This window comes from Wolffia australiana, chromosome 8 (genome assembly GCF_029677425.1).
Source record: "Wolffia australiana isolate 7733 chromosome 8, ASM2967742v1".
In the NCBI taxonomy this organism is placed as follows: domain Eukaryota; kingdom Viridiplantae; phylum Streptophyta; class Magnoliopsida; order Alismatales; family Araceae; genus Wolffia; species Wolffia australiana.
In genome coordinates, this window is record NC_135842.1 from 8,091,048 (window position 1) to 8,163,136 (window position 72,089).

General features: G+C 40.3%; 1 long non-coding RNA gene and 2 pseudogenes across 1 annotated transcript; all 3 read right to left on the minus strand.

The window, feature by feature from the left end:
• Positions 1 to 9,793: 9,793 nt before the first annotated feature.
• On the minus strand, positions 9,794 to 24,179 carry LOC144707108 (uncharacterized; annotated as a pseudogene).
• Positions 24,180 to 34,048: 9,869 nt separating this feature from the next.
• LOC144706582 (uncharacterized) lies at positions 34,049 to 35,658 on the minus strand. The gene is made up of 2 exons (XR_013582278.1): positions 34,440 to 35,658; positions 34,049 to 34,356 (listed from the first exon to the last, which is right to left on the minus strand). It is a non-coding gene; the product is annotated as an uncharacterized LOC144706582 (long non-coding RNA).
• Positions 35,659 to 67,607: 31,949 nt separating this feature from the next.
• Positions 67,608 to 68,836, minus strand: LOC144706682 (putative carboxylesterase 18 pseudogene; annotated as a pseudogene).
• Between the last annotated feature and the right edge of the window lie 3,253 nt (positions 68,837 to 72,089).

Genomic DNA, 72,089 nt, shown 5'->3' on the forward strand with positions numbered 1-72,089 from the left:
GAACAGGTCTCCCACAAGGCACATATGATGTATTCATTTTAAAGATCAATTCTCAATCAACTAACACTTCGGATGCATAGAAAATATGTTTTCTATCCTTCATCCATGGCACCAGAACCCAACATGCACTAGTGACATATTCCACTTGAGCATCCAAATCTAGATAAATAAATCTCATATATCTCTATCCATTTCAATTTTATGTCCTAATACCCCACATTACATCAATCTCTATATCTCTCAAACTATGTTTACACCACTCGCTTTATATATCTCATGTCCTCCTTTCTATTAATGTAATTTGAAAATGTTGCTATCACTTGCATTTTTTTCACAAATAGATAATCTGTATGCATACCTATTTATGTTTTTATCATAAGCCATATTTCTATCTTACAAGTAGTTCTATTCATTATTATTGTTTAATCCACCGTATCATTTGTTCGTTGTTTCCCATTCAATTATTTGTTATTTGTTTTCTCGTATTTACTTTGAATGTTGGGGTAAACTGATCATCAAACCTAACTCAAAGTTGTTATCTATTCACAATCAGCTCAGGCAAATCCAAGTGAATCAAAGCCAAATAGCTCCAAGTCAATGCAACTCAAAGTCAACCACAGATCACAGTCAATCCCTAAGTGAAAGATAATAAAATGGACTTGTAGGTTACTTTTATAAAAAATCAAACATAGCATAAATCTGAGACACCGATGTATAATCAAATTGAGTATTAATTGAACAAAATGCTCCTGGGTTAAAATTCCTTGAGTGCCCTTTCTACTTCTCATTTCTCCCCTCAGGTGACATCCCTTCTAGATGGGATTGGAGTGAAAAAAGAATAAAGCTGGATACATAATAAGGCTTATATAGATGGATAGTAGTTGACACACTAATGATCGAATGGATATATCCATAGGCTAAACGCATGAATAGCTTAAGACAACTTTCTTGAGGAATCAAGAAATCATGGATCCAATCCATACAATGATCATTTGATCATTGATTCTAAAGGTCTCCCTGATTCAGTACGTCTTTCAGATTCTCAATAATTAAAGTATGATGCCAAACAAATCCATAGAACCCAGAACTTTTAAGTGATAGAATATCAATTCAAAGCATGATGCCAGTCAAATATTCCCAAGTATTTTTTTCTCCTGTCATGATATTAGTATTTTATAACAAGTTTTTCTTCTTATCTCCCTCTTTTTTTCTTCTGCGTGTTCTAATTTTATTTAATCATTTTCTCGCTGTCATAAGATTTACTTTATGAAAGTGTTTCATGAGTACTTTTTATATGTAAAGTACAAGCTTATAGTTTTGGTTCACCCTCTTTAAAAGGTAAAACTGAAACATCATCACACTGTTATGGGGCTTCTTGGTTTGGAAGCATGTATAGTCACTAGTTTAGGGATTTATTGATGATTGCATTTGTATCCCATTTTTAGATGGACATCACTCTCCTACTAACCATTATTAGAAGGATTTTCTGTTAAAAAACTGTAACACCCTCAACGTTTGTTTTGCTTATTTCTCCATCCTTAGGTATAAGTATTATTTATCTAACCTTTAGGTGTATTTATCTGCCATTTGTTATATTTATCTCATTTCTCTCTCCTTCCAAAACCATGAGGCAGGTTAGCATGGTTCTTCTGGTATTTAATGGTCATATTCATAGTTACAGATGCAGTTGATTTTTTCCATACTTCATCCTCATATTGTAAGGTTCCGTAGTTTAATGAGCAATCCAAGGAAAATAAGGTGTGATGCTGAGTGACAAGCGATAAACGAAATTAGACGTTTGATAACATGATTATTCTTGGATAAATGTTAAGAATTTAAGCATATATGTACCCTAAATCATTATTTCTATGTGTTCTCAATACAAATCATTAAATCCTAAGTTTGTGTAGAGTTTTTTGGAAATTATGAGATAAAGTCAAAAAAATATTTATTTAGATTATATATTTTTAATGCTTTAATGAGTAATAATATATTGCATAGAACTATTTGAAGTGATATAAGATTTGTATCGGGTTTTCTTTGAGTTTTTTATGAGTCATGTACCGATTAATATATATCTTGTCTAGTTACTAACGACATGAAGGTTGAGATGAATGATTAAAAAATGCATGACTAGTTGAAAGAAAAGTGGAAAAATTTGAGCATGAGACAGTGTAGAAAATCAATCATATGAAATCAGTGATTGAAGAAAAGAAGTAGATATGCACTCTTTACTCCTTGATGGGCATGTAGAAAAAGAGACACCTCGAGATAAATCAAAGGCAAGATGATAAGATGCATGGGATGCATAGTTAGCGCATTTGATTTTGAATCATATGCTAGATGTTAATCGTACCTTATGGGTAAAGTACCCATGCCTCCAAACTTATGAAGTAGAGAACATGTAAATGATTTGTTGTAGTTTATACATGGGAACGTACGTTTCTACATACCTGAAACAGTATGAAGACTTTTTGATGCAATCAAAGAGAATAATACTTAAGTATGGCGTTCACATAGTTCATGCATGAAAATGTTACCTATCGCAACTTAGTCATCCATTCACTTGTGATATGAATTGTTCATCAAAAAAGTGGATCCACACTTTGCTGGACCTAGTGGAATCCATGACGAGCAACTTAAGACTTCTAGTGAACCAATGTGCAGATGCACTCATTACAATTGCGTGAATGCTGAACTTGTTACCCATTTATTTCATAAGAGTTTTGGAAAGAGAATAAAGCCCAAGTTTACAAATGGGAAGTCTAGCCAATAAGATGAGGCATGACTCAGATAAGATGAAGTTGAGGATTATGAGATATGGATTTTATGGATATTCAAATTGGAAATTTTGGATACTACTTTTACCATCCTAAGGAATAAAAGTATTTCATTGGCTAAGGATTGTCTTGTTGGAAGACACATATCTTCAATGAGAAAATAAAATACTCTATCTAAGAGATGGTGATCTCGAACATATGAATTCTAGAATGAGCAATATGGATTCTAGAATTTGGCCGACACATCTCAACCAAGTTTTGAACTTTGTCGAAACTCTAAAGGGTATGGTACCCATTATGAGTAAGTAATATTTTTTAAAATATTAGACGCTGATAGAGAAATTGAAATTGTTCAAAGGAAATGTTCATGGAGTAAGTATTTGTGCTAGCTGCAATGATACAGTCCTCCAGAATCGTTCTCGCCAAGAAGAACAATATCATTATGGAATGAAGAAATGGATGAAGCTGTATTTGATACAACCTAAAATTGTACATCTGAGTGTGCAAGCTTCTAGAACAAATTATACATCCCGTTCCATGTTTATTAATAGAACATATTCATTATAGTTCAGGTGTGATGCTTATAACGAAGTCCATGAATACATGATCAGACTTAATAAATTATGATGAAATCATAATACAAAGATCACTAGTCTTTAAGCATGTGTTTTAAATATCATTATTCAAAGGATGCGCGAGAAGGACATCAAAGTATCTGAATAGAATAGCACTATCTAGCCTCACTCATGGGATGAGTATGACACGTCCTATAGCTATTAGTATGGAGACACTAAGGATAGATAGTGGGTGTTCTTTAGTAGAAAGAGTTCAGTGAATTATTCCGTACAAAGCCCTGAATGGTATTATACCGAACTGCCAATAAAGAAGTCTTGTGGAGGATGGTTGTACTTTGAATATGGCCAATGAGTTTCTAATCATGGGATTCTAAATGGTCTTAGTTTGAGTACATCAAGAAGTTCATGAAGATTATTGAGTGGTCAAGATGGGATCATCCACCCTCGGCATAAGAGGTGACAGCTCAAAGAAGATGATGTGATGAAGTCCTTGGTCAAGGTAGTGAAATATCAGAGAACAGTTCTCCAATGATTTTCGAATGCATTAGTACTAACTCAGATAACCGATTAGGGTTTGACAGTTGACCATACCCTAAATTGTGCAAGGACCACCAAGTCGATGAGGGATTATACGTACACTGTAATCGATGATGAACACGTTCTATGAAGGACTCGATACGCACTCCTTTGTATCTTATAGAACACGAGATGTAGCTTAGCACCCTACGTGCTGGATACATGACCTATCGATTGGTTTAAATCAATTTGAAATTAATTAATCTATATGATGATATAGTTAATTAAATTGTGAGGCCAATAAAGGTTATTAGGCCACTAGAGTTATTAACTAGATTGATACATGGGCCTAGAGGATCACACGCAAATGGTCTTTTAGACGTCGGAAGATATACTTCAGTTTTGAGGATTTTTATGAAAAATACCAACTTACTATAAATAGGGGGAAAGCCCCAAATGAAATTCACCGAGGCCAGAACATTTCAGGGGCCTTTCTCCTTCTTCTCCCTTCTCCCCGCACCCCCTCTCCATCCTCGATGTGATCGCGATGATGTAAGGACAACGATGGAGATTGAATGGGGCTCATCAACGAGAAGAAGGAGATTTGATGTGCTGAAGAATGCGAGGATACGTCTAGAGGCTGCATACTTGAGCAGCTCAATTCATCTCGCTCCGGCATAAAAGAAATCATAGATGCAATTCATGCAGAGGTACTTCATTTAATGATTTTATCAATGATGTTTTGATTTTGTTATGTGTCTTCCACTTCGTGGAACCATCATGTTCATCCATGTCAATGCCTCTAGAATTAACAGGTATATCTGCGAGAAACATGGACACTTCACTTTATGAGTGTTGTAAAGGTGAGGAGGAGAAAACAAAAGTTGTTGAGTCATGGAAAAACATCAACATAATCTTCTTATAAAAATTAGATAAACTAAATAAGTCATTTTAGTCCACAGAGTCAATGAATAGCCTACAAATGACAGCATGTGATATATAGATAATAGAACAAGCAATCACATGATAGGTGATCGGCAATTATTTCAATAATGCAAGGAAGTTTCACATCAAAGAGTGAGTTTTGGTGATGGATTGACTACATAGATAGGTGGTTGAGGAAGGATCATGCTTTAGTGGTAGGACAAAGGCCAAATGAGGTTAAACAACATTCTCTATGTCCCTAAGTTGAAATCCAGTCTTTTAAGCATGAGTCAATTGGATGAGCATAAGTGATGTATATTAATGGAGGGTGGCTCTCTTATCCATTGACAATCCATATGGAGGGCATCTAGTGAAGGTGAAGAAAATTGAAATCAGACTATATTTTAAAGCCTAACCTCATATTGTGCTGTATGGCATATAATAAATAAAAGTTGAGTTGGACATGGAAAAGAAGATATGAATTCTTAAATTTTGAAACTTTATAAAACTTATCTTCCGAGGGGCCTGTTAGGGGGCCTTCCTCCTTTGAATATCTCTTGAAATGTTTCATGTGACTTCAGTTCAAGCAAGTAACATAGAATCACATTTTCTTATACAGCCATGTATAGGGCAAGCAGGCCTCTAGAACTTGTCCGTGGAGACATTTGTGAGCCACGCCAGCTCTAGTAGGAGGAAGTCAGTACTTTTTATTGCTTGTTGATCACTTCTTTAGACTTGTGTGGGTGCCAATTCTAATGCATATGAGCAAAGCCTTTCAAGAGTTTGTCAAGTTTAAAAACTTAGCCAAAGCGGAGAAAGGAACGGAAGTTGTGTCTTTAAAAACTGACCTAGGAGGTGAGTTTACTTTAATAAAATATTGAAGGTTTTGTTCTGATCATGGAATGAAACAACAACTTTTGGATCCAAATTTGCCTCAGGATAAGGGATTTGTTGAGAGGATAAACATGACATCAATGGAAATCATAAGAACCATGTTAAAAACTAAGTATCTATTGCATGAGCTTTGTGGAGAAGCTGTTAATACCTGTGTACATATATATATTGAATTAAGCTTCCACCAATAGCCTCGATACTTAAAGATGATAAACCCAAAATGTGTCATGTAATTATACATATTTTAAGGTTATTTTGGAATAATTTCATATGTATTTTATCTAATTTTATAAGATTTTTTGCATAACATGCACTAAATAGAGCAAGTGATGGAGCGCGCCCAAACGCCGTTAACTAAACATCATCGGAACTGCCATCGTCATCATTAGCATCAACCCTGATCTGTATCTAGCCCGACCGGCATGCCAAGCATCCGTGAAGACGCCCAGGTTTACATATCCCGAGTACAGCACTCCAGCACTCGTGTTCGCGTTTTAATTATCTATTTTCATTCATTGCATTTTGGTTTTGTGTTCGTCATGACAAGTGCACCCTACTCATCCTGACGTGTCTGTATCATCATGTTTTTGTATCCATCTGTATCTTTTATTTTCACATCGTTTAATCTCCTATTTTCTTTATTTGTGTTGTAAAAGGGGGTTCTCTTATTGGACTCCCCCTTGTTGAACCTATCGTAAGGGGTCATGATGGGCACTACGTTCGTTTCAGATCTGGAATTCCTTTGTGGCAGCTTTTTTTGAGAACTAGATCTCACAAGAGAAGGGGGAAGGAGAAGAAGATGAAGAGAAAGAGGATAAGGAAGAAGAAAAAGAAGAGAAAGGAGGGAAGTGAAAAGTAGAGAGGGGCTTCCGATTGCAGCTGACATCCAGCATCGATCTCTGCTGAACCGAAGGTGCTTGAATCTGGTGCTGCGATATTTTTTTCCCACGACGGTGACTTTTGCCGGGTGAAACATCTGCGAATCAAGTTGCACCAAATCGGCTGACCCACGCGTTTTCTTCATTGGATGACATGCCTGAAGCTTGGCTCCCACCTTGACTCCCGTTCAGCGTTTGATCGCCATTGCCTGGACTTCGCGGTGTGATAATCCCACAACCGGGTTGAAAATACAAAGCGGCGAGTGGTGCAATTTTCAACTGGTAATGCTCGTGTGCTGCTCGGTGATCACGTGGTCATGGTCGACCGCTCCTCGCATGAAATCGGTACAGAAAACATGATTGGAAAGAATTAACCCTTTCACATCGCTAAACGCCGCTTCAGATTATGCCCGACGCTGCCTGATCAACTGTGATTCCCACCAAGGGTGTCGCTTGACTGGTCGCAATTGTTGCAACGGCTCTTTCTGACTGGCAACCACGTGCAACTATAACTGCCAGTCATTTGCTAGTTGCACATCTTTTGATGCCCAGAGGGAGAGCTAAAGCTTTGTCGATTTTTGTCTTGTGGTTGCCACAACTCCACTGCCATTGCTGCCTCCAGCAACTCGTTGTTGCCATTAATCCCACCCCCATCAACAATGTGGTCGTTGTCGACCACCCAGCTGTTGCTGCTTAGAGCTTCTCCATAACCTCGGTGCTCCTGCATCGCCGGACATTGAGCTGCCCGTTACGGCACAGGAATCTTGCATCGTGCCACTGTGGGAGATATATTGCTGCCACCCCTCGTTCGGTGCCACTCGCCGTCGGTCGCACCCACTGAACTGGGAACAAAGGCCCGAGGGGCACCGCCTCGATACATCACCCATCTTTCTTCTCGATTTTGATTATCTTCCGCGCGCATTCCCACGCTGTGCCTACATTGTCTTTCGGGTCCCCCCCCCCCACCTCTCGGCACAACATTCCACTTACCTGGCCATACCGGCTCGTGCATCCATGGATTACCTGACGACAAACGTCATCACCAATGAGGTACGGCATTCCACTTTGCTCTACAGTTACATTACTTTCTATAGTATATTTTCGACTTCACTCCATTGCGCTCAGGTTAGACTAGGTGAGAGAAATTAAACATAGAAATATGTCACAAGTGATTCCATACCTATTGGTCTTTGATATTACTATAAATACTTATTAATTTCTTTTATTATCTCCTTCCTCCTTTTTAATATTTCTCTTTATTTATACTTAGTATATTATAGTTAAATAATTACTTAATACTCTCTCTTTACATATATGGTTAGTATATAAAAATACTACTCTAACCTTTTCATTCTCTCTTAATATGTCTATTTAGCTTATTCTACTTATTTTTATTCTTTACTCTTATTAAAATACTTTTGCTTGTTAATTTCATATCCATCTTTTCACTAACTATATTATTATTCTTCTTAAGTATAATATCTACCCTCTTCAATTCTTTATTATTCTTAGTATCTCTAGTACATATATATATAATATTAGATATTTTCTCTTCTCCGATTATCTTATTAAACTAATATTCTCTCTACTTTATTATTAGTTATCTCTTCTTATTCTTATTATCTTTAGTATTATTAATATATCATATGAATTATCAACTACATTATCGAATATATATTCCTAAAGGCCAATCCCTGTGGAGATGATGTTACTCCCAACTATACATATCTGAGTAAGTTTCTATATTTTACAAATTTATTTGATTGTATGAAAATTAAAAAATACAAAGGCATTTAAAACTAACACAACAATTTGCCTCCGTCAATAGCCCATATGAATTTTAACCAAAAGCAAAGCCAAACATACAAAATTTTTGAATGTTTGGATCACTTCTCCACATGAAGAGCCATAGAGACAATTTTAATAGCTATAAGACAAGAGAGCTTAGAGAAACAAGTGATACAAGTTCTATGACCTAGTGTCACGCAATCAAATCCCAAGGTAGGAACAATGCTCAAATCTGGTGTGTGCCGGCCTTATTGCTTGGAGTAGAACACTAAACAACCTTGATCTCTTGTAGTGGAAGTCTTCGCATTAACTTAAGTATACATAGAAGGGCTTAGAGAAGATGGTGGGGACTCGGGCCCATCAAGGAATTGGATCATTGAATTAATATCATAAAGAGTTTACATCGTCGTCATGAAGTTTATGTGGGGGAAGATGTAGAATGATACAAAATTAACGAGACAAGGCCCAATGCGCCTTGGTAGCGTCGCTCTTGCCGCTCCCCACATGCGTGCGCCAGCCCTAGTGCTACACGTGTGCCTCCAAGTCGTGTGTCACGAGCCCGTGGGCTAGGCGATCACAGACGTCATCCCAACCTTGAGGATCACACACGCCACCAGCAGCCGGACTGATACCCATCACACATAAACTTCACGATGCCATCGCATTCAGCACCTCAAACTAGGTGATCCGCACCCAGCGCTACCAATCGGAGGCGCTAGGCGCCTGCGCCTCTTTGGTGCTCTCTTTGCGCCAATGCCTTAGTCTCCTTGTGGGATACCTCCCACCCAGTGCCACACACACGCGATGCACGCAGTGCACGCACGGACGTGCACCACACCCGCACGACTCCACGCATGCGCGCGGCGCTTGGGGCCCGCGTGCCTAGCACGCGTGGGCCTTCCCTCATCTGCCGCACTTGAGCGTCGATAGGCGCACACACCATAAGGGCAATAGCCTAAAATATCAGGGTCAGACATCATCGTTTGTAGTGCATGTTGTGGCATTGCACTGAAAGACTCATTCTCTAAATCATGAGTCCAGCACATGGACATGTTCCCACACTTAGCACATAGGCCTTTGTGTAGGAATGGAGCAGACTTTGAAGAGGAGACCTTGGGCCTTACACCTAGAGGCATGAAAAGTTCATATCAGCTGAAATATCATATTTGAAGAGGAGAGCCAACTGGCATAAAAAATGTCTAATGAACAAAATGATAAAAATACATTTTACTCTTTTCATTTCCTTGTTTGGCCCAACCAAGATGAATAACAAGTTGATCGAGTAGATACATGGAATGATCATCATGATTCTCGTAATGAAGAAGAACAGAGCAATTATTGAACCTCAGAGAAAAGATCTCCTAGAAGATTAGCTGATCTTGATCAGATTAATGTCAAAACTGATGCGCTCCAAATAGACCCTGAAACACATTATTTATTTAAGAAGAACCTTGATTATTTCACGAGGCATCCAAAGAGAGTGTTTGGACATATGCCATGGAAGTAGTGTTGGATTCAATTGAGAGGAATAAAACATATGAAATTGAGACTCCTCAATCAGGATGCAGTCCGATTGGTCTTATGTGGGTTTATAAGGTTAAGCAGAATTCCCATAGTGATATAGTAAGACATAAAGCCAAACACGTTGTTGAAGAGAATGTCCAAAAGTATGTCATTGACTGAGAATAAGTCTTTGTTTTGGTGGCAAGAATTTGATTACACAGCTTTTGGGCCCGACCGTGCACGGTGATTGGCAAATTCATCGCATGGATGTCAAGACAGAATTTCTCCATGATGAGTTAGAAAAAGAACACATGAGACAGCTAGACCATTTTCTCAAAGTGGAAAAGAACAAATGGTGATGAAACTTAAGAAGGCCCTTTCTAGGTTAAAACAAGCACCAAGTTCATGGTAGAGCAAGGTAAACGAGTGTCTAAAATCTCTTGGCTTGACTAGAAGCTCTAAAGATCATGTGCTCTATTACAAATACTCAGGTACCTCACGATTCATAATTGGTGTTTATGCTGATGAATGGTTTGTAGCAGGGTCAGAGCCTCATCCATTTGAACAGTTCAAGACACGGATAAAAAGTTAATTTGAGATGAGTGACCTTGGTCTACTCACCTCATATGATGGAATTTAAGTTACACAAGCATCTAGAAACATCAACTTGGGTCAGAGGAGTTATGCCTGGGAGATATTGGAGCAACATTGTATGATCAAGTGCAACCCAACACATACTCTGTTAGAAAGTTGGTGCGAGTTTAGGAAGGGTCACACTCAAAAGTGAACTCGACAACCTTTCAAAGACTGGTGGAAATCCTCAGGTACTTAACCTACGCAATACATAATCTTATGTTTCTCAGTAGGATGCTTACATGGAGAGTCCAACAACTCAACATATCAGTAGTGGATTGAAGATCTTGAGGTTTGTGAATGGGAGATTAGACATTGGTTTGGTCAATGATAAAGAAGAGGCAGACATAAAATTATTTGGATACAAAGATAGTGATCATACAGGATATCCAGCTGATAGAAAGAGCACAAGTGGAATTGCTTTCTTTCTCAGAACCCACTTGATCTCATGGGCATCTCAAAAACAAAAGGTTGTGGCCCTATCATTATGTGAAACTGAATACGTTGCAGCCACTTCTGCATATCTTCAAGAAATATGATTGACAATATTAATTAATGAACTTATGGACAAGGAGGAGATATGATTGATGTTAATGGTTGATATTAAGTCACATAGCATTATCCATGAATCATGTATTTCACAATAGGTCGAAGCACATATAGACTAGTCTACATTTCTCATGATTGATGTCCCCTAGTCTGACTAGGTCAAACATATGTATACTTCATTTGTCCAAAATTAAATATAATTTTTGGAGGAGGAAATAAAAAGGGGGAAATCCCATAACTTCCCTCAATCCTTGTTACCACTAATTATGTACATAACTTTTAGGGCAAATCCAACGCCCAAACGATTCATCTTCCTTCACAAAACATTTACTTTTCATACTTGATGTTATAATTAATGATTTTTTTATTCATCGCTTCAAATTCTCATCTCTCCATTTAATTCAAAAATACGACACTATCAGAGACTGGATTTGGCAAAACATGTTTTGTACTTCTTAGATATCAATATGAACATTGCAAGTATGTACTATCATACACATATGTTTAATATCATCAACCTAATGGTCAAGTAATGTTCCTTCCCTTGGGGTATTCATTTGCTGTTTATGCTTGAGTCACTAACATTTATAAATCCTTGACTAGAAAGTGAGGATTAAGGTCCTCTCCACAGATAATGGATCTTAGTGAATTAACGTGCCTTTGGACGCTAATTATGGGATGACAGGATTTATAAATAAAATAAGATTAAGGTGAGATAAGAAATATGATATAGATATGATAATTAATGTGTACAAATGATTATAAAATAGAGGTCAAAAAAATAGGCAGTGATGGCGGGTAATATTTGCCTCTTATGCAGGAGAGGGTACCTAGGACTTGGCATTCTGTCGTGGTATTGGCATCCGCAACGTACAAAAGAGAAAGAGAACAATGAGGACTCGGCGTTCGACTTACTATTTGCTGTTGAGAGGTGACATCGTAAGTCGAAGCTGATACCCTCAGATAAATGTGGAATTATTTCGCAATTCATTCAATGTTTACTCCCAAAAAACTCATATCTAATTGCAATATTTGTTTATGTGCTGCCACTAGAGGAACAAGTCGGCATCCTGCCACTAGATTGTGGGAAACTACCACCTAGGAATCTCATCTATTGGGATGCGTTACCATATAATACAGCTCTTAAACTCTTAATCTGAGCCTGTAAACAAGTGCATAAATCGACATGTACAACGTTTATACTTGTAGTGGTGGATGCCATACATTATGTAGTCTGATCTGATCGGGATGGGAAGAAAGTATGAAACAACTAATCACAGTTCGTGTAAGGCACGTACAAGCCAAAACAGGGAGCTTATAGAATAGTCATTGTACCTATTAATGGTACGCTTAATTATTCTCCTTCATGTCTTTTTCAAGATGAGAACTTCTCCCTGCCGGTTCCGGCAGATCTGACGGTTGACGAAGTTCTTAACATCACAGATTATCTCCGATGAGCCTGAGAGCTTGGGGTAGAGGATAGAGACGTGAATGCACCGAGATACACGACAATCTCTACCTCTTTGCCGTTCTTCAGCAGGCTCTCATAGTAGATCTGCTGCCAATCAAGGAGAGGGTCGAGGTCTCCCACCATGATCATCATGGGGGGAAATCTTGATTACACTAACCCCAGTTCCTAAGGCAGTTACTTCTGCCACTATACCTCTTCACCACGACTTTTTCTTCCACGTATTTTCCACCGTCCATTGTAAGCTACATGGGAAGTAACCACCGCAAGCAGTTACATTTCTATCTTTCTTATGGCCTATAAATATGTACGTTTTTCCTCTGAAATCACAAGTTGAAAATTTTGTTTTTCACTTCTGCTTTCTCTCTTGATCAGCCTCTTTTTCTCCATTAACAACACCTTTTGAAGGTGTGAAAGCTTCAGCTTGTTTCCAACATTTGGTATCAGAGCGCCAGGTTCTGAGGGAAGATGCCGCGACGTGGAGATGCTGCCTCTGCTGCTGCTGAAGGCGAGAAGGATCTCGTCCCTGTTGGAGCTACAAAGGGATCCGGAGATGCTGGGTATCTTGGTATGTTCCCAGTCTTGTCAAAGACGAATTATGCATTGTGGGCAATGCGTATGCAGTTGCACTTGGAGGCTCATAATTTGTGGGAACCTATGATGGAAAAAATGTGGTGAGGAAGAAGGAACGGCAAGCCTTGTCCGTGATGATTGGAGCTTTGAGCAAAGACATTCAACCTCAGCATGACATTACGAAAACAGCAAAGGAGACTTGGGAGATTCTCAAGTCGATGAACATCGGCACTGCTCGGCTCAAGAAATCCAGACTTCAAGCTCTCAAGCGTGAATTTGAGATGCTGGTCATGGTTGATGAAGAATCGGTGACGGATTTCTCTGGAAAACTATCACGAATCGTCACTCAAATGAGGAATCTCAGAGAACAAGTTGATGAACGAGCCATTGTGTCAAAGCTTCTACGTGCTGCTCTTTAGAAGCTTGATCCGGTTACTTCTACTCTGGAGCAATTTGGTTATATTGACTCAATGTCACTTGAAGAAGCAGAGGGATCTCTGAAGATTTGTGAAGAGAAACTTCAGGATCGCCGATCAAAGATGGAAGCGCGAGCTCTTCTATCTCGTAGCATTGAAAACCCCAAAGGAGATGGGTTTTGTGGTCGAGGCCGAGGTCGTGGTCGTGGCCGTGGCCATGGAAGAGGCAGAAGCTCCGGAGGAAGGGGGGCTGGAGATGAGAAGCCTCGCGACAGATCCAAGGTACAATGCTTTAATTGTGAAAAGTTTGGGCATTATGCCTCGGAATGCTATAGAGAACCAAGAGAAGAGAAGCCTAAATTTGCTGAAGCAAAGGAGCAACCACAACGACACTCCTCATGATGATTACACAATAAGAAAGCCAGCTACTGCTTCAAGAAGAGACTAAAGAAAGAGAGGAAGGGGTGTGGTACCTCAACACTAGAGCTACAAATCATATGATAGGGAAGCGCGAGCTATTTTGTGTTATTGTATCACATCAAGGAAAAGTTAGATTTGGAGACAACTCAAGCATCAAAATTGAAGGCAGAGGGAGCATTCTTGTCAATGGTCAAGGCGGGGGAAGATTGAAACTGAGCAATGTACTTTATGTGCCTAAGCTCAAGTCAAACATTCTAAGCCTAGGTCAGCTAGATGATCTTGGATGCAGAATGGTATTGGAATTGGCCTCGCTTATCATATATGACAAAGATCGAAGACTCTTGGCGACAGTGAAGAAGACGGTTGGAAGGCTATATCTCCTTAAACTGTCCATTGAGGAGAAGTGCTTTCTATCAAAAGAAAATCAAGAATAAGGGTGGCTATGGCATAGAAGGTATGGTCATTTGAATTTTCAATCTCTACAGAAGCTCTCTTCTCATGGGTTAGTAAGGGGAATTCCATCTCTTGTTCCCCCTAACAATCTATGTCAAGAATGTGTTGCCCGCAAGCAACATAGGAGTTCATTTCCTGACTCTTCAACATTCAGAGCAAGCAGAGTACTCGAGCTCATCCATGGAGGTATATGTGGCCCCATCTCCCCCACTACTTATGGAGGAAACAAGTATTTTCTCCTTCTAGTGGATGATTACTCACGATTAATGTGGGTTGCTGTGTTGAAGCAAAAGAGCGAGGCGTTCCAGGCTTTTGTAAGGTTCAAGACAATAGCTGAAGCTGAAAAAGGAGTAAAATTGGGAAATTTTCGCACTGATCAAGGGGGAGAGTTCAATTCATCAGAATTCTCCTCTTATTGTTCAAAGCATGGCATAAAGAGGCAGTAAACAGCTCCATACTCGCCTCAGTAAAATGGAGTTGTTGAAAGAAGAAACAAGAAAATTATAAATATGGTGAGATGCATGCTGAAAGAGAAGAATTTACCACATGAATTATGGGGAGAAGCTGTCAACACCTTGCATTCAAAATGTCTACATCTTGAATCGATCGTCTACAAGAAGCTTGGAAGAAAGAACTCCATATGAAGCCTGGACTGGTCTCAGGCCATGTGATCCGAATGTTTCTCATCTTAGAGTTTTTGGCTCTCTAATTCATGTGAAAGAACTTGGACAAAGACTTTCAAAGCTTCAAGACAGGAGCAAACCTATGATTTTCATAGGTTATGAAGTTGGTACAAAAGGATACAAATGCTATGATCTGAAGACCAACAAAGTACACATCAGTAGAGATGTGATTTTTGAACAAAACAACCAATGGGATTGGAACTCATCTCAACTTCAAGGTACACTTTGCATTCAAAATTTTCCCCAAACTCCTTATGCAGAAGAGGAGGTTGAACAGCCTAACTCGATCCAAGAATCACGTGAGCATGAACATGACATCTCGAACCATGAAGACACTCAACAAGCAGTCTCCGAAGAACAAACTCATGCAAGGAATAAAGATATAAGTCAAATTTATATGGATACTGAAGAATGTCACTTGATGTATGAAGAACCCAAAGCATGAAGTTTGGAAAAATGCCATGAAAGAGGAGATTGATGCTATTGAAAGAAATGATACATGGAGCCTTGTCTTACCACCAAAAGGATGCAAGCCAATTGGTCTCAAATGGGTCTACAAGGTAAAAACAAATTCAGTAGGAGCAATAATTTGTCACAAGGCTAGACTGGTGGCCAAGGGTTATGTGCAGAAATGGGGAATTGACTATGAAGAGGTATTTGCTCTAGTAGCTAGAATGGAAACTATAAGAGTTTTATTTACAATTGTAGCTCATGGGGGATGGGAAATTCATCATTTAGATGTGAAACCAGCTTTTCTAAATGGTGACGTAGAAGACGTTGTATATGTAAAGCAGCCTGAAGGTTTCATCAAGAGGGAAAAAGAAAATTATGTCCTAAAATTGAAGAAAGCCCTTTATGGGTTGAAGCAAGCCCCACGTGCCTGGTACACAAAGCTTGACAAATGTTTAAATACCCTTGGTTTCATCAGAAGCTACTTGGAACATGCTATTTATTTCAAGGTATCTCAGATTTTTCGACTAATCATTGGAGTTTATGCGGATGACATCATAGTCACAGGATCAAGTGTCAAGCATATTCAGCAATTCAATACTCAAATGGAAAGCTACTTTGAAATGAGTGATCTCGGAATGCTGACTTCTTATTTGGGTACACAAAGCTTGACAAATGTTTAACTACCCTTGGTTTCATCAGAAGCTACTTGGAACATGCTATTTATTTCAAGGTATCTCAGATTTTTCGACTAATCATTGGAGTTTATGCGGATGACATCATAGTCACAGGATCAAGTGTCAAGCATATTCAGCAATTCAATACTCAAATGGAAAGCTACTTTGAAATGAGTGATCTCGGAATGCTGACTTCTTATTTGGGTACACAAAGCTTGACAAATGTTTAACTACCCTTGGTTTCATCAGAAGCTACTTGGAACATGCTATTTATTTCAAGGTATCTCAGATTTTTCGACTAATCATTGGAGTTTATGCGGATGACATCATAGTCACAGGATCAAGTGTCAAGCATATTCAGCAATTCAATACTCAAATGGAAAGCTACTTTGAAATGAGTGATCTCGGAATGCTGACTTCTTATTTGGGTACACAAAGCTTGACAAATGTTTAACTACCCTTGGTTTCATCAGAAGCTACTTGGAACATGCTATTTATTTCAAGGTATCTCAGATTTTTCGACTAATCATTGGAGTTTATGCGGATGACATCATAGTCACAGGATCAAGTGTCAAGCATATTCAGCAATTCAATACTCAAATGGAAAGCTACTTTGAAATGAGTGATCTCGGAATGCTGACTTCTTATTTGGGTACACAAAGCTTGACAAATGTTTAACTACCCTTGGTTTCATCAGAAGCTACTTGGAACATGCTATTTATTTCAAGGTATCTCAGATTTTTCGACTAATCATTGGAGTTTATGCGGATGACATCATAGTCACAGGATCAAGTGTCAAGCATATTCAGCAATTCAAGACTCAAATGGAAAGCTACTTTGAAATGAGTGATCTCGGAATGCTGACTTCGTATTTGGCTATTGAAGTTGAACAGTAGAAGAGTCACATTATAATAAGTCAGAAGAGTTATGCTCTAAAGCTGCTGCAACAAAGTGGAATGAGTGATTGTAACTCAGTCTCTACACCTCTTAAAGCATGTTTCAAATTCAACCAGGAAGATGCAATTCCTCCAGCTGATCCTACAGTTTTCAGAAGCATAATTGGGATTCTAAGGTACTTGACTCACACACGGCCTGATCTTATGTTTTCTGTTGGATATCTCAGTAGGCATATGAAGAATCCTACATCAGAACACGTGACAGCAGTTAAAAGGATCCTCAGATACGTCAAAGGGACTGAACCTGGGATTGATCTACAAAAAGATGGAAGAAGTCTCTCTCTGTGGATATTGTGACACCGATCATGCCGGAGATCCTGTTGATCGAAAGAGCACGACTGGAGTATTGCTTTTCCTCAGATCAAGCTTGATAACTTGGACTTCACAAAAACAAAAAATAGTGGCCTTATCTTCATGTGAAGCTGAATATGTAGCCGCCACTGCTGCAGCTTGTCAGGGGATCTGGTTAGCAAGACTCGTTGAAGAACTGACAGCAGAAACACTTTTTCCCATAAAGCTCCTGTTAGACTACAAATCAGCCATCGCCTTGTCAAAGAATCCAGTATTCCACAATAGGTCAAAGCACATTGATACAAAGTACCATTTCATACCATCGTGTCTTGAAGAAAAGAAAATTGAAGTGGATTACGTGGCTACCAATGATCAGCTTGCAGACGTTCTCACTAAAGCTTTGGGAAGAATTCGTTCTTACAAACTTCTTCAAGATCTTGGCATACATGAAGATGGCAAGAGAACTGGACTTAGAGGGGAGATTGATGACACTAACCCCTATTCCTAAGGCAGTTACTTCTGCCACTATACCTCTTCTCCACGACTTTTTCTTCCATGTATTTTCCACAGTCCATTGTAAGCTATGTGGGAAGTAACCACCGCTAGCAGTTACATTTCTATCTTTCTTATGGCCTATAAATATGTACGTTTTTCCTCTGAAATCACAAGTTGAAAAGTTTGTTTTTCACTTCCGCTTTCTCTCTCGATCAGCCTCTTTTTCTCCATCGACAACACCTTTTGAAGGTGTGAAAGCTTCAGCTTGTTTCCAACAAATCCTTCGCCTAGCTCTTTAGCCGAGGCGACAGGGTTCGCCGCTGAGTGGTCTCTAGTAGCCCTATCTGGAAGGAAAGCCTTCCATAGCCAGTCCGTTAGCTTCACACCGACGATGGAGTGAGCCTTTAGTGTCAACTCGGAGAGCACTCTTCTCTCTCCCCCGAAGACAGGCTGGAGGTGTGCGTGCTTGAAGATTTGGGCAAGAGAAGGGCGAGGGAGAGAAGAAGAAGTGGAGAAGACAAGAGAGAAACAGCCTTAGCCATGAAATCTTTTATTAAACCTCAAGCCGTTCTCCGACATCTCGTTTGTATTTATAATAATAGAATATTTGTTATATAGTAACTAACTATGTTTTAATCATAGCCGTTACAATGATATATAACGGCTATATTAAAACAAATTCTAGCTGCTGGATGTGTTTGCCTATACTATGTTTAATCCTAACTAGGTTTAATCCTATCCGTTATATGTGTGATCCTACATTTGATCCTAGCCGCTAGTTTCCATAACGGATATATGGGTACGTGTCAAATTATTACTACTCTACTCTTATTATGTTAAATCCTATTCGTCCATACCTGTGCCTTTGGTGCCACGCGGTCCGTCTAGCTGGCGCTAGTAAGTTGGGAGTTTTTAACTCCTTTATCACATCCCCTCAAGCTCATCGGTGGGGAGACGAAGACGTTGAGCTTGCTTCTTAACTCTTCAAACCTGGTCCTGGGTAGAGGCTTGGTGAGAGCATCTCACAGCTGTCTTTCCCGTCTAACAAATTGGACGCGAAAGTTCCCACTAGCGACTTGCTCTCGGATGAAATGAAAATCAATTTCTATATGTTTTGTTCTAGCGTGGAAGACGGGATTTTCTGCGAGATATGTTGCGCCAATATTATCACACCAGAGGATGGGTTGATCCCTTGGTAGCTGATGAATTTCTCGTAGAAGAGACTGGACCCAAAGGACCTCGGATGCGCAATTCGCTAGAGCTTTGTACTCAGCTTCGGTACTTGAGCGCGCAACAGTTGGCTGCTTTTTTGAACTCCATGAAACTAGGTTCTTGCCAATGTATAGGAGGAACGCTCCGGTAGATCTTCTGTCAGCACCATCCCCTGCCCAGTCTGCATCACTAAACGCATGGATTGTGGAGTTTGAATTACGATGAATCAAAAGACCATGTAAGATACTTCCTTTCAGATACCGCAGAAGATGTTTGAGTGCCTGCCAGTCACCTTTGGTGGGGGAGTGCAATTTTTGGCACGCCTTGTTGACCGCAAAAGCAATGTTGGGTCGAGTCAAGGTCAAATATTGGAGAGAACCAACTAATTGTTGGTATAATACAGTGTCGTTGTTGGAGGTTTCATTACTAACTACTGGAGAGACAGCACACGGAGTTGGAGTAGATTTGGAATTTTCCATGTTCGCTTTGTGGAGAATGGAAGCGATGTATTTTGACTGAGATAATATATATCCATGTTCATGGGAAATTAGTTCAATTCCTAGGAAGAAATGAGCGGGTCCTAAATCCTTTATTGCAAAACGCGTGTTTAAATGTTTTACAATTTTGGAAATTTCAGAGATTTCTGGACAGATAAGTAGAATGTCATCAACATAGATTAGAACAAAGACTGGATGGTGTTGTAGTTTAAAAAACAACGATGTATCTGTTTTTGAACCAACGAAATCAAGTTCGATGAGAGAATCAGTTAATTTTTTAAACCACGCTCGGGGAGATTGTTTTAGGCCATAGAGTGATTTATTTAAGTAACACACATGATTGGGGTATGTTTTATCTTTGAAACCAGGAGGCTGCTCCATATAGATCTTTTCATTTAAGTCACCATGTAAAAAGGCATTAGATACGTCCAACTGGTGTATCTTCCACCTTTGGCTGATGGCCAATGAAAAGAGTAAGCGGATAGTGGAATGTTTAACCACTGGGCTGAATGTCTCATAGAAGTCAAAGCCTTCTTGTTGGTTGTAACCTTTTGCAACCAACCTTGCTTTGTACTTATCAATTTCGCCAGAGGGTTTATACTTAAGTTTATAAACCCATTTTCAGCCGATTACATGGAGATTTTCATGCCGAGGAATTAGTGTCCACGTGTTGTTGGAAAGTAGAGCCTAGTATTCGGTTTGCATGGCCTGCATCCAATTGGCATTTTTGGATGTAGATGTGAAAGATGTGGGTTCGGAGTGAATGCGAAGATACGACGTAAAACACTTTGGAAGAGGATGTCTAATGGAATAGGCGGAAAAGGAGCCAGCATTATCAGGTGTAGAACGATCAGGACTGTGGATAGTATGAAGTTTTTTTGTCTTCATAATTATCCCTGGCTCCGGGGTTTGATCTAAAGTTGGGCTAATTTCTGGAAATTTGGATAAGATATCATTAGAATTGATTTGAAAGAGGTCAGGCGTACCTGGAGGTGAGTAATCGGCATACCTGTCATTTGGAGGATCTCTTGTTTCAGTTTCTGAGGACTGCAAGAGATTCGTTGATGAAATGATAGTCGTAGGATTGATGTCTGGTCTTGGAAGATCAGGTGTTAGTCTTGTCTGAGACGGATCTTTACCAAGTAGTCCTTCTCCTTTAGAGTTTGAATTATTCTGAAAGGGAAACATTTCTTCATAGAAGATAACATGTCTAGAAATAAAAAACTTACCTGTCTCCAGGGAGTAGCATCTGTATCCCACATGGAGAGAACTGTATCCCATAAAGATACATTTCTCTGACCTGGAGTCAAGCTTGTTTGACGAGTAGGGACGTAAATAAGGATAACACAAACAGCCAAAAATTTTTAGGAAAGTGTAGTCTGGAGATTTTTTGAAAAGAATTTCATAGGGAGATTTGTTCCTAAGAATCGGTGTGATTAGTCGATTAATGAGAAACGCAGAAGTGGAGATAGCCTCATCCCAAAAAGTTGACGGTAAGTAAGCATTTTTTATCAAGGATAAGGCTGTCTCTACTAAATGCCGGTGTTTCCTTTCTACAGTGCCATTCTGTTCTGGTGTATGTGGGCATGAGACCCTGTGGACAATTCCCTTGGTTTTGAGGTACGTGTGAAGAGACTGGTATTCCCCTCCCCAGTCTGATTGGAAATACCGAATTTTAGAGTTAAATTGATTTTCAACTCTTGTTTGAAAATCAATAAAAGTCTGGGTAAGGTCACTTTTCTTTTTTAGGGGGTACAACCAGGTATACTTACTATAATCGTCTATGAAGACCACATAGTAAGAATATCCAGAGTGGGAAATAACTGATGCATGCCCCCACAGATCCGAATGGATAAGTTCTAAAGGCACTGACGAGGAATTACTGGATGGAGAAAAAAGGAGTTTGTATGATTTTGAGACATTGCAAGAATTACACACAAAATCTTTATTCAAGTAGAAAGTGGGTAAGCCATATTTCTGAACAATGGATCGTACTATCCGTAATTGAGGATGTCCAAGCCTATGATGCAATGTTTCAGTGGATGCCTTTTCTCCAACCATTGCAGTCTTTTTCCAAGATGGAGGGTTGAGGAAGTACAAGCCATCCCTAACTGTGCCCTTGAGAAGGATCTGGTGTGTGTCCTTGTCCTTCACAAGACAAAAAAACTTATGAAATTCAACATATACATTGTTATCCATAGTTTTTGTATGGATAACAGATTCTTTGTGATTTCAGGAACATGTAAGATATCTCTCAAATGAAGTGTACGATTAGAGGTTGAAATTTTAGAAGATCCAATTGAGAGGATTTTCAAACCTGTCCCATTACCAATATGGAGTGCGTCATTGCCTTGATACTCCTGTCTTGATGACATGTTATCCTGGGTGGAGGTGATGTGGTGAGTCGCTCCGCTGTGAGGATACCAGCCCTGCTGAGAAGAACTGTTGGTCATAGATGCAGCATGAGCTTCTCGCTGGGTGTTCATATTTTTCCAATTTTGGAAACTGCCCTGTAATTCTGTGCATTCTTCTGCCCTATGTCCATACTGAGAACACAGCTGGCAACGTGGCTGGTACTTCTGATTCTTCCCGCTTCCTCGGCCTCGATTCTGGAAATTTTCTCGACTCTGATGATGCTCCTTTTTTTGCCAAGAAGATGATTTTGGTGCTTGAGATTTCTGGGCATTATTTGCAATGGGAGGGAACTTCCCGTTGTCATCTTCTTGCGAGAAGGCCATATATGCATCATGCGCCTTGATGTTCTTGACAATTTCGTCAAACTTTAGATGGCCCAAGTTTGCATTGGTGCTTACGACGAAAGGAGCATAGGCAGCACCTAGTCCCCTGAGGAACGTGCTGGCTATAGCAGATGGATACGGGGGTTGCCCAGCTGCTTCCAGGCCTTCAACCATAGACCTGAAATGTTTTACATATTCGTCAGTCGACATTGTACCTTTCTTCATGTTGTGGAACTGCCGTTGGAGCTCCATAACTCGGATTTGATCCCATCCCTCAAACACAGCTTCAAGCTTTTCCCAAGCTTCCCTTGTTGATCTAGCCTTGCTAATGTAGGGAGCCACGCTTTCTGAGATTGTTTGATGCAGGAATCCGAGGACTTGCTGGTCCGTACGCCACCACATCTTGAAATGTGGATTCTCAAGAACGTTCCCTTGATTGTCTGTAACGGAAACAGGAGGAGGGAGATCTTCGATGAATCGTATCAAGTCGTACCCGTGAAGAAGAGGAAGCATAGCACTCTTCCAGATACTGAAATTATTTTCGCTCAATTTGTTGAGCACCATTGCTCCGGTTGGAATGACATTTGGGACTTGTCTCATGCTTGAGAAAGAGGAACTTATCTTCTTCGAAGAAGTCGGAGATGCAGCGGAAGCACATTCTCCCATTTCTCTGGTAGTCGGCCGTGGCTCTGATACCATGTGCGTGCTTGAAGATTTGCGCAAGAGAAGGGCGAGGGAGAGAAGAAGAAGTGGAGAAGACAAGAGAGAAACGGCCTTAGCCGTGAAATCTTTTATTAAACCTCAAGCCGTTCTCCGACATCTCGTTTGTATTTATAATGATAGAATATTTGTTATATAGTAACTAACTATGTTTTAATCATAGCCGTTACAATGATATATAACGGCTATATTAAAACAAATTCTAGCTGCTGGATGTGTTTGCCTATACTATGTTTAATCCTAACTAGGTTTAATCCTATCCGTTATATGTGTGATCCTACATTTGATCCTAGCCGCTAGTTTCCATAACGGATATATGGGTACGTGTCAAATTATTACTACTCTACTCTTATTATGTTAAATCCTATTCGTCCATACCTGTGCCTTTGGTGCCACGCGGTCCGTCTATCTGGCGCTAGTAAGTTGGGAGTTTTTAACTCCTTTATCAGGAGGCCGATCAGGCCCGCGAGCTTGACATGACCGTGCTCGCGCTCGACCCATCGCCGTGCCACGTTGTGGGTGATGTTCGCGCCAGCGCTGTCCCCGACAGATCGGCGCTGCTTAGGAATTCTTGGAGAAGAGGGTTCTGGACGGGGGAGCCGGTCGCCTTGGCGGAGTCGAGGAAGAGGATGACGTCGAGTCCGTCGTCGTACTGGGCCGGGAAGCGGTGCTCTGGAGAGAGGCGGTAGTTGACGGAGACGACGGCCACGGACATCTGTCGGCAGAAGCGGCGGCAGAGATAGTCGAACTCTCGGGTGGCCGCGGAGAGGAAGGCGAAGCCACCGCCGTGGAAGAAGATGATGACCTAAAGGGGCTCGGCGACCGGCTCGGCCGGTAGGTAGAAGCGGCACCAGAGCCCGCGAGATGGGTCGACGTGGTGGTCCGTGGTTCGCACGCCGCGCACGGGCTTTGGGTTCGGCGCGGCGTTGAACTCCACCAGCCAGAGAACAGAACGGCAGAGCTCTCCGTTGCGGCGAGTGGCCGCTTCTACGGCGAGAGAGAGCGCGCTGAGCTTCTGCTTTGGCGTGAGAGGAGGGCTTGGACAGAATGTGGAGTTCGTGCAACCCATATTTCTCTTTGAAGGTTTGTCTTTGTGTGTTCCTTCGTGTGGAACGGGGAATAGTAGGGTCTAGTGAGGTTCTTATAATTAATACCTTGGGAAATGAAAATAATGCACATTAATCCCCATTCTATGCCTTGAAGTATAAAAATAATTTTCTGCCATAAGCTGCATAGCCCGAGAGGAGAAATAAAAATATCCTACATAATTTGGGCGTAATTTTACTCGAGCAATATTAAAGGAAAAAGGATCCCTGTGAGGCGGATATCGCGTTACATCACTCGTTAGTTTCTGCGTTGGAAGAAAAATTGGGCTTCTCTCCTTCTTACTAAAAATGAGTCATAAATATGGTTACAGAATATACTATCCTTACTCTCCGAGATTTTAATAGGTGGTTAGATTTCAATGATATGAGGCTAGTTACTCATACATGGTCTTTTCTTCTCTGTAGTATCAAATAAGAGGAGAGAAAAATATTGAATGGTTTGGAGGGAAATTTTATTTCCCCCGTATAAGAAAGATAAACGGTATCTATTTGCCTGCGGACATCTTTCAACTGTCGCAATTGTCCTCCTATTGCGCCTATTGTTGAAGAAAAAAAATGTCCACCTATGAGCTGGCCAATATAGAGGCTCAAAAATATTCTTGTCAAATATTTCAGCCATTTCCCCTTAGAGGGATCATTCTCTTCCCTAAGATCTCTCCCACTCCAGGAGTAATCAAACAACAAAGAGTATAAGAGGATAGAATAATTCACGGTAAGGTTTCACAGTGCAGACGAAAGGATTCTTTCAATCTAATATTAGCTCGGTTTTGCCGGCTCGGTCACGGCAGCACAAGCCTCAAATTCACCTTAGAGGCTACGCATTACGTTCCTCTTTTAGGGTTATACCAGAATTTTAGAAAAGACGGCAAACCATCTCACAATAATCAGACTCAATTGCAATCGTTTCAGACATTATGGACCAGGAGGCCGACAAACAGTGGGGCCTTGATCCCAGATTCTCTCCCATCGTGGAAAACAAGGAATATAAAAAATATTGGCAGGTCAGAACCGCACTGAATGTTTTTATGCCCGCGAGTTCTTGATAATTCCACATTGAAGTGGGCATTTAATGGTGATTGAAACAGAACTCTGCAGTGACCGAAACAGCTGAGCCTTGCGTTCCTCGTTGAGAGCTGCATGTGCTTTAACCAACTTGTGAACACTCGTTTAAGGAAAGATAGCAACCCATCCTGAAACGCTCCAACTCAAGATAGTCGTCTCCAATTTTATAGATCAATATACCTACCAACACTCGGGCCCTTGGCTTATTTTGTCAATATTTTTATATTTAGGATTTATTGATTTGATGAAATCTGAAAAGAGATCTTCAGGTCATGAAAATCCAGCAAGGTTAAATGCCTGAAATTTCATGGTAATATCGCATTTAACTGAGCATTTAAGTTTGAACGAGTCAGGGATCAGCTGAAACCTGGCCTGTGAGGCCTGCTTGTTGTCATCTCCTAGCTGCCGATGAATATGGAGCATTCCTGGCGGAGTAAACATCATAGCCCTACCAATTGAAAAGATGACAGCACCTTCCAGAGGTGACCACCCGGGAAATGCCACACAGTCATCACCAACGTAGGATCCAAACCTAAATCAGTATTAAAATTTCAGTTTTTAAGATCTTTTAAATGATCGATTTCTGATTACGTTCTTTATCCTCCATGGCTACTATGATTTTTTCTCTGCCACCGCTGTTGTTCCCTTTGCCATTATGAAATGAGAGTAGTGTATTGTAATCTGGCATTTGAAAAGTTACTTATCAGAACTATTTTTAGGTTTTTACACCTAGGTTTTCACAATGGTCATTTACGGGGATCATCGACACCCTTGGATTGATCCTTAGATTAGAGAATGGGGTACATGGCCTCTGAGGCTTTTGGGCCAGCATGTACTCTGTGCAATCTATGTTTCTGTGGAGTGTAGAGCCCTTCTCTTCTTTAGACATCACTGAAAGGGGACACTAGTCCTGTGTAACTAAACTTATGCTACTAATATCTAAACATATTTTAAATTTGTATATGTGACGAATAATAATAGAGGACATAGAAAAGGCATAGGATAAAATAATACTATATTTCCTTAATTCTACGATGAGTATAGCTGACCTGTTACGTTAGTTTGGAGACATTCAGGAAAGCAGTATGATCTCATTAAGCGAAAACTCTTAATAACCAATTCATAGGCATTGTCAAAAGGTATTACCAAACTGTCAATCATGTTGACATCTCATGATCGCTTAAGTGGTGGTTAGACTTGAAACACCAAAGATACCTTCTAGACAGAGAGTTGAGTTTTCACTCTTATCTGTAATTTTTTAACCATGAGATTCAAAGAAATCCTAGTTCAGAAGTTGATAAGCTTATTTGAAGGAAATATATGTTGTTGAGAAGCCAATCACACATTGCATATCTTGTTTTATTATTATTAATACAAAAATACTCATTATAATAAACATGTGATGTTTATACAAAGATTTAATTCAGTGTATGTGATAATATGATAATATAAAATCCATAGTCTTAAACGTGGGCTCTAAAAATTCTAATTTGAAGAATACTCGAGAAGGACATCAAATTTTTTTGATGGAAAAGTACAATCTAGTGTTGCTCATATGATAAGTAATTCTACTGACATGGCTATTACTGTTGAGACAATGAGAAAAGATAGTGGGTGCTCTTTAGTGGAAAGATTTTACTGAATTAATCTGTACAAATCCCCAAATGGTATTATTCTAGACTTTCAATCAGACTTAACCATGTCCCTGTTGTGTTAGTGGTCCTTAGCATTGAGTCATCAAAGGGGTATCTGGATGGATGATTGTACTTTAACTATGACCAATAACTTCCTAATGTTGAAAGTTCAAGTAGTCCTAGTATGAGTACAATAATAAACATAAAAGTCATGTTATTTTCAGTCATAATTTCATCAACCTTATCAGCTTATTTTTATTGAAAAGATCATACATCCATGTTCTTCCTAGTTTAAACCATCTATTGTAATTTTTCTTCATTTTATGGTATTTTAACCTAATTATTTAACAATGATTTTATCAAACAAATCATTTTACAAGTCCTTAAATATTTAGTTTCATTTTAAAAAATAATTTAATGGTTTACTGTATTTTTCGAAAGAGCTTCTGATTCTTCTCAATTTCGAGTATTTTGATGGAATTTTCTAACCTTAAACTAACGAATAAAATAATTTAATAATCCAGACATCATAATTTTGAATTCGTTTCACTATTTTTAAAGATTTAATTGATTTATTTTCTGCTCCTAGAAGTATGTGCCACAATAGGAATCCAACATACAATTCACAAAAGAGACAAGTTCGGTGAGAGAAAAACTTGGATGGATCATATTTCTCCCAATTTAAATGATGATATTTAATGATCCAGAAGGAGTTCAGGTTGAACTTTCAAGGAGAATCCCAGCTTTTGGTGGGTTATCCATCAACTATATTATATATATGTATAGATAGAACCCCGTCATAGTAAAAAAAAGGTACATTTGAAATTTATCCTAATTAAAATTAGAGTGATTCACTCTTTCAAACTCTATGTTAGCTCTGTTATTGTACTCCCAGAACAAAGGGTTCAAGAAGTGATGTTTGGATCAAGACATTTGCAAAAAAATCACCACTTGGCACATGGGGGATGTGACAACAAGGTTAAGGTTATCTTCATCTTTTTGTAACTTGGATCTTCTTCCTTTTGCCTAGGTTATCATTACTCCAGTCTAAGATTCAACTAACACACACACAACCTTTAACTCTGCCACTCGTTAGTGCTTATGTGTTTCCATCTTCATCGCATCAGCATTGGGTAAATCATCATCACTTGCCCCCACTACACAGCTCATCAAGACATTTCCTCCTCCATCTACATTGCATCAGTGATGGTAAATCGTTATCATTCGCCCATGTTCCACATTTCGTCGGCACATCTATGCTGGAATCCTAACAATATATCCTTTATCTGCTCCCCTCTAGTCACATCCATCTATAGTTACCTTCACCAGGCACTCTGAAAGCACCACCTAAGATATTTAAATTATATTAAAATTCCCAACTTATTCTTCAAATATGAATAAATTACATTAATTATGAATAACATTTTCTTACATGCCAATGATTTTTTTGAATTACCTTGTCCCTCGTTATCTTTATTTAAATTATATAATTTCTAAAATAAACATTAAAATCCAAAAAATGTACATTGATGATTAAATTTGCTTATTCAATACTTAATATCTATGAATTTCCTTGCTTTCTCTATGCTTATAAGGGAATTATAAATATTATTGTATAAACCAGAGGCCTTAAACTGCGTATTTGTGTCCAATTTATGATTTATCGACTGGCAATGTTGCTAGGGAGTAGATATCATGAAGTTACTGAATTATATTATTGTTATTCATTCTCAATTTGTTTTTCTTCAGTAACACATGAAAAATAGACTTGAAAGGTACTCCACCTACTTACTTAATCTTTTGAGTATTTATTAAAATGCAGCAAGTTCATATTTATGTGAAAGAATATATATTCATGATGATTGTGATCCATATCAAGTCATATTGGTAAATCATTTTAATAACGATCATACTAATAGAAATTGTATTTTGTCTGCCAGAAAACAAGCCATTATGATCATTTTTGATGGCGCATGCCATCAAGCTTCATCAACGATGCTGTCTGCACTGATCGCCAACGTCATCGAAGACCAGGTGAAGATGCCCGTTATCATTTTTTTTATTTCCATCGTTTCCTTGTCGTGTTTTGTGTTTTTCCAAATTCGTCATTTTGTTTTCATTGCATTCGCTACGCGTCACGTATGTTCATCCTCGCCGTCATGGGAAGGGGCCCCTAGTCCTTTCCCCTTTCCCTTTTCTTTTGTATTTTCAATTTTCCCTTTTTATTTTTTTGTAATGGGGGCCCATTCTATAAGGGCCCCTAACCGATCAGTCCCCCCCCCTTGTTGACATAATTAGGGGGCCCACCTCTGCCCCCTTCATAAGGGACGAGGGGGCGCCCTAGGTCCTTAGACCAGGAATTTTATCAAACAGTTGTATTTTTCGTATTCTTGGTCTCACCCTTGAGAAAAAGAAAGAGAGAGGAAGGAGGAGAGAGGTCAAATGACCGAGGGGAAGTCCTCTCCGGGAAAGGCAGAAGAGCAGCGTTACCACTGCCCATTCTTCCCCCCCCCCCCTGACCCGTCACCCAGGTTGAAGGCGGCGGACGGCTCTGGCATTGTTCCACCGCCGTTTTATCAACAGGGATTTCTCGCCCGCGGTCCACCTTCTCTGGTGGATTCGAATAAAAACGGCACCCCCTCATGGCCAATTTGCAGTGGACTGTGACACACTCTGTCGAGAGTTGGCCACCGATCGGTGAATCCGGTCGGTTAGCAAACCCCTTGACCTCCAAGGGCCGTCCATCAGATGGCCCGACCCGCCAGGTCGGCGGTACAACTTTTGAGACGAACTGAGAGCAGGGCGAACGCTCTCAACGGCTACCCGGTCGCTGCAATCTGTGTGATGACCGACGGTCACTTCAGGCTGGTCCACACCCCATTGAGACTCTGATCCGTTGGAACTTGTGAGGGCGGTTCTTCTCCGTCGACGCCCTACCGGGTCAATGACCGCCCCCTCCTGGTCACTGCATTGCAGGCCTTTGGTCAGCCACATAGGTCTCCTATTCCCCTGCGCCGTTGTGCCTTTGAACGCTTGACCGCCCATGCGTCACCCGTTTAGGTGTGTGCCCGTCAACGGCACTGCTCTCTCGGTGCTGTTGCACAGCGTACCGGCGCCGTGACGATTACTTCTCGTATCAGCTTGGGCGTCTTGCTGCGCCGGCAGTACAAAAGTCTCGTCCATCCGGCACGACAGGGCCCTTGACGGCATCCCCACATATCGATTCCTCGGCTTCACTCCTCCGACCTTTACCCAGAGCTCCGGCATCATCATCACTCATCGAGCCGTCGTCCACTCTCCGGCGCCTCTCCACCACACTTGCTTCAACCACCACAGACTGTCAACGAATTCTGCACCACGAGCCACGCGCCGATGAGATACGCCGTCCTCTCCCATCGCTCGTTTAACTATCACTTGCAGTACATTTTCGAGATGTCCGACGTCGGCGATGGCGTCGTCCGCCGGGCAATTCACTAAGTGAATGTAACTACGTGATGCGAATATCCTTGGTGAAATGTACGTGCAGGGCTGACGAGTGGGCTTTCATCGAGTTCCGAGCTCCGGAGCGGTGACTGTTGAAGATGACGGTGACCTTCTAACCCTCTTCGGAGCGACGACGGCGACTACAGCGCCGAACGTAATAGTTTCGTAGGGGCTCGCGTGTATCGGACGGGCTCGGCCTATGCCTAGAAAGACACTCAACTCGTAGTTTGTTCAATATTCTCTCACCTAATCTAACCCGGCGCGGTGGAGTGCAGTCAAAAAGTATAGTGGAAGACGTAATTAAAATGACGAGCAAAGGGGAACGGCGTACCTTGTCGGTGAGGGGCGTTCGTCGTTGATGTTTTCATCGGGCACGAGCCAGTACGGGCAAGTAGATAAGTGTATGTCGTTGAGGAGGGGGGCACAGTGAGGCTTGACTAGTAACGAAGTCATCTTCACGCAGGAGCGTGTTCGTCGAAGGAGTCAGCGGCAAGGAGAGCAAGAAGACCAGTGGCGAGGTGGCTTAAACGACGCTTGAAATCGAGGGGCGCTACGCACGAAGGTCGGTGCGAGCGGAGACAGTCAACGGTTGTGAGCGGCAGCAGCAGTACGGGAAGCTGAGCAGGCAACTACAGCGACGGGTGTGGTCAATTGAACAGATGCGGCGGCATCTCAATTTTGAAGACGGCAACGACAAGTTTTAATGACAGCAACGTCAGCTATGAATTACGGCAGTGGCCGCTTGACGGGTGGTCACCCTGTCCGGTGTGGAGCCAAGGCTTGTGGCGACCAGCATCTAGCGGCTAGAAATCATAATGCCGAGGACTTTGATAGAAACCAACAATGCAGTCGCAGCCGTGGGATCCTTGTCGAGCGTGGTAGCAGACGTAGTCACCGAACATAAATCAACGGTCATCCAAATTGCAGCACACAATTTCCAGTCGCAGAGCTTTGACGTTTGCTGTCGGTTGTGGTTGACGACGATCAGTCGTGATGGTTCACCGTTGGTCGCAGACCGCGTGATGATATGTCGTTATGCCGCAAAGAGGGCAGCAGGTATGGCCGCACGATCGCACAAGTTCAGTGCGAGATGCGTGCGTCGACCGGAGCGATCACCCATCGACCGGATCTCAGCACACGGCCGCGCGTTCAGTGTGAGACGCGGGTAGGGCACAAGACCATTGACCGGTTTTCCCGTCGCCTACAGAGAGCCTGTACGGCCGCGCGGGATAGAGAATCTCTCGGCAGCGTGCCGGGAAGGTTCCCAACGGAGACCGGTGGAGAAGCTATCAGTCAACCGAAGACACTCTTCTGGCTGTTACCGGTGTGTGGACGAGCGAACAGAGAGACACCGATGAGCAGCCAGTGGCTCTCAATAGCTGGTTACCGAAGTGGAGGGTTGAACGCGCGACGGTGCTCCATTGTCTCCTCTGCCTTCTCCTATTCCCCTTCTCTTCTTCTCATGGTGAGAACCTGGAGTTTTGAAAGATAACTGCCAAGATATAATTCCAGATCTGACGAGAACGGTGTCCATCATGGCCATATATAGGGCCATGATGGACCCAATACACAGTGCACATAGGGGCCCAATAAGGGACCCCTTTACAACAATGAAAATGAAAAGCATGGGGAAATAATAAAACAACTCGAAACGACTCAAAATAAATGACGGATGAAATGCGACGACACAGACGCATCATGAAGAGTATGGTGAACTCATCATGACGAACACGAACATGAAATCAAACGACTAAAAACTTATAATTAAAACACGATGATACAGACGCGAACGTGATCTACTTGGGGTATTTAAACCCGGGCGTCTTCAAGGATGCTTTGGCATGCTGGTCGGGCTGGACACAGACCGGCAGTGATGCTGATGGCGTTGAAGACGGCTCCGATGACATGTCGTCAATGACGCTTTGGCGCTCTCCATCATTTCGTCTTGACTCCACCGCGCTCGGGCTAGGTAGGTGAGAGAGGTAATTGAGAGAAAACTACGAAGCAAGTGAGCATCTTACCAGTGTGGACAAATCCATCCGTTACGTGCGAGCCCTACGGATTGATCCCGTTCACCCACAGATATTTTCGTCACTCCAACGAGGTTCGAGAAGGCCACTGTCGTCATCACCCGGCGACCCCATCCAGGCTTGGAGCCCGGCGCCTCCATCAAGTCAGAGCATGCACGTACGACACGTAGGACATTCATTCTTCTCATCATAGTTACATCAACCCATTCTAGTATCATCCGTTGGATGACGACACCGTCACCGTTCGATACCACCATCTATTATCGGTACTGAGCCATCATACTCAGTGCCGACCAGAAGATGTCCTAGACGACGTCTGACATCAATTTTCTCATGAATACTTTTGGAAATATGATTTAAATAAAATTAAAATTCTAATGCATAATGATTCTACCGAAAATACCAATTATTATCAAATTATTTTGGAGTCATAAAAAACATTAATTTTGAATGTGTTTTTCTAATGCAGTCAGTTTAATTTTTTATTAGCACTTTATATCCAGATTAAAATGATTTATATACAAAAGGTGAAAGCTTTTCAAAACTATCAAATGATATGAAAAAGGTATGCTTTATTACCAAGATGTTTTGATGAATTCAACCACTCAGAAGAATTCTATTTTGAATGAAGATCAGATATTATAAAAAATGAAACTCCAAAAACAAATGACGCTTATAATGCTGAAATGGAATTACATACAAATAAAATGGAATGTAGTTTAAATTCCGTGCGAGCAAAATGGTTCTTGCTTCACTTACAATTATGAAAATGGAAAATCTCAGGAAATGAACGACAATTCCATGCACTTCTAACATTGTCTAATTTAATGGAACCTGAGAGGGCATCATTCAAACATTAATTTCATAAATAGTCCTTAACCTTCATTTCAGTGGAGACTTTAACATCACCACAATCAACCATGCAAACGTTCGTCTTCCTGTCATTTTCAACAACAAGCTCCTCATTCTAATGATTTGAATTTGTAGATGATAAGGAGGTGATGACGGGAGTTGATACATTGGCAAATGATAGCATGAAGTATTTCTAGAACCATGATCGTTTGAACTGAAATGGAAGTAATAAAAAATCTAGTGTTTTTGGTTTATATGAATCTATAGGTCGTACTTATGATCATGCATTGGAAGAATGTCCAATTTGCAGTTGCAAAGGGGAAGTTATGGAGATCTTGAACGTGCATGTCCACAGAAGCTATTCCATCAACAATCTATATAAGTTCAAAAAGCCATCCAGTATGACGAAGATAAGGCAACCTAAAATACTAGTCAATCATGTGATCCCACTTTCATTAATCATGAATATTTAAATCATTGTCAGTCACATGCATCATTTTTTGTCGTTTCAATTGAAGCGATTATATTTGATATTCATATGCTGTTTATGAATGATGACTATGATATCTTGATAGATTCTAGTGAATAATTACATAAGCATAAGAGTAATTTTTAACATATGAACTTTTTGTGCTATTGATTTGCTATTTTTATATCATAAACATCATATGTTCAGTATACATGCATGATGATTTCCATACGCACATAATAACACCAAGGGTACTAGTTTCTTTGATAAAACAAACGATCACATTCTTGCAACAGGGCGACCATTGATAATCAAAAGAGAAATTATTTCACCATACTTCATTAAATTAGTCCTGAATAAACCCTAAATGGGTCAATGTACTACAACGTGATCAAGATGCGTCCCTACGTGTCGTACGTGCAGGCTCCGACTCGAGGGAGGTGCCAAGCTCCGAGCTTGCACGGGGTCGCTGGGTCATGGCGACGGTGGCCTCTTGAACCTCGTTGGAGCAATGAAGGTGTCTACGGCCAAACAGAATCAATCCGTAGGGCTGGCACGTAACACGAACGGACTCCTCCGTACCGCCAAGACACTTGATAACGTTGTAGTTTCTCTCAATTACCTCTCTTACCTACCTAGCCCCAGCGCGGTGGAGTCAAGACGAAACTATACTACAAAGGATAATTAAGGGAGCAGCGGGAGAGGACGTCCTACCTCATCGGCGCGGGCCTTGTCGTGCAGGGCTGTCAACAATGGTGGCAGTCTGAGCGGGTGTGGTAGAGAGGCGCCTGAGAGCTAATGGCAGCTCGACTAACAGTGGGTTGCCGGAGCGCTAGATAAAGGGGCAGAGGAGAGGGAGCAAGGAAGAGCAGTGGAGAGCTAGCTCAAGCACACAGTAGAGTCCTGGGCGCGATCATATGGCGAATTTGTGCGGGCGGAGTCAGGGTGACGTAGCGAGCAGTGACCGGCGTGCCATCGGCTAACCGAGCAGATGGCAGGCGCACAGCACGGCCGAGTCCTCCGGTTAGGTTGAGCGCAGATGCAGCCGCTAGTTCGCAGTGAGATGGATGTCAACCAATGACCAGGCAGCGACCAACGACGATTGCGTAGAGCCGGCTGGTCATGCACATGATGTGGACGTGATCCGAAGCTGCGCGACCGTCACGGTGAAGAGGCTCTTGGCCGTGGTGTATCCATTTCTGCGAGGCAGCGTCGGACGGAAATATGCTGCCACAGAGGGTTCTCGACCAAGATGACAGAGCCGTGATCAACCCTGAGACGCTTTGCAGGCCAATCCATTCAATCAGGACCACAACCTTCCTGTTGACCGTTGGGCATCACCCACGGCCGCGGTCAATGTCTGATGGCAAGCGTGGGACGAAGCACGATTGGGGGAGTCAACAGCGCGGGATTCACAGCCGAGGAGAAAGATCGACACCAAGTCAAGGCGCAGGGGGTGTCTCCCGGTCAACTGGGCTGGTGAGGATTGTTCACGGCCGAGAGGAAGGGTTTCCGCTGAATCCAGGCGCAAGGGCAACTTCCCGTTCAATTAGGCTAATCGGGATCCGCTGGCCATGGGAAGGGCTGATTCCCATTCGAGGAACGATCGCCAATGAACAGGGATTAGTAATGTCGCGCGTCGGTGGTCTGTAGCGAGGACTCGCACGCCTCGTACTTCTTTGACCGCCATCAAATTCTGCTGTGGCGAGACGGCCAGAACAGGATCCGGGGACATTTTTTTCATTTTCTTGCACGCAGTCGCTGGATCTTCCGGGAATCGGCGACGTCCAGACAGGTTGCCCGAATAGAGAGGGGATTCCCGTCTTCCTTCCTGGTTTGTTCTCCTTCTTCTCTTACTTCTCCTCCGTCTCCTCTTCCCCTCTTTCTTTCTGATCGTGAAGGGGGTGAGACCAAGATAGACGGAAAACTTCTAACTCACAATTCTACTTGGTCTAAGGACCTGGGGTGCCCTCCTCTTCCCCTATAAAGGGGGAAGAGGTCAAATGGGCCCCCTAAGTGGGTCAACAAGGGGGAATGAGGTCCATTAGGGGGCCCTTATATAATAGGCCCCCTATTACAAAGTGACGTAGGACGACTATGGGGTAGGCGAGGAGGGGCGGGACGACAGGATGTACGGGCTAAGGGTAGGATGGGTGTGTGAGGGATAAAACAATCCACAGAAAGTCACGGCCGGATTCGGATTTAAAACCGATGAAAATCTGGTGGTGCAGCTCCGACCCTTTCGAGGGTGGGAGTATTGTCTTCTCCCACCGCGACGATACCTAAGCACCAAAATCAATACCCGAATTCGCGTCGCGAGGAAACACTCGAGAAAGAGGGAGAAGAAGTAGAAGATTTAAACCAAATCTAATTCTGACGGCGGTGGAAACTTCTCGAGAAAACACTCAACGAGGAACACTTCGACACCAAAGAGTTCAGGCGTACCTCGGCACCGTAGTGCGTGAAGAGGTTGCGGAAATTCTGATCGCGACGGAGCTGGGCGAATCCGGGCGTTGAGCAACCCACTGGACGAGGACAATGCTGGGCGTTCCGGGTGTTGAACGGCCCTAGTTGAGTGCAGATGTCGTGGTCGCAGAGTCAAGCGTGGGCGAACACTCGCGCGCACAAAGTGCGCGAAGGGTGCGCAGAGCGCGCGGAGCGCGCGGAGCGCACGGAGCGCGCGGGCGCTGAGCACGCGGAGAGCCGGCGCGCTCGCGGAGTGCGCGGAGTGCGCGGAGTGCGGCGGAGCGCACCCGGAGCGCGTGGCTCGAAACGTCGGACAGCATCGACGACGACGACCGTTGGCCTGGGACACTCTGGGCGACGGCTTAGGATGTGCGTTGGGTGGCCCTGGTAGGGGCGGCCTTGGGCGGACCTGATCGGCCTATCTGGGGCGGTCCCTGGGCGGCCTGTGGGGGCGGCCTAGGGCGCCCTTCGGTGGCCTGAGAGGGCGGCCCCTGGGCGACCTGGGTGGGCGGCCCCTAGGCGGCCTGGGAGTGCGACCAAGGGCGGCCTTGGGCGGCCAAGGAAGGTGGCCAAGGGGCGGTCACGGGATGGCCTGGGGCGGGCCTGGCGGTCTGGCTGGGGCGTCCCCTGGGCAGCCTGTGAGAGCGGCCAAGGGGCCGGCCTTGGGCGCCCTTGGGTGGCCTGAGAGGGCGTCCCTTGGGCGACCTGGATGGGCGGCCCCTGGTCGGCCTGGGAGTGCGGCCAAGGGTTGTCGCGGGGGCGGCCTTGAGCGGCCAAGGATGCCGGCCAGGTAGGGCGACCACAGGGGAGGTCTGGGGCGACCCTTGAAGGCGAGAATGAGAGAGAGAGGGAAATGGAAGAGAGGGAAGAGGCAGTGATCAGCGACGTGACGGCGGCGATGGCGGCGGCGATGGCGGCGGCGATGGCGGCGACGGCTGTGGCGACGATGGTGGAGGATAGGGTTTGAAGGTAGAGGATAAGGGAGGCTGGGCAATCCTCCAAGAAGAGTTAAACTAAAACTCGATTCTTGAATTATGATTGCCTAAGAGTTTCTTCAAAACAATGGCGTGTATATAGGCCTTGGAGGAAAGAGAAATTGACCAGAAAGTAAAGACGAGAAAATAAATACGTGCACCGTGTCACGCCAAAGGGCAGTTGTGGATCTGCCTTTGGCATCGTGTCATGACATGCGTAGAGGCGTGCGCGGGTGGAGACGTGCAAGTTGGCGGTTGTGGCGTGTCGGCTTTAGGGTTGACTCCGGTTGACCGTGGCGAGTTGACTTTGGTTGACTTTGGTTGACCGTGGTCCAAAGCATGCGTGTTGACTCCGGTTGACCGTGGTGACGCGTTCGTCGATGAGATGTTGGCGTCCTCGCCATCACAAAGTAAAAAGGGAAAATTTAATGCATAAAGAAAAAGACGAAGGGGACCAAGGGAGGGGAGTCCAAATTGCTAAGGACCCCCTCCCACACATCAACAAAGACACAGGGTGTAGAGGGGACGCGTCGCTGTGCAACAAAAACAAAATGACGAGTGCGAAAGAAACCACAAAATATGACAAAGAAACGGTGAAAATCAAAAGCGATAAGTGAGCATCTTCACCCGGCTATGGATGACAATGGCGGGCAGCGCGGACGACGTCGTCGATGATCCTTGATGGCGTGCGCCATCACCCACATGTATGTCCCTTTATCAACCTTTCCTGGCCTAGACTCGGAACTTATCCAAAAAAAGGAAGTTTGATTATTCCATATGGAAAAATATATGGGCGGTATATAAAACCATGAAATTAGATTTTTTAAATTCAGATAGAAAGAAAATGACTTACTTTGGGTCAATTTGAGAGGCTGTGGCAATGGATGTCGCATGCGGCCACGACTTGGCTTGCGCTCTTTGGCGGCTCCTTAGAAGATATTTTTATGCTTATTTATCTTTTTTTATTTTTAGTTTCTAGATTTGTTTTTTTATTCAATATATTGTATTCTTCTTTTTTTTACTACTATATCAATGAGTCATGTAATATTTTTAGTCATGCAAAAATTCATTTAAAATAGGTAATTTTAGATTATGAGTGAATAATTGCATGAAATGGATTTTAGGATGAAAAATGCATGTTAATGTGATTATATGACTTACTAAACCCTTCAAAAATGTTAATTCACAAGCATGATTTGTGATACATCACTGAATTTACTTGTGTAATGGTTATCCACTTGCTGAAACTTATTTTGACATAGGCATATGCATTTCTTTAAGTCCTAAATCATAGAATCACAACTATTTCAGTTACCTAAAAGTATTTTTGAATACTATAACTCATTTTCACCCATTTTGCCTGCCCTACCTAATACTAGTAAACGGCCTTCCGATATCCGTCCGATATCCGATATCGGACAATAGATACCCGATATCTGGAAAAAATCAGGACAATTTCTAATGCCAAAAAATCGGATATCGAACGCATATCAACATTCATGTGTAATATGGATATCGGGACGGACATTGAACAGTTAAGGACGAGGAGGGTATCGAATACGGGAAATCGGCTTTCAATATCTGGATATTGGAACCGGTATCTAGTTATCAAATCTCAATATTCGGATATCTTGTGGTTGGAATCCTGTAATCCCATATGGAATATAATCAAAATTATGAGGGTTATATGTTATTTCTGACCACCGAGATTTGACAACGTAGCCCCACATAAACCACATGGCAAGAAGGGAATTAGAGAAAAAAGAGAATAGAAGAATAATAATAATAAGAAGAATAGGAAGAAGAGGAAGAAGAGGAAGAAGAGGAAAAAGAGGAAAAAGAAAAAAATAAGAGAAGGAAGACGAACAGGAAGAGGAAGACAAAAAAAGAAAAAGGAGGAAGAGGAAGACCATAGGAACATGAGGAAGAAGATGAAGAAGAGGAAGAAGAGGAAGAAGAGAAAATAATAGAATTAGAGAAAAAGACAATTAGCGGAAGAAGGGAAGAAGCAGAAAAAGCAGAAGAATATGAAGAAGAGGAAAAAGAGGAGGAAGAAGAAGAAGAGGAAGAAGAAAAAGAAGAAGAGAAAAAATAGAGAAATAGGAAGAGAATAAAAGAGGAAGAAGAGAAAGAAGAGGAAAAGAGGAAGAAGAAGAAGAGAAGAAAAGAATTCGAGAAAGAAGACAATTAGCAAAAGATGCAGAAGAAGAGCAAGAAGCGGAAGAAGATGAAGAAAAGGAAGAAGAGGAAGAAGAAGAAGAAGAATTGAAACTTAGGTAGTGCATATTACAGATTGAAATCCGATATCCGATATTCCCATCCTTTCCAAGAGACAGGGGTGGATGAGGACATTGAAACGGATGATGATATCAGATAACAGTACTCTAGCAACCGATATCGGATCTTGTGATCTGATATCCAGATTTCTGTAAAAATGGATATCATAAATATGATTTCTGATATCCAATTCAGCATCTGTCCTCATACCGTAATCCGGTGTTGGTATCGAGACGCGCAAACACTACTGATACCATTGTACCCACTTGTTCCTTACCCCTATAGGAAGCCGTCCCTCCCATCATCCCTACTACTTATGATGTGCTTTAATCCCAGGTTCTTTCTTTTATTCCCTCTTGTGGTATGTCTTTCTTGATAATGTTTCCTTCTTATCCCCTTCTTTTATTTTCGTCAAAGTCTTTTCATTCTATTTCTTCTCTTTCCTTATTAGCATGTGATGATTTCAACCTAGATGTTTCTATTTTAACAACACTTATTTATCTCCTATTTTTTGTAGTTCTCTCTTTACAAAAAAAATATATGAAATCTTTTAAAAAGGAAAAAAACTGTAAAGTAAAAAAATAATTAAAAATAAAAATATATTTCTTGCTTTGGAATTTGCTTTCGCTAAGCACTTTTAACGAATCTTTTTATCACTGCTTCCTCTGGTAAAACTCTCTAATATTATCTACCATCCTCGTCTTTCTCTACACCCTTCTGATGTATTGTTGTAACTCATATATTCTTGGGAGTAAGGTGTAGAAGTATCATCTACCTATCCAGTGTCATTTACCTACCCTTACATCTTCGAGCCATTCATAAAATTAGATATGACTCCCACCACTCACAGTTCATTGATATCTATTTGATATTATGTGCTTACACATGAAAGGATGAATACATATTACTCATTTTCAGGTAGGTAGAAAGTAATTGGGGACCCCAAACACTAAGTAGCCACCATTTGTAAGTGATGAATATCTTGAAAGCTTCATACCCTTGCCTTAAATTGTTTCAAGGTGAACAAACAACTGGAAGAGAACATAAAAAACATTCCTAAGGGATAATCAAGGATTAAGTTGGGAGGGTATTTGTTAAGGGCCAAGAAATGATTGTACTATTTTTCAAAATACTTTCTTGCATTTATGTTGTGGATTTCATCCGAATCATCATAAATTAATATTCGGAAATGGTGTAAAGTAAGATAAAATCAAGAAAACATTGGAATTAATTCAAACAATGGATAAGATATCATGAATAATAAATTCCAAATATTTTAAATATTTATTTAGTATTATTGAAATATTTTCAAGGGTTCATCAATAATATATTTTTAAAGAGATATTGTAAGTTTTCTAGATTTTCTAGTATTTTATGGCATTTTATGAAGATACATTCATAAAGAAAATACAATTTTGAAGTTATTTAAATAGTTTTAGTAAATGATTTGAGTCTTCTGCTCCTAGAAGGGCATGCTACGCTGAAAATCAATCGGACAAGTTGGAGGAGAAAGAAAATCAGAAGAGTGAGAAACTTGGATGGCTCTGATTTCTTCAGATTGAAACAACACTATCTAATGACCTACAAGAAGTTTCAGGATAAAATTTTAAGGGTAGTTCCATCTTTGCCTCATTTATGCATCTATCATTTAAATTTAAAAATAGAACCCTTTCATTTCGAAAAAGATTACACTTCGACTTTGTTCCTAATTACAATAAGCAGAGAATTTTACTCATTTAAAAACTAGTTTGGCTATATTCTTTTACTCCAAGAATGAATGATTGAAGGGTTGACGTTTTCATCAAAACTCATAAATAAATAACATCACTCAACTTTGGAATCAAGAGGATGATGTTTTGGTAATCTTCATCTTATTTAAACTCACATCTTTGACCTTTTTTCCAAGGTTATCATCAGGGGTTGTGTAAGTTTTCACTAACATGTACATCACCTTCAACTCTGCCAGTGGTTTATAATTATTTGTATCCATCTTCGTTGCAGCAGCAATCGTAAAATATCATTTTTTTAAAAGGCACCCTTGGATTTTGATGCTTATTGTGATGAGTAGATTAATTTTCTCATTTAAAATTTCATTTGGCTTCATTCTTCTACTCAAATAGTGAAGAGTTGAAGGAGTGGCATTCCAGGCAAGACACATGATGAAAAAGCAACCCTCAGCCCATGGGGCGCATGAGAATGAGGTTAGTGATATCTTCCTCTTTTTTAACTCACATCTTCATCCATTTTCCAATGTTGTCATCACTGATAGCCTACGTTTCCACTATTGCAAACACCACTTCCAACTCAGCCGCTCATTGGTGATGTATACTATATTTCTGTCAAGCCAATCACACACCCATGATTTTTTCTATTTGTTTACTACTATTCCACTGTGATGTTTATAATAAAGTACATAAATACGTTTGATAACTTAGTCAATTACGATGAGATCATATTTATAAATGTACTCTAAATATTTATATTTAATGGATTGTGGAGATCGGCTACAACTTTTCTTGATAGAATAGCACTATTTGATTGTAATTATATGAGTATGGTTGATCTTGTGGCTCTTAATGGAGGGACACTGATGGCGCACACCATCTGGACTCGTTGAAGCCATCATGTGAGCCACCGTCACCGTCGCCAACTGCCCGCCTTTGCGTCCAGCCGACCGGCACGCCAAGGCGCCAACAAAGATGCCCGACGCCGACAACCTGGGTGAATTACGCTCATTTATTGTGTTTTGATTTCTTTCATCCCTTCGTCTAGTCATGGTCGTATTTGTGTCTGTCATTTTATCTGTGTTTTGTGTCTACGTCGTCATGTGAGAGGGGTCCTTAATCATTTGGACTTCCCTCCCCTTGTCCCCTTTTTATGTTTTTTTTCTTTTATGTTGTTGTAATGGGGGCCCATTATATAAAGGCCCTCTTGTTGGACTACCCTTACCCCTTGGTGGTCTCTTTATAAGTGGCCCATCATAGCCCTATATAAGGCCATGATGGGCACCACATTCATCAGATCTGGAGTTTTCATTTCTTGGCAATTACAGATCGTCGTTCTTCAGATCTCACCCAACAAACAGGAATAGGTACAGAGAGAGAAGAGGGCAAGAGGAGGACAAGGGGTCGAGTCCCCCCTGTGGAGCTCCACCTCTTCCTCGAACACCTTACAACGGGGCTCTCCCACCCAACTGTAATCGCCGGTATGCGATACCCACCGGACGGTCATCGCCACATATTGACCCTTCCATGGCGTGGGCAATTTGCTTCTGACCATTCTGTCAGATCAAGTCAAGCCGCTCGCACTAGACCGATTTCCCCGACAGAACGCATGCTCAGGTGACTTCTAATCGCCATTGATAGGGCTTGCAATGCCGCAGATCTTCATCGGCGTTATTCGCTGGCTACGAACACTAGGGGACCTAACCGGAGCTACAATTTTTCCACCTGATTTGGGTGTCATTCAGGACAAGGAGCGACGCGTCAACAATATTCCTGATATGTACGGGAGAGTGCATCACCCACGTCGGACACGGGGGCATGTCCAACCACCGCGCGCATGGATCTGCCAGTCAAACCTTGAAGACGCGGGCTGGATCTGCCGCTTGCTCCTCGCTGAGGAGGTCTCCCAGTTCACTCGCGGTCCATCACCCAGCACGTGCTGATCAGAGGGAATACGGTCGGGTGCCTGGCAGAAGCCTTTGGTGCACTTGACAACGAGGGTCCCTAAACGCTTGGGCGTCGTTTCGCGACCCCCTTGTGATATTCTTATTGTGCGAGTGCTATAGAACAGTGATCGCCGCGCTTGAACCTCCTCGCCCTCCACCTGTTGCTTTGAACGAGCATAGTGCTGGTACAGCGTGCTATCTGCTCAATTAATAGTAGTAGTGCTCGTGTTGCACTGCCTTGCTACCCCCGACTGAAGCCCCAGCCCTTGCTGCTCTCGAGTGCCATCGGCCGTCATTCACGATCGCCGACAGCTCTGTCTACGATGACCATCCATAACCGGTCATCATCGCTGAGCCCAACCGACATTTGGGCTGCCTCTTCGCTGCCCTTGCTCTCCTCCGTCCTACGTCAACCGCTCCTACGCCGGTTCCCAAGTCGAGCCTCTGACGCTTTCCGATGCCTCTCCACCACACCCACTCCCATCGCTGCAATTGTCGACGACTCTACACGATGAGCCATGCGCCGATGAGGTATGGTGTCCTCCCGCTTGTTCGTTATATTATCCGTTGTAGTATACTTTCATCTTGACTCCACCGCGCTTGGGCTAGGTAGATGAGAGAGGTAATTAAGAGACAACTACAAGTGAAAGTGAGCGTCTTACTGGTACGGACGAGTCTGTCTGTTATGTGCAAGCCCTACGGATTGATTCCGTTCAGCCGTAGACATCTTCGTCCCTCCGACGAAGTTTGAGAGGCCACCATCACTGTCACCGGCGACCCCGTTGAAGCTCAGAGCTTGGCATCTCCCTCGAGTCGGAGAATGCACGTACGACATGTAGGATGTTTATTCCTTGCATCATAGTTACATCTACCCAGTTAGGGTTTACTTAATCATCAGACAATGACACCATTGACGTCCGACACCACTATCTAGGTACCGAGCCATCATCCTCGGTACCGACCGTACGACGTCCTTGACGACATCCGGCATCAGACACTTAGCACAAATAGTAGGTGCTCTTTAGAGAAATAGTTCACTGTCTTGATTGGTATCAATCCCTGAATTGTATTACATCTAAATTTCCATCAAGTTGATTCACTATGGCTTCTTAGTCTCTACCTATGTGATAACAAAAAATTTTGGCTTGAATATAGTAATAAGCCCATAGAGATAATTGTGATGTCAAGATGGCATCATCCACCCAACATATAATAGGAGATTTATCCAAGAGTACGCTAAATCCCTAGCCAAAGTAGTGAGGATATTAGAGAATTTATTCTCTAATGATCCCCGTTACTCATTACTACCAATCAAATAATGGATTAGAGTTTCATGATTGACCGTATCCTAAAAGTTTCAGGAGTCTCACATAGATGAAAGTTTATACATATAAAGTGACCGATGACAGTAAAGGTTCCACGAGAGAGTTCGAACATTACTCGATAATTTCTACAGTGCAAGGTGTAGCTTGGCACCCCTCACGCTTGAAACTTAACGTAATTATTGGTCTAAATTCATACTTAATATATTAATTGCTATGATGATATAGTTAATTAAAAATATTGGCTAATTGTTTTATTGGATCACTAAACTGTTAAGTAGAATAATATATTGGCCTAGAGGGTCACACATATCCAATCATAAGGGCACTGGTGAATATATTTTACTTTATGTGTTTTTATGAAAAATATTAAGTAATTAAATAAGGGAGATAGAACCATTTAGTCTCCACAGCAAGCCAAAGCTGGGTGCTCCCCCACCCCCACCCCTCCCCTCGGCCCACCCTTTCTTCATTTCTCAGCTTTCTCCACTCATCCAAGAAGATTGTCTCCATTGTGAGAAGATCTACAAGAACTAAAAGAATAGTTACATAAGAAGAAGTGCAGATCCAATAGCAACATAATGGAACGAATACTTCTTGAGTTCTGACATGTGAACAGCAACATAAATAATCTCCAAGGGAGCAAGTCCAGGGTGGAACAAATTGCCCACAATTTTTTCGTGATCAATCATGTTTTAGAGATTAATTTATAATTGATAAAAACTTCTTTTGCATAGAAAAGGGTTTTCTATTTTTCAATCTAGCCACTACAACCCATGAGTCGGCACTCATCCAACTCCATTATACTGCACCAGCGACAATGAAATCGTGATCAGTCATCCCCATTCTGTCATTTATTGATTTGTATATGCCATTATCTTCATCCTGATCAGCACTATATATGTTCAATCTGCTCCACTGCAACTACATCCATCTCAATCTACCATCAGTCGATGCTCCCAAAGTGTAGTTTATGATAATATAAATTACAGTTAAAAAATATTTTCTACTATAAAAATTTATTCAATCCTAAACGTTATTCTATAAAATCTGAATAAATTTGGTTAAATAAGAGTAATATTTTCTAACATTCCTATATCTATTTTGAATATCTTTTCCCTAGTTTGCTTTCTTTGAATTACATATAATTCGTAAAAATAATAAAAAATCCCAAAAAAACAATTATGATAAAATTTACTTATTAACTACTTGCTCCTCATGTATTTGACCCTCATCTATGCTCAAAAGACATTTACACATATTATTGTACAAACCATAAACCTTACACAATATGTTTAACCCTAACTTATGGTTCATTAACTAGTGTCGTTGATATGAAGCAAGTGTTATTGAGCAGATGTCATTTCCTGGGATATGTACCGAGTAGCGCCAAAGTTGGAAATGGCATGTGTAATAGTAAAAACATAGGCTATCCGTGTTGATAGCATAGGAAAAATGGTGAAGACCAGAGTTAGAAAAAGAGCACACTAACGTCATCATCACATGCGCCACATGACAGCTAGTGCTTTTCTTCACTTTTCTGATCTGAACATCACTCCTTCAGTCCATCACTCTTGGAGTACAATAAAAAACCCAAACTACATTTTTAATGGGAAAATCTCACTACAAAACTTAATTATGAATAAAATGGAAGAGTGTCCTTTTCTCAAAGATGGTATGTTCTATTTATAGATCCAATATCGTTGATGGATAGAAGTGGGAAAGGTGGAAGTACCTTATAATTTTCAGCCAGAAGCTCCTTGATCATTGGATATAATCATTTCAGCCATTATAATTTTTCTCTCCTCTCATTTTCTGTCTCATTTAAATTGTAGTGCAGATAACCAGCATGACAAACACTTCTAGGAGTACAAAAAGTCAATGAATTTATTGAAAAAATATAAATAAATTCAAGGTTATATTTTCTGACTGGTAACAAATATTTTATTCATAAATGTAACTTTACAAATTCTGATAAAAACATTACGAAAATGAGAAAAAATATAAGTTCATTCTAAAAGTGCAGTAAATGACTTCATCTGTTAACAACATAGATTTATGATCATTGGAATTAAAAAATACATAAAATACATGAAATGATAGCTACAAATAGCATGATATTTATGACTACCATGTATCAACAAGTACATGGAGTGGATGGCACTGGCAAGATAGGATTTTTTATTTTCAATATAAGAGGATAAGGTAGACAATGCAACGAAGTCCTCGGCTAAGGCAATGAAATATCATAGAAGAATTCTAGGATGACTTCTGAACACATTAGCACTAACTCAGTTAGATAGTTGACTATAGCCAAAGTTATGCAAATAACATCAAGTAGATGAAAGACTATAGGTTCATAGTAATCAATGACAGAAATGTCCACAAGTGAGTCAATACACTGCTATGTACGTTCCAAAGCTTGAATTTTAGGGAACCAGCCATTGGATAATAATTTAATACATCAGTGGGATTAAAAAGTGATCGATGATTTATTAATATATTTATGTTGATATAGTTATATCCTTTGTATACTAAATAAACGTTATCAGCCTATTAGACTTATTTCCCAAACTGATACATGGACCTAGAGAGTCACACCCAAATTGTCTTTAGACATCAAAAGTTATAGTTAATGTTTAGGGGTATGAAATATTCCCGCTCAGTGTAAATAGGGGAAACCCTAAATAAAACTCACCTATGAAATAATGGGTCAAGGCCACACTCTTCTTCTCCCCTTCAACTCCCCTTGAATCATCCCAATTTCTTATGCAATCAGGATAATGTAACGTCGATGATGGAGTAACAACATTACTCACCAGTATGAAGGAGGCTATTGGATATGCCAGGGATCATATGGATATGTCTTGAGGCTTCACATTTAAACAGATATAAACATCTCGGTCGAGAATCCAAAAAATCATTAATATTTTAGTGCCAAGTGATCTTATCACTAGGTTTTAAATATCAATTTCATTTAGTTTAAAGTCTTCTACTATGTGAATTCCTTCTTCCTCAGAAACGTCAAGACCACAAAACCCAACATATTGATATGAAACAATATTTATTGATGTAATATATCATTTTGAGTACCAACTTGAATCGGAAACCATATGAATAAGAAACTAAGCTTAAATTACTTTTAGGTCATCATTTAGTATCATGATAAGAGGGTTCCCATATAATCCTTATTCTTTTTCTATTTAATATTTATATAGTTAATATAAATAGCATGAGTAATATATTCAGAGAAAACTGAGATATACATCCTTTCCAATATAAAAATGATACACAATAATGGGAACCCGTAACATTCTTGCTCACAGTGACATATGCCATCAAGATGAAAAATTCAAAGATATTTATTTCCTTAGAATATTAGGTATTTGTCTCTATTTCTATGCAGTAATGACCCAGTACTGTGATCTCTCTTCTACTCTCCACAGTCGTGCACAAACGCACGTACACATATTTTACCTCAACTTCTGTTTTCACCTTCCAATTGGAATTTCAAAAAGACTTTTCATTTGGTTTATATATCTGTATCTATCTCACCAGTTTATTTTCTCTCAATGTATGCATCTGTACATGTGGTTGTATCAGTCCCTATGGGATGGAGAGGAAATTCTATTGATTGACGGGTTTTTCAAAACTCTAAGTAAAGATTGAAAAAATGACTCGAATGGTCCAATCCTTCCATTACCAAATATAGATGTGAATATCAACGAACAAACGATTAATATCACAATGTGAATAAAAATACAAGCAAAATCTTTGGAAATGAGGAAATATATAGAGCTAGTTTACATGAGATATGATTTCACTATTGTCTAAAGACACAACTTAATAACTCCTCGTATTTTGTAGCTAGATCAGAGTCTCTTACCACAAAAATGGCTGCATGTGCAGCGGCTCCAGCTATGAGAAATTCACTGATGCCAGAACAGCCATACACTATAGGAATAAATGAATTCAAAAGATGTTAGGTAGACCCAAAGAAATTTTTCTTGTTAATTCATCGCATAATCTTTTTAACTGCTAGTGAATTCAATGCCACATAGTTTCCAAAAAACAAAAAAAAATAGAAAACACAATAGGTGCACCGATGGATATTATGTGATTGTCAAGCAAAATCACACCACCTTGTTTTTATTAAAGTTCATTTAATGAAATATTACTTCATTAATTTTCTTGTATGATGTTCATTATGAAGTCATAAGTATGTAGAATGACCTACTGAATCATTGTGAGATCATAATAAAGTTATTGTTAGTCTTTAAACATGTATTGTAAATATTCCAATTCTGTAAATAGTCAAGATGGACATCAATTTATCTGGATTGAATAGCACTATCTGATCCTACTTATAATATAAGTATGCTTGATCCTCAGGCTATTAGAGTGGTCACACTAAAAACAGATAGTGGGTGCTCTTTGGAAGAGAGTTCATTGAATTGATCTGAAGAATCCATGAATTGTATTTTACATAAACACCAATCACGTTGATTCATGTCACGGTTGTATAAGCAATCCATTGACCTGAGCACCAAGGATGTATCATGTATGGACAACTACATTTTGAATGCGAGTTACGAGTCTCTAACCACAAGATTCAAACAACTCATAGCTCGGATATAGTAAGAAGCTCGTAAAGATGCTTGAGTGGTCAAGATGGGATCATCCACCCTTGATGTAAAAGGAGATTGATTCAAGAAAGATGATGCACGTAAACCCCTGCATAGGGTACTAATGATAATGGAGAAGGTGTTCTCCAATGATCCTCATTACACATTACTACTAATCGAATGACAGATTATGTTTTGACAATCAACCATGCCCTATGTCGCTCAGGAGTTTCACATAAACGAAGGATTATACATATGCAGTAACTGATGATGGTAAAGGTTCTATGATAGAGTTTGAACACTATTCGGCATCTTTTAGAGCACGAGTTGTACCTTGGAAACCTATGAGCTGGAAATTTAACCTATCAATTGGGTTAAATTGATCCTTAGGTAATTCATCTATGTGTTGATATAGTAAATCAATAACTTTGGTTAATAATTATTATTGGGCCACTAATGTTATTAAATAGAGTGATGCACTGCCTATAGGGTCGCATGCATAAGATCATAAGGGCATTGCCGAAAAATTCTACTTGACGGGTTCTTGAAAAAGCAGATGAATTAAATATAAATATGGGAGGGGACACCCATTTTAGGCATCGAGGCCACCCAGAGCTGGACGCCCCCCCCCCTTTCTCCATTCCATCCACTGCTCCACTCAGCCAAGGAGATATTCAAGATTTTAAAGATCGATTCTCAATCAATTACAACTTCGGATGCATAGAAAATATGTTTTCTATCCATCATCCATGGCACCAGAACCCGACATACACTTGCAACATATTCCACTTGAGCATCCAAATCTAGATCAATAAATCTCATATATCTCTATCCATTTAAATCTATATGTCCTAATATTCTACTTTACATCAATCTCTATATCTCTCAATCTATGTTTAGATCACTTGATTTATCTATCTCATGTCATCCTTTATATTAATGTAAAATGAAAATGTTAGTCTCACTTGCATTTTTTTCATAAATAGATAATCTCTATGCATACATGTGTATGTTTTTATCATTAGCCATATTTCTATTTTACAAGTAGTTCTATTCCTTATTTATTATTTAATCCACCTTATCATTTGTTAGCTGTTTGCCTTTCAATTATTCGTTATTTAATTTTTCTCGTATTTACTTTAAATATTGGGGTAAACTGATCATCAAACCTAACTCAAAGTCGATATCCATTCACAGTCAGATCAAGCAAATCCAAGTGAGTCAAAGTCTAATAGCTCCAAGTCAATGCAACTCAAAGTCAACCACAGGTCACAGTCTATCCCTAAGTGAAAGATAATGAAATGGACTTGTAGGTTTCTTTTATAAAAAATCAAACTGAGAATAAATCCGAGACACTGATGTATGATCAAATTTAGTATAAATTGAACAAGATGCACCTGGGTTAAAATTCCTTGAGTGCCCCTTCTACTTCTCACTTCTCCCCTCAGGTGACATCCCTTCTAGATGTTATTGGAGTGAACAAAGAATAAAGGTTGATACATAACAGGGCTTATATAGTTGGATAATAGTTGACACACTAATGATCGAATGGATATATCCATAGGCTAAACACATGAATTGCGTGAGACAATTTTCTTGAGGAATCCATAAATCATGGATCCAATCCATAGAATTATCATTTAATCATTGATTCTAAAGGTCTCCCTAAATCAATCTGTCTTTCAATTTGTTGATCATTAAAGCATGATGCCGAACAAATGCATAGAACCCAATACTTTAAAGTGATAGGATACCACTTCAAAATATGATCCTGTCAAATATTCCCAAGTTTTTTTCTCCTTTTATGATATTAATAGTGTATAATAAGTTTTCCTTCTTATCTCCCTCTTTTTTTCTTTTACATGTTCTAATGCTATTTAATCATTTTCTCGCTGTCATAAGGTTTACTTTATGAAAGTATTTCATCAACACTTTTTTATATGTAATGTATAAGTTTATAATTTTGGTTCACCCTCTTTAAAAGGTAGAACTGAAACAGCATAACAGTGTTATGGGGCTTTTTGGTTTGGAAGCATGCATAGTCATTAGTTTAGAGATTTACTGATGATTACATTTGTATCCCATTCTTAGATGGATATTACTCTATTACTAACCATTGTGTGAAGGTTTTTATGTCCTTAATTTTTAACACCCTTTAGGTTTTTTTTGCTCATTTCTCCATCCTTAGGTATAAGTTTATCCAACCTTTAGGTGTATTTGTCTGTCATTTTGTTGTATTTATCTCATTGCTCTCTCCTTCCAAAACCATGAGGCAGGTTACCATGGTTCTTATGGTATTAAATGGTCATATTCATAGTTACAGGTGCATTTGATTTTTTCCATACTTCGCCCTCGTATTTGAAGGTTTCGTAGTTTAATGAGCAATCCAAGGAAAACAAGGTGCGATGCTAAGTGACAATAAATATACTAAATTGGAGGCTTGATGACATGATAATTATTGGATAAATATTATGAATTTAAGTATATATGTACTCTAAATCATTATTTCTATGTGTTCTCAACAAAAATTATTCAATCTTGCGATTGTGTAGAGTTTTTTGGAAATTATGAGATAAAGTCCAAAACAAATCTTTATTCAGATTATATGTTTTCATGTTTTAATGAGTAAAAATATATTGCATAGAACTATTTGGAGTGATATAAGATTTCTATTGGGTTTTCTTTGAATTTATTATGTGTCATGATCCGATAAATATTTATTGTGGCTAATTACTGACGACATGCAGGTTGAGATCAATGATGATGAAATGCATGACTAATTGAAAGAAATGTGAAAAAAGTTGAACATGAGACATTGTAGAAAATCGATCGTATGAAATCAGTCATCAAAAAAGAAGTAGATATGCACTCTTTACTCCTTGATGGGCATGTAGACAAAGAGACACCTCGAGATAAATCAAAGGCAAGATGATAAGATGCATGGGATGCATAGTTAGCGCATTTGATTTTGAATCATATGCTAGATGTTAATTGTACCTTATGGGTAAACTAACTAGGCCTCCAAACTTATGAAGTAGAGAACATGTCAATGATTTGTTGTAGTTTATACATGGGAACGTATGTTTCTACATACCTGAAATAGTATGAAAACTTTTTGATGCAATCAAAAAGAATAATACTTTAGTATGGAGTTCACATAGTTCATGCATGAAAATGTTACCTATCGCAATTTAGTCATCCATTCACAATGATATGAATTGTTCATCAAAGAATTGGATTCACACTTTGTTGGACCTAGTGGAATCCATGATGAGCAACTTAAGACTTCTAGTGAACTGATGTGTAGATGCACTCATTACAATTGCATGAATGCTGAACTTGTTACCCATTTAATCTGTGAATTGTATTTCATAAGAGTTGTGGAAAGAGAATAAAGCCCAAGTTTACAAATGGGAAATCTGGCCAATAATATGAGGCATGACTCAGATAAGATGACGTTGAGGATTATGAGATATGGATTTTATGGATATCCAAATTGGAAATTTTGGATACTACTTTTATCATCCTAAGGAATAAAATTATTTTATTTTCTAGGGATTGACTTGTTGAAAGACACATATCTTCAAAGACAAGATAAAACACTCTATCTAAGAGATGGTGATCTCGAACATATGAATTCTAGAATGAGCAATATGGATTCTAGAATTTGGTTGACACATCTCTGATAACTTGAAAATTAGCATGATTAATTAATGAATATTACATTATATTTATGTGTTTTAATGACTATATTTGCATGTTATCATATTAAAATAAAGATAAATCACTTACACTTTCATTTTACTATTATTTCTGATATTTATCATTTTTTACATGTAAAAATTAACCTCATTTCAGTGAAGAAATATTTTTTGCAGGGCCTTAAATATTTGGCTAAATTTTGGTAAGGGCTATTCAAATTTTTCTGGATTTTTTCCATATTTTTATGTAATTTTTCCACCTCTATATAGCCAAGAAATGATTTTTATATATTTAAATAATACATATTTAATTTATTGGTCATTTTTATATATACTTAAGGGAATCCACGTCATTCTCCCGAAATTCGGCCGAATGATTGGATGATTATTATCAAATAATAAGGAGAGAGAGAGATTTTTTTTTTAAATACGCCACAGACATGCACACGCGCAGCGCATGCATGCGGCGTCGAGTTGCCACGTGCATTTAACACACGCGGCAACCGACAAGCACGTACAAACAGTTTCTTTTTTATTCATGCATGTGGCGTCGATTCGCCACGTGCATTAAAATGCACGAGGAAATCAATGCCGCATTTTTTTTAAAAAAGAAAACGGCACAGGTAACCTTACCGCTTTGTTTTTTATTATTTTCTTAAAGAATAACGCGGTAAAATATTGCGGCTCAACAAAAAGGTAAAGTGTTCTTTTGTCTTTTTATGTTAGAACAGGGTGACGTGGCGTTCTCTAGATCATTCAAGCGAGGCACTCATTTCACAATGATTACGACTTTTTCAAGCACGTAAAAACGTGGCAGCGCATGAAATGGGGAAAATGAGAAAATCAATGCCAGCCAATAGAAAAATCTGATTTTTTAAGAAAGATGAAAGAGATCCAACGGCACAAATTTATCCTCACTAAAACCTTGATATCTTGAGATCTAGACGTCCGATTGGGCTGAAATTTTGAGAGTAGGTTTGTCTTTTCCCCCTCTATAATCCAGATAGTTGGATCTTTAAATGCAGGTCTGGAAATGGGCAAAATTCACTTTTGGAGGCTCTCCCCAAGCATTTGGCCACGACGGACAGAGGAGAGGCTCTTGAAGTCGACAGATCTTGCTTCTGCACTCAAATTTGTAAGCTCTGATTTGTATTTCAATCATCCTCTTGAACGATTCTAAAACCCCAAGGCATGGGCGAAATGTACATGCCCTAGAAGTTTGTTTTGAATGAAATTGGCACTTTATTTTGATTTTGATTCAAGATCTGATTTTTTATCCTTAATTCTACATCAATTTAAAACATTTCTGCTTCATTAGATTTTTAATTTAGGGTCGGATTTTATCTTTTCCCCAAATTCCTCACTTTCTCTCTCTAGATCAATTTTTCTTGTTTCTCTCTCTAGATTTCCATTTTTATTGTTTAGGAATTTAACTTAATATATAAAAAACCTAAAAATAAAATTTGATTTAAAAATTCATCCATCTTGAAGTCCAATTTAAAAATCCCTTTCTTGATTATTTAATTCCCAATTTTAATTCATAAAAATTGTCTTAAATTTTTATAATAATTGGGAATTAATAATATAAATTAAACTGATTTTAAAATTGAAATATTCCTATCTTAAGCTTTCTGACCGAAATATTTAAAAATCAAAATTAATTCTTACTTGATTTTGATTAATTAAAACCTTTATTAAGCGTAATTAAGATTTATTCATTGAAAAATTAATTCATCTTTGAATTAATTCATTGAAATCTGATAAAATTCTCACTTGCTGCCTCCATGTGGTTCAACCCCTTACTTGCTCTATATTCCATATTTAATTATTAATGGAAATTATAAATTTTATTGTACAAGTCTAAATCCAAAATCAACGACATATTTACGTGCATTTTTAGGTTTATCAATCTCAACCAAGTTTTGAACTTTGTCGAAACTCTGAAGGGTATGGTACCCATTATGAGTATGTAATATTTTGTTAAATATTAGGCGCTGATAGAGAAATTGAAATTGTTCAAAGGAAAAGTTCATGGAGTAAGGATTTGTAATAGCTGCAATGATACAGTCCACCAGAATCGTTCTCGCCAAGAAGAACACTATCATTATGGAATGAAGGAATGGATGAAGGTGTATTTGATACAACCTAAAATTATACATCTGAGTGTGCAAGTTTCCAGAATCCAATTATGGATTGAAGCAAGCATTCTAAAGTTAGAATAAGAGTTTTGATAGTGATCAAATCTCATGTCTTTGTTGAGAAGGAAGACAATCATAATTATCTAATTCTTTATGTAGAGTACATTCTGTTGGATTCTGGTGGCCTTGAGATGGATGAGCAACACAAAAATGATGCGCAGAACGTAATTGTGAATCGAACGGCATCAACAAAACCATTAAAACGGCGTACCTTTACACGAATCCGATTCGTGATTTCTTCGATCCCAGAGCGAGACGAGTCGAGCTGCTCAAGTGTGCAGCCTGTAGATGTATCCACACGATCCTCGGCACGTCGGATCTCCTCCTTCTCGTAGACTCGATCTCTGTCGGCGTCGTTACTTCATCCCGATCACATCAGGGGTGGAGAGGGGGTGTGGGGAGAGTGGAGAAGAAGGGGAAGGCCCCTGAACAATTCTGGCCTGGGTGAATTTCATTCAAGGCCTTCCCCTATTTATACTAAGTGGGTATTTTTCATAAAAACCCCCAAAACTTAAGTATACCTTCCAACGTCCAAAAGACCATTTGCGTGTGACCCTCTAGGCCCATGTATCAGTCTAGTTAACGACTCCAGCAGCCCAATAACCTTTATTGGTCTTCCAAATTAATTAACTATATCATCATATAGATTAATTAATGTCGGATCGATTTAACCCAATCGATAGGTCGAGACTTCGACACGTGGGGTGCCAAGCTACACCTCGTGTCCTAGAAGATACAAAGGAGTGTGTATCGACTCACTCATGGAACCTGTTCGTCATCAGTTACTGTGTATGTATAATCCCTCATCCACTTGACGCTCCTTGGATGACTTAGGGTATGGTCAACTGTCAAACCCTAATCGATCATCCGAGTTAGTACTGATGCATTCGGAAGTCATCGGAGAACTCTTCTCTGATATTTCACTGCCTTGGCCAAGGACTTCATCGCATCATCTTCCTTGAGCTGTCACCTCTTGTACCGAGGGTGGACGATCCCATCTTGACCACTCAATCGCCTTCGTGTACTTCTTGATGCACCCGAACTAAGACCGTTTAGAATCCCATGATTAGAGACTCGTTGGCCATAGCCAAAGTACAACCGTCCGTCCACAAGACGTCTTTGGTGTCTCAGGTCTAAGGACCACTTACACAACCGTGACGTGAATCAACCTGATTCACAGTTCGGTATAATACCATTCAGGGATTCGTACGGATCAATTCAGTGAACTCTTTCCACTAAAGAGCACCCACTATCTATCCTTAGTGTCGGCACACTAATGGCTACGAGACCGGCCATACTCATCATATGAGTATGAGGCTAAATAGTGTTATTCTATCCGGATACTTTGATGTCCTTCTCGTGTATCCTTTGAATATGAATCTTTAGAACACATGCTTAGAGACGAGTGATCTCCATATTACGATCTCATCGTAATTCACTAAGTTCGATCATGTATGCATGGACTTCATTATACGCATCACACGTGCACTATAATGAATATGTTCTATTAATGAATATGGAACGAGATGTGGATTGTGTGAGTGGCTTGCCGGCCACATATATTTCCATCACATTCTATCCAAATCCATAAACATAGATATCATCACGAAAGGAGTTTTGGGATGGGGAACTCTGAGAGAGGTTCAATGTGCCATGATAATAAGATTAATCATACACGTCATTCTATGTGCAAGGCCTAAAGTGGCCTAAGTTCTAATATGTATGAGCACTAAAACAAAAATGATGTGTTCAGAATGTCTTGAAAAGAAAAAAGGAAATATCTGAGTTCATGGAGAAGATGGATGAAACTCAAGGGTTACATAAATTGAGTTTCAAATGAGATTCAAATGATAGAATCTCTACATTTGAAGTTATACTTTATTGTATGGAAGTACAGCCTGTTGGAAAGTTTCCAAATAGGTCAGTTTAAAACTTGACAACGAAAGTGGAGTACATCATTGTAGTTGATGTTTCCAAAATAAGGAGTAATTTAAATGTTCATAATGAACCTTGGACTTATATTTGATCATAAACCATGTTACACTGTTATTTGACACCAATAGTGTTATTGCACAAGTGAAATAGTCTAGGTCTCATCTGAAGTTGAAGAACTTCTTAAGACACTTCACTTGATTAGGAAGATCATCTCTAGTAGGAGATTACATAATGCAAGTGTTCCATTGACCAAAATTAAAGCAGATACATAGGCGTAGTCATTGGCTCAATGTATTTTGAGTATCACTCGTAAACAAAGGTTTGTTCACTAAGAGTGATTGGCTTTTGTCCAAGTGGGAATTTGATGGAAATATATGTGGCCGGAAATCAAATCACACATTCCACATCCCGTTCCATATTCATTAATAGAACATATTTATTATAGTGCACATGTGATGCTTATAATGATGTCCATGAATACATGATCGGACTTAATGAATTATGATGAAATCATAATACAAAGATCACTAGTCTTTAAGCATGTGTATACAAAGGATATGCGAGAAGGACATCGAAGTATCCGTATAGAATAGCACTATCTGGCCTCACTCATATGATGACTATGGCATGTCCCACAACCATTAGTGTGGAGATACTAAGGATAGATAGTGGGCGTTCTTTAGTAGAAAGAGTTCCCTGAATTGATCCGTACGAATCCTTGAATGGTATTATACCGAACTGTCAATCAGGTTGATTCACGTCACGGTTGTGTAAATGGTCCTCAGACTTGAGACACCAAAGACGTCTTGCGGAGGATGGTTGTACTTTGAATATGGTCTTAGTTCGAGTACATCAAGAAGTTCACAAAGATTATTGAGTGGTCAAGATGGAATCATCCACCCTCGGTATAAGAGGTGACAGCTCAAAGAAGACGATGCGATGAAGTCCTTGGCCAAGGTAGTGGAATATCGGAGAAGAGTTCTCTGATGATTTTCGAATGCATCAGTACTAACTCGGATAATCGATTAGGGTTTGACAGTAGACCATACCTAAGTTATGCAAGGAGTACCAAGTGGATGAGGTATTATGTGTACATGGTAACCAATGACAAACAGGTTCCATGAGTGAGTCAATACACACTCCTTTGTATATTCTAGAACACGAGGTGTAGCATAGCACTCCACATGTTGGAGACTCCACCTATCGATTGGGTTAAGTCGATCTGACATTAATTAATCTATATAATGATATAGTTAATTAATTTGCGAGGCCAATAAAGGTTATTGGGACACTAAAGTCATTAACTAGACTGATACATAGGCCTAGAGGGTCACAGGCAAATGATATTTTGGACATCAGAAGATAAACTTAAGTTTTGGGGTTTTTTATGAAAAATACCCGCTTAGTATAAATAGGGGAAAACTCTGAACGAAATTCACCCAAGCAGTAACTTTTCAGGGGCCTTTCCCCTTCTTCTCCCATCTCCCCACACCCCCTCTCCATCCTTGATGTGACTAGGATGATGTAACTACAACGACGGAGATTGAATGGGGCTCATCAATGAGAAGGATGAGATTCGACGTGTTGAGGATTGCGTGGATACGTCTATAGGCTGCACACTTGAGCAGCTTGAATCATCTCACTCCGGGGTCCAAGAAATCACAGATGTGATCCATGCAAAGGTACTTGTTTTCAATAAATTTATTGATGCCATTTTGATTCGGTTACGTGTCTTCCGCTGCATGGAATCATCATCTTCATCCATGTCAAGGCCTCTAGAATCCAACAGTAATAATTACTTATGAGTGTTGTTAAGGTGAGAAAGAGAAAAGAAAAGTTGTTGAGATCATGGAAAAACATCAACCTAATCTTCTTATGGCATCTATAGAAACGAAATAAGTCAGTTTACTCCACAAAGTCAATGAGTAGCCTAGAAATGACAGCATGTGGTATACTAATAATGGAGCAAGCAATCACATGACATGTGATTGGCGATTATTTAAATAATGGAAGGAAGTTTCACATCGAAGAGTGAGTTTTGGTGATGAATCAACTACATAGATAGGTGGTTTAGTGGCAGGACAGAGGCCAAACGAGGTTAGACAACATCCTCTATGTCCCTAAGTTGAAATTCAGTATTTTAAGCTCGAGTCAATCGGATGAGCATAAGTGATGTATATAAATGGAGGGTGGCACTGTATCCATTTACAATCCATATGGAGGCCATCTAGTGAAGGTGAAGAAAACCCAAATCAGACTATATATGTTAAAGCCTAACCTGATATTGTGCTGTATGGCATATAATAAATTAAAATTGAGTTGGACATGGCATAGAAGGTATGAATACTTAAAATTTGAAACTTTATAAAACTTATCTTTCAAGGGGCTTGGTAAGGGCTGATAACATACATTTTTAGTACCTTATATGATCATATGTACATGTTATATTGCATTAAATTATTCATATTTGCATGTTATCAACCTTAAAATGATGATATCTATTTTTAGATTGAATTTCTAAATTTTCTGCATTTTTTGGGATTTTTATAACCTTATATTCTAAAAGAAAAAAAATCAAGATAGAATATGATTTTTATGGAATTTTATAATAGTAAATTTGAAACAATATGATTTTTCTAAGTCGAAATATATATTTATAATTATTTTTAGGATTTATTTTAAATAATATGGATTTCTAAATGTTTTTAAGCCTTTTTATTTGTGCCGCCACGTGTAAAATACATTTTAATGATTGGTGACAGCTAATCATTAACTGAGTTAATGATTGGCGTCAGCCAATCATTTCAGCATGTAGTCATTGCTACGTGATTCGCGAAGCGATGATTGCAATTAATAAAAATGAATGGACTTTTTAAAAATCTGACATAGGACGTGACGTGGACAAATAGAAAAAAGATGACCTTTTTTTTGTAATCAATGCCGCGTGGACCAAGGTACAGAAAGACAAAAAAATGCTTTTTGATTTTTCTTCTTTAGCTGGCAGCGGCAGCAGCGACATGGCTGCACAACGGGGCGCAACGTGAACACGTGGCACGTGCGTGTACATGTGGCACACTCGCATCCTCTTTTATAGAGATAAAATAGATAAATATAAAAAGAGAGAGGTGACGTGGGGCGCGCTAACACGCGCCCACGTCAACCTCGAGAAATACCTGTTTTAGTGGTCTTATCCTTTTGTCGCTTTTGTCTTTTTGTTCTCCTAGGTGCACGAGGTGCGGGAAATAATGAGCGCATGCAGAATACAAAGTGGCACAGAATCCATCGCGATTGGAATATTCAACTGAAACGGAAATCAATGGGGATGATGAGGAGAGAGAAAATTTCAATGGCTAGGATTTGTCCAACTTTCAACGGCCATAACTTTTGATCTACAGCTTTGATTTAGCTGAAATTTTTAGCGTTGCTTCATCTTCCCCTCCTATTTCTATCCATACCTCTGATCTATACGTAGAGGCCTGGATCATTGTAAAAATCATCTTTAACTTGCTTCCTACTTGTGTGGACTGATTGAAAGATAGTGAGTTTTGAGATCCATCAAGAGTGTTCTTGGTGTCGTGAGTGTGTGGGAAGAAGCATTGGAGAAGAGGGGGAGCTTACCGGCACTCATAAATTGCCATGATCCTGGCAGAACGTAAGGATCTAAGGTAAGCGTCTTCGCCTTATGTTGTCTCTTTCTTGTCACTAAAGTTAACAATTTTAGGGTTAATAATCATACTAGCACGCTCATTCTACTCTCTTTTCACTTCTTTTCATCATCGCCTCCATACCACTCCACATCCAATTACTATCTTCGTTCACACCGTCATTCATCTTCAGATCCATAATAATCACTTACTTTTTTCTTTAAGTTAAATTAGCTTATATTACGTATGTTTTATCGATATCACTAGCTCACATCCTCGAATCTTGTTTCCGTCGATTCTCTCCTCAATCATCACCACTAGAAGAAAGTAATTCCGTAATTCCGTACTCGCCACTAACTATGTATTTTTAAGTACGGTTAAATATATTTTTATTCAATAATCTCAACTACCAACGATGAATTTTAACCCTAGAATTTAGATTATCAGGGGCCTTTCTCCTTTGAATATCCCTTTAAATGTTTTCTGTGACTTCATTTCAAGCAAGCAACATAGAATCCCATTTCCTTATACAGCCACGTATAAGGCAAGTAGGCCCCTAGAGCTTGTCCATGGAGACATTTGCGAACCAACCATACCACATCCAGAAGGAGGGAGTCAGTACTTTTTAGTACTTGTTGATCACTTCTCTAAACTTATGTGGGTAACAATGCTAAAGCATATGAGCAAAGCCCTTCAAGATTTTTTTAAGTTTAAAAACTTAGCCAAATCAGAGAAAGGAACAGAAATTGTGTCATTCAAAACTGACCCATGAGGTGAGTTCACTTTTTTAGTGTTGGGTTATGTAGTTTGGTTCATCCATGAAAAACACATTCCATGGATGCGGAAGCATGGTCGATCGATTCTCAATCGATCTATAAAACAAAACGTTGTAGTACCTTTTGGGGAACACGTTCCACCCTTGACTTTGTCGTTCCGAGATCGTTCTGAAGCCGTTCATGCGTCTGGCCTCTAGAAGTATCCACGCGATCACTCGGAGCTTGGATCTCCACCTCTTCTTTTTCATATCTTCTTGAGAACCTTGAAGATCTCCTCACCATGAAGACACTCTTCCTTGGAAGTGCAGAAGAGAGTGCAGAGGGGAGGGGTTCTCAAATTAAACTTGCATGGGTATCTAAAATGAGACCCCTTTCCCCCTTTATATTTCACTTAAGGTTTTTCTCCAAAAAACCCTCCAAAGAAAAATATATCCACCAATGCCCTTATGACCTTGTGCGTGTGACCCTCTAGGCCCATGTATCGTTCTAGTTAATAACTTAAATGGCCCAATAACATTTATTGACCAACCTTATTAATTAACTATATCAACATATAGATTAACTAAATAAGGATCGATTAGTCTCGAACTCTCTCATGGAACCTTTACCGTCATCGGTTTCCGTATATGTTTAATCTATCATCTGCGCGAGACTCTCGAACGACTTAGAGCATGGTTTATCGTCAAACTCTAATCCGTCATTCGATTAGTACTGATCGTAACGGGGATCATTGGAGAACGCCTTCTCCAATATCCTCACTACATTGGCTAGGGATTTTTCTTGCATCGTCTTCCTCGAGTCAATCTCCTCTTATACCGAGGGCGGATGATCCCGTCTTGACCACTCAATCATCCCCGTAAGCGTCTTACTACATCCAATCTATAACTTATTTGAATCCCATGATTAGAGACTCATATATCACAGTCAAAATGTGGTCGTCCGCTTACGAGATGTCCTTGGTGTCTCAGGTCAGTGGATCACTTATACAACCGTGACTTGAATCAACCTGATTGACGTTTAGGTATAATACCATTCAGGGATTCATACGGATCAATTCAGTGAACTCTTTCTCTAAAGAGCACCCAGTATTTGTCCTTAGTGTCTCCACACTAATAGCCACAGGATCAGCTATACTTATCGAATAAGTAGGATCAGCTAGTGCTATTCTACCCAGATAATTCGATGTCCATCTCGACTATCCTCGAATAGGAATATTTAGAATACATGTTTAAAGACTAGTGATCATTGTATTATGATCTCATCATAATTCACTTTTTCATTGCACGTATTCATGGACTTCATTATAAACATCACACAGAATAATAATGAATGCAAATAATTTATTCAATGAACTTAAATAATCATGGTAGTGTGATTGGCTTGACGGCCACATAATATCCATCAGTTAGAACTATCAAGGTTTTGTTCTGATCATGGAATGAAACAACAACTTTCAGATCCATATTTGCATCAGGATAAGAGAGTTGTTGAGAGGATAAATAGGACATTAATGAAAATTATAAGAACCATGTTAAAAACCAAGTATCTGTTGCATGAGCTTTATGGAGAAGATGTTAATACAAGTGTATATATATAGATATATATATCTATTAAATTAAGCTTCCACCAAAAGCCTGGATACTAATAAAGCATTTTTTAATGTCATTTTTATGCATATTTTACAACTTTAAATTTTTTTAGTAAAAATATATTTAAGATCTTTTTAATTTTCTAATGCTCTATTTTGTATGAGTCTATGCTATTGTAGGGCTGAAGTCAAGAAGAAGTTGAATAAATAAATAAATAGGAAAAAATAAAATAATAAAATACATATACAATTATAGTGAAGGGTATTGTTGGGCCGGCCTAGGAGCTGGCCAAATAAAAAAATCGTATTTTTGGGCCAGCTAGGGAGCCAACCAATCCCACCAGCGCCCAGCCAGCCACAATAGGCGAGTGCGCAAGGAACTCAAGGCCACCCAGGGCCGGTAAGGGGTAGTGCGCCCTGCTGGCAAGCCCAAGCCGGCAACATGAAGGGTAAATTAGGCCCACAAAGAGGCCACGAGGATCGCACAGTCTGAAGAGAGGTCTGGCTTTTATTTGAATTCATAATATTAACCCAGCTGACATTTATATAACGTTCCAAATTTCAGAAACCTTCCATGCGGGATTAGATTCCCCACTGTATATTTTACCCTCGCATCGAGCCAGTCTAATGAATGATAAAGAATCATGGCCCAATGCGATCTAAAGGAAATGAGAAGAGAGTAAGACCGGGTTTCGAGCCAACCCAGCCGAAGCCCGCATCTGTTTGGGCCATTTTAAGTACATGGATACGATCTCATTCGTCTGATCTTCATAAAGAAGATGGGATGGTAGAGATCTATTCGGTTGATTTAACATATAGTTTCGTTCTTTTTTAGGCCCTCCTATTGGCTAGCGAGGGTGACGCAGATCAAGGGACCCTCAATGGATGAATCAGAAGGAAGAAAAATGACGAGGATGGTTGACAGAGATTGTTGATGTGGCGAAGGAAGTGTTACATCGATCCGGATGTGTCAACGTCTGTAATCTAATCACATCCCTTGATCCAAATTAAGGGATGATCGAACGACCAGAGGCAATTCTGTCTAGCCTCGCCCCTAGCCTTTGATGTCGACGGCCGGAGGTTGTTTTCGGCTAGTGAGGGGGGACCGCTGGGCGATCCAATGGCCCCCAAGGATCCCCTGGGCCGTTCCTTTCCAATAGATGGCCTATGGAAGCAAGCTGCGGCATTGTAACAACGCAAGCGGTTATGGACAGTGAGGAAGGAGCCGAAGAAGCTCTAAAGCAGCCTAGATTCACACCCGGACGAAGGAGAAGAGAAAGGAGATCCCTAAACTGAAGCTCAGCGGTGGCAATAGGTGCTGCTACCTCATCTTTTCAAATCAGGGCGATTCAGGTTATTTTATGTATTCCTTCTGCTAATTTTCATGTTTTCCATCACTCTATATTCTCAATTTCTCATTCAATCAACCTATTGAATGAGTTTTGAACAAAGTTTGGTATTGCGAATTCTCTACGACATTTCATCGAACACTTCACATGTTCAATGATTATTTGCTTGATTTATATTTCTTAATAAAATCTATTAAATTTTAAAAAATATACACACATATCCCTTTTACCCGACCTCTGTCGGGCATTCTGTCGAACACCTTGCGGTCGTTCGGTAGAAATACCCCTTATATCCAATTTCCTCTTATAAAATCTATATAAAAACAAATAAAAAATCTACTATTATTTAAATAATACATATCTCTCTGATATCTCGATCTCATATCGGACATTTAGTTGAACACCTCAGATGTTCGACTAAATCAACCTATTGATTATAAAAATCGATTATACAAACTAAATATTAAAAATATATATCATATAAACATATATATAGTCAATACCTATACTAATTCTAAGGAGTATTCTATACCTATAGGTCTTTTAAATTACTATAAATACTTATTAATATCTTTTACTATCTCTTTCCTCCTTAATATTTCTCTTTATTTCTTTTATTTCATATTTCTCTTTATTTGGATAACTTCTCCACACGAAGACCCATAGAGAAATTTTAATAAGCTATAAGACGAGCAAGTTCATGATTTTTATTGGGTATGACGTAAGAAACAAGGGATACAAGTTCTATGCCCTAGTGTCACGCGGTCAAATCCCCAGGTAGGAACAATGCTCAAATCTGGTACATGTCGGCCTTAGTGCTTGGAGCAGAACACGGAACAACCTTGATTTCTTGCAGCGGAAGTCTTCACATTAACTTAAGTATACATAGAAGGGGTTAGAGGAGATGGTGGGGACTCAGGCCCATCTGGGAATTGGAACATTGAAATAATGTCATAAAGAGTTTACATCGTATTCATGAACATTATGTGGGGGAAGACACAGAATGATACAAAATTAACGAGACAAGGCCTAGCGTGCCTTGGTAGTGTTGCTCTTGCCACTCTGCAGGTGCGACCACCAGTCTTGGCGCTACACGCGTGCCCCCAAGCCGTGCGTCGCGAGCCCGTGGGCTAGGCGATTACACACATCATCCCAGCCTTGACGATCACACATGCCACCAGCAACCGCGCTGATACCCATCCGGCATAGACCGCAAGACGCCATCGCATTCGGTCCCTCAAACTGGGTGCTCCGCACCCAGCACTACCGGCAAGGGCGCCATGGGCCAGTGCCTCTTTGGCGCTCTCTATATGCGAATGCCTTAGTATCCTTGCGGGATGCCTCCTGTCCCATGCCCTGCACATGCGATGCACGTTGCACACGCACAGGCGTGCAGCACACCTGCACGACTCCACACATGTGCACAGCGCTTGGGGCCCATGCGCCCAGCACGTGCGGGCCTTCCCTGATCTGCCGCGCTTGAGCAAAAGGATGAAACAATAGGCAAGGGAAACTTCTAATGAACAAAAGGATGAAACAAAATTTTACTCTTTTCATTTCCTTGGTTGGCCCAACCAAGATGAATAACAAGTTGATCGAGTAGCTACATGGAATGATCATCATGATTCTCGTAATGAAGAAGTACAGAGCAATTATTGAACCTCAGAGAAAAGATCTCCTAGAAGATTAGCTGATCTTGATCGGATTAATGTCAAAACTGATGAGCTCCAAATAGACCCTGAAACACATTATTTATTTAAGAAGAACCTTGATTATTTCACGAGGCATCCAAAGAGAGTGTTTGGACATATGCCATGGAAGTAGTGTTGGATTCAATTGAGAGGAATAAAACACAGGAAATTGAGACTCCTAAATCAGGATGCAATCCTATTGGTCTTATGTGGGTTTATAAGGTGAAGCAGAATTCCCATGGTGATATAGTAAGACATAAAGCCAAACATGTTGTTGAAGAGAATGTCCAAAATTATGACATTGATTGTGAATAAGTCTTTGTTTTGGTGGCAAGAATTTGACTAAGTAGCTTTTGGGCCCGACCGCCCACGGTGATTGGCAAATTCATCACACGGATGTCAAGTCAGAATTTCTCCATGATGAGTTAGAAAAAGAACACGTGAGACAGCTAGACCATTTTGTGAAAGTGGAAAAGAACAAATGGTGATGAAACTAAGGAAGGCCCTTTCTAGGTTAAAACAAGCACCGAGGTCATGGTAGAGCAAGGTAGACGAGTGTCTAAAATCTCTTGGCTTGACTAGAAGCTCTCGAGATCATGTGCTCTAAATACTCAGGTACCTCACGATTCATAATTGGTGTTTATGCTGATGAATGGTTTGTAGCAGGGTCAGAGCATCATCCATTTGAAGAGTTCAAGACATAGATAAAAAGTAAATTTGAGATGAGTGACCTTAGTCTACTCGCCTCATATAATGGGATTTAAGTTACACAACCATCTAGAAAGATCAACTTGGGTCAGAGGAGTTATGCCTTGGAGATATTGGAGCAGCATGGTATGATCAAGTGCAACTCAACGCATACTGCATTAGAAAGTCGGTACGAGTTTAGAAAGGAAGAGTCACACTCAAAAGTGAACTCGACAACCTATGAGAGACTGGTGGAAATCCTCAGGTACTTAACCCACACAATACATAATCTTATCTTTCTTAGTAGGATGCTTACCTGGAGAATCCAACAACTCAACATATCAGTAGTGGATTGAAGATATTGAGGTATGTGAAAGGGACATTAGACATTGGTTTGGTCTATGATAAAGAAGAGGAAGACATAAAGTTATTTGGATACAAAGATAGTGATCATGCAGGATATCCAGATGATAGAAAGGGCTCGAGTAGAATGGCTTTCTTTCTCCGAACCAACTTGATCTCATGGGCATCTCAAAAACAAAAGGTTGTGGCCCTATCGTCATGTGAAGCTGAATGCGTCGCAGCCCCTTCTGCATATTGTCAAGAAATATGGTTGACAATATTAATTAATGAACTTATGGACAAGTCGAAGCTGAGTTCTTGCTCACCCCAAATTTAAACCTCAGATCAATGTGGAATTATTTCGCAATTCGTTGAATGTTTACTTCCGAAAATCTCATATTTTATTGCAATATTTGTTTATATGCTGCGACTAGTGGAACAAGTCGTCATCCTGCCACTAGATTGTGGGAAACTACCACCTTGGAGTCTCATCTATTGGGATGTGTTACCATCTATTACAGCTCTTAAACTCTTAATCTTAGCCTGTAAACGAGTGCATAAATCGACACGTAAAACGTTTATATTGGTGGATGCCATACATTTTGTCGTCTGATCTGATCGGGATGGGAAGAAAGTATTAAACAACTAATCACTGTTCGTGTAACGCATGTACAAGCCAAAACGGGGAGCTTATAGGATAGTCGTTGTGCCTATTAATGGTACGCTTAATTATTCTCCTTCATGCCCTTCTCAAGGTAAGAACTTTCCCCTGACGGTTCCGGCAGATCTGACGGTTGATAAACCTCCTAATATCACAGATTATATCCGACGAGCCCGAGAGCTTGGGGTAGAGGTAAGAGCCGTGAAACGCACCAGGATACACGACAATCTCTGCCTCTTTGCCGTTCTTCAGCAGGCTCTCGTAGTAGATCCGCTGCCAGTCAAGGAGAGGGTCGAGGTCTCCCGCCGTGATCATCACGGGGGGAAATCCTTCGCCTAGCTCTTTAGCCGAGGCGACAGGGTTCGCCGCTGAGTGGTCTCTGGTAGCCCCATCTGGAAGGAAAGCCTTCCATAGCCAGTCCGTTCGCTTCACACCGACGATGGAGTGAGCCTTTAGTGTCAACTCGGAGAGCACTCTTCTCTCTCCCCCGAAGAAGGGCTGGAGGCCGATCAGACCCGCGAGCTTGACATGACCGTGCTCGCGCTCGACCCATCGCCGAGCCACGTTGTGGGCGATGTTCGCGCCAGCGCTGTCCCCGACGAGAAAACAGAGCGACAAATCGGCGCTGCTGAGGAATTCTTGGAGAAGAGGGTTCTGGACGGGGGAGCCGGTCGCCTTGGCGGAGTCGAGGAAGAGGATGACGTCGAGTCCGTCCTCGTACTGGGCCGGGAAGCGGTGTTCTGGAGAGAGGCGGTAGTTGACGGAGACGACGGCCACGGACATCTGTCGACAGAAGCGGCGGCAGAAGGAGTCGAACTCTCGGGTGGCCGCGGAGAGGAGGGCGAAGCCTCCGCCATGAAAGAAGATGATGACCGGCAGGGGCTCGGCGACCGGCTCGGCCGGTAGGTAGAAGCGGCACCAGAGCCCGCGAGATGGATCGACGTGGTGGTCTGTGGTTCGCACGCCGCGCACGGGCTTAGGGTTCGGCGCTGCGTTGAATTCCACCAGCCAGAGAACGCGGCGGCAGAGTTCGCCGTTGCGGTGAGTAGCGGCGTCTACGGCGAGAGCGAACGCGCTGAGCTTCTGCTGAGATGTGAGAGGAGGGCATGGACAGAGTGTGGAGTTCGTGCAACCCATACTTTCAAGGTTTGTGTGTTCCTTCGTGTGAGGAATGGCGTACTAATAGGAGAACGGCAGGGGTTTAGTGACGTAATTATATTTTATACAATCCTGAATGAAAAAATCCATATTCAGCGTGTGGATATCTGTCACATCACTATTTATTCTCTGCCCTGAAGTATTAAAATAATTTTCTTTCATAACTTGGATCGCTAAAGAGGAAAAAATATCGTACCTGAGTGAGAACTAGTTGTATTTAAAGAATTATTAAGGAGAAAGGATTCTTCTTGGGCGGATAACGTGTTACATCACTCGTTAGTCCATGCGTTAGAGGAAAATTTGTTCCTCTCCCCTTGTCAATAAAGATGAGTCATTAATACCGTTATCATCTTTCTACTCGTGGTTTAGGACTACACGAAAGTCCATGAGTTGAAAGAAAAATTGGTCTTCTCTCCTCTTTAGTTTCAATTAAGAGGAGAGAAAAATATCGAACAGGATGGGGGCCAATTATCTTTAAAAGCATAATAAAGCAAAAGGGGATCCACTTTCCTGCGCTCCGCAGGCTGCGGTTATCATCTTTCTACTCGCGCAATTGTCCTCCCATGGCGTGTTTCGTTGAAGAAAAAATGTTTCGGCCACTAAGTTGTGTCACTGTAAAGGGTCAAAAATATCGTCTTCAAAGATCGCAGCCATTGTCTCTTGTCGAGGAATCAACCTCTTTCCAACGAGTTTGATAAAAAAGAGGGTAAGTTCTCTGGCAGATTGTCTGAGTTTTGAGTTGGGGTGTAGGAGAAAAGAATAATTCACCGCGAGGTTTCTTAATGCGGACGAAAGGATTCGCTCTACGTAATATTAACTCAGTTTTGCCGGCTTGGCCACGGCAGAATGTGCGTCGAATTGACCTACGAGACTAGGCCTTACCTTCCTCTTGAACAGATAGCGACACGTCTCACAGAGGTCAGATTGAATGATAATGGGTTTTCGAAATATTAATGCCAAATTGAAATGGTTATTTAATTATGAACAAAACAGGGCTAACCAGTGACTTGACCAGCTGAGCCTTACGTTCCTGCTTTAGGACCTCCACGTGCATTTAACCAAACGGCAATGAAAGGGGTAAGAGGAAAAACAACCGATCCCCCAAATATCAAACTCAAAGATAGAATTCTACGATTTTTAAAAAGGAACCTCTGATAACTGTTGGGCACTGGAGCTTATTTTGTCACATAGCTAGGGTTCCTTTATTTCGAAGAAATATAAAGAGAGGTCTCCAGGCCATGAGAACCCAGGAAGATTAAATGCAAGAAATTTCATGATAATATCGCATTGAACTGAGCATTTAATTTTGAACGAGTCGATCAGCTGGGACCTAGCCTGTGGTGCCCCCACGTTGTCATCTCCCTTGAGCCGAGGAATATGGACCGTTCCTGGTGGGGCAAACACTCCAGCCCAAAATTGAAGAGATGACACCACTCTCTCCAGAGGATACTAGTCACACCGTGATCATCGACTTAGGATCCAAGCTTAATTCAACAGTTGGATTTCATTTCTGAATTTTCTTCTAAATGTTAGATTTACAATCATGTTATTTCTCCTCCATGGCCCTGTAGACCAGTGCTGTAATAGATTACTTGATGATTCTTGGAATTTATTTTTCTTGTCAAAGATTGCTCTACATTTTTTTCTCTCCTACGGCTACTGCCGTTTATTGCCATCACTAAGAGGGGACACACTTCCTGTCCTCAGTCGTGTGTTGTCTTCTCGCCATTCGCCACCACTGGCATGAAAATGTTCTCACATCCCAGTGGCGCAATTTTGCTACTTTTCCTGTACTGCTGGCCCATTTCCTTCATTGCTCGTGTTTTGACGATAGACGTGGTTGTTCTGTTCTTTTTGTGCGAATTTTTTGTTCTATTTGGTTTCCGAACAGAACAAAAATGAATTCGAACAGAACATCGCACTCTGTGTGCAGTTCTTTTGTTCGCTTTGTGTGAATTCTGTTCTAGTTTTGTGCAAATGTGCGAATTTGTGCGAATGTGCAAATTTTGTTCGTCTAAAAAAAAGAACAGAATAAAGAACACGGCCCTGTGCCGTCCTTTTATGCGAATTTTTTGTTCGTTTCAAACAAACAGAACAGAACAACCATGTCTAATTGGCACCAGCTGCTCAAACCATCCCGCTGACCCCCAAGCACGCCGTCCTGTCGATCCTTGCAGTTGATGAGTACAAGGATATTAATCTATTTACTTGCTGTCACTCGGACTTATGCTATAGTTTTCAAGAGAACCATGAGAAGTGAAAATTTCTGCTCCACCAGAACTATGGGATAAATTAAGTACAATAAAAAAGTAAAGTCAATCGATAACATTGTAACTAGACTTACACTTATCATATTTAGGCAATGCTTTAGGATAAAAAATAAATCTAGACATTATGTTTGATATATCTTTATCATTTTAACATATTACTACAGCAGTCAGCCGATAAAATATCAAGACAAACCAAGCATAATATTTATATTTATGTTTAATCCTGGAGCATCGCCAAAATATGAGTAATATAAGTTTAATTACAGAGTTATCGATTGACTTTAGTATTCTGTTGGAGCAGAAACTCTCACTTGTCATGGTTCTCTTGAAAACCCAACAATCAGGCCCAACCACAGCAAGTGCATATAACTGTACCGTTGTGCTTTTCAACCACAAGCTGATACACTTGTCTGAGAGAGCACTCAGTATAAACCACATGAAAGACAGAGAACAAAATTGCATCTTTATAAGATGGATTAGGTGCTATCAGTCTTGAGATGGCTGCCTGGGCCATCAAAGACTGAACCTAACAAATAAACATAAGGACCTGAAAAGAAAATATTTACCGTACGAAAATTATCTTACAGATCTCAACCACCCAGTTAAAACACAATCAATTGTTTCCTCATTGACTAATATACAAGGAATTATGTGACGAGTATCCTTCGGCCAAACTCAATATGCTTTCAGGACCAAACATAATGTCATAATGCCCATTGAATCAAAACACTCATGTACCCTCTAGATCTCCGATTCTTTAAAAAATAATATCTTCATATCAACCACAGATCCACCCCAGTTCAATCAAAAAACATTGAGTTTATTTCTCTCATAACTCAATACGAATGATATTCATTTTCCAACCCCAATAATTATTCGCAAAAATAATATACTTTATAGGTAAAGTAAAATTTATTTTGAAATTAGGCTCCTGAATGACTATCAGGCACGTGTATTAAGAAAAAGGGAAGATACACTGAAGTGAGAGTTTTAGGAAATTTTTGTCTTGTAGTAGAGATAATTTGAGGGA